Source organism: Acomys russatus, chromosome X (genome assembly GCF_903995435.1).
Source record: "Acomys russatus chromosome X, mAcoRus1.1, whole genome shotgun sequence".
Taxonomy (NCBI): Eukaryota; Metazoa; Chordata; class Mammalia; order Rodentia; family Muridae; genus Acomys; species Acomys russatus.
Genome location: NC_067169.1, coordinates 10,933,482 through 11,005,570, shown reverse-complemented (window position 1 = coordinate 11,005,570; position 72,089 = coordinate 10,933,482). Strand labels below are relative to the sequence as shown.

The window sequence follows — 72,089 nt, the reverse complement described above, 5'->3', positions numbered from 1 at the left end:
TGAGACAATCCTCTTGTGTCTGATGCAGTTTTACCAAAGGATTGCTTTAACTATTTAAACTCTAGTGAATAACTAATTTCAAGGAAAAAAGAAACATAAAACCAGACTGGCCAGATGGTTCAATCAAGGTTGCAGCCAAGCCTGGAGACGTTGAGTTTGACTCCTAGAACCCTAATGGTGGCAAGAACCCACTCCCACAGGTTGTCTTCCGACCTCCACATGTGAACTGTGGCATAGGTCAGTACGTATGTAATATAAAAATGTTCTTAAAAAAAAATCACAAAACTAAGCCGGGTGTGGTGGTACATACCTTTAATCCCAGCACTCGGGAGGCAGAGACAGGTGGCTCTCTGTGAGTTCGAGGCCAGGCTGGTCTACAAAGTGAGTCCAGGACAGCCAAGGCTACACACAGAAACCCTGTCTCAAAAAACAAAACCAATAAAAAAAAAACCCACAAGTTCCCATAAATATCCTCACCCAGCTGCTGTGGGTCCACATCTGCAATACTCTGAGACAATGCATGTTATGGGGGAGACTCTCAGGGACACTATCTGTAGCAACTACAATTTGCACTCTTTATCTCCATGCTAGCCATCATTACATTCAGCTATTGATGGAGACCAAGGGCCAGGCTAGTGGGTACCTGAACATGAAACATCTAATTTATATGGAAGCAAGTATACATTGACAATTAGCGTGAATGAATAGTTGTTTCTGGTTGGCTTCTATATGTTTTTGTCTTTCAACCCTTGGCTTTCCTTGTCTTTAGTCCCTGGCCTGTGCACATCACAGACATACAGATGAAGCATTCAAAGTCCTTAGATAAATGAAACTGAGAATGACTGAAGTGAAGGAAACACAGTGAAAGCTCAGAAAATAAATGAAACCCATGTGCTTCTTTTAGATTCTTGTTCCTATGTAACTTGCCCCTCCAGCCCTCACTCCTGAGAGATGAATTGTTATTTTCTTGTTGGTTGGTTGGTTGGTGGTGCTGGGGAACCAAACCTGGGACCTCACACATGTTAGGTAAGTGTTCTGTAAGTGAGCTGCATGCACAGCAATGAATGCCTTCACTTTTTGGGGTGTGTGTGTGTGTGTGTGTGTGTGTGTGTGTGTGTGTAGAGTAACAGTTGTCACCCTGAAAAAGAAAGGTTGATTTCTATTGTCTAAAGATTTCATATCACTTTGCCAGAAAACGTATAAGTATTTCAGTTCTAAGTAAGAAAAAGAAAGAAGGGGGAAAACTAAATCATAAGCACAAAGTACCTCAGTGAAATAATTTCACAAACAGAATGAGAAAGCTAAAAGAAGCAACGCTCTTCAACCCTTTGTTTCTCCTTAGCCATGCTGAAGTGCCTGAAGTATGTCAGCACAGCTTCACACACTATCTATTTCTGAATTGCTCGAGAGATGAATTTACCATTTCTTTTAAAAGTTTTAATTGAATGTTATTTACTTATTATATTGGGGGTAGGGACATGTACCTGCCACAGTGCACACGTGCCATGGCACACAAGTGGATGTCAGAGGACAATTCACAGGCGATATTCTTCTTCCACCATGTGGGTCCCAGGGATCAAACTCAGGTTGGCAGGCTTTATAGCAAGCACCTGTACCTGCTGAGCCACTTCTCTGGCCCTGATCTATCATTTCTTATAACAGGATTGGGCACTCTCAGCACTAATAGTGTTTGGGAATGGGAGGTAATTCCTTGTTGTGAGGGGTCTCCTATGTAGCATCCCTATCCTCTCTCTACTAGATGTCACTAGCATACTCAAGTCATGATAGCCAAAGCTATCCCAGACACTGCCAAATGGCCTCTGGGTCACATGGGCAGGACAAAATTGCCCCTAGTTGAGTGCCACTGTCCTAGAGAATGTTATATACAAATATTTATTCTAGGAACAACACTAGCCATCTCTTGTTTCTAGAAAAGAACACGTGTGCCACAGTGTATCAACTTACCCAAAGTCCATCTAAAAGTACAAGGAGCAAACAGAAAGATATGTACTGAGGTCAGTCACTTCATTTGAAATATGTTTTTATATATTAACTTAAAGACAAATCATGGATAGTATACAGTTTTAACAAATTAAGTAGAGCAAAAGGTTAATTGCAAAATCTAGGTGACAGGGTTTTTGAGCGTTCACTGCAACATTATTTCAACTTTCCTGTGTGTTTGAAAATGTTCATAGTAAAATAATGGCAAAAAAAGAATTCATGCATATTTAAGTATCACAGCTAGGATATCAAGAGATTCAATTCACTTAATTATCTTAGAGAAAAAAACTGCAGGAAGGGAACTTGTCAGTCCTGACAGGGATATTCTTTTTCCTCCAAAATTGTACTATTACATCTAATTAATTTAATCACATGAAAAAAAGCTACCTAGTAGTCACAGAGCAATTCCAAATAGTGAACATGGGCCAGAGTTAAAAGAGGATTCAGAGTCATTAATTGTCCTGTTTTGTAGCTGGAGAAGCTAAGTCCTGCAGAGATCATGCCCTGTATTTTCAGAGAACTGCTTTGCACAGTAATCTTTTTCTGTTTTCCAATTTCAGGAATTCTATCATTATCTTGACACTGCATTAATTAAAAATAACCATTAAAAACTATTTTCCCCCTAGGACATCTAATGAAGTCAGAAATTTTCAAATATTCAAGTTAAATTACATACATCACCTCCTGTGAAACCCTTCTGACCCTTAATTATGGTGACTGTTTCCTTGAAGCATTTCATTAGGACATAGTTGGGCCAATGTTTATTGAAATTAGTGAATGTTAGAGAAAAAGAAAGGAAGCAAGGAAGGAAGGGAGGAAGCAAGGAAGGAAAGGAGGTCTCTCTCTAAAGTCAAGCATCAGATACCAAAGTAAAACCAGAGAGGATTATGTTCCAGTGTCTCACATCCCAGTAAGGAGACAATAGTTTACTATGGAGTTTATAAAGAACTAGAAGAGAGAGCTTCAAATTTTTTCAACAAAAGGAAATGGTAAATGTTTAAGTGGATTCAAATGCTAATTATTCTTACTTGGTCATTGTATCTTGTATATGAATATCAAATGATCATAATGTGTCCATAAACATGTACAATTATTATGGGTCAACAAAAAATGTCTTTCAGTGCTGGGGATCAAACCCAAGGTCTTGCTCATGCTAGGTCAGTGTGCTACAACTGAACTACACTCTTGGCCCTCAATTAATAATTCAAATAATAAAAATTTAAATTAAAAATTGTGTCTTCCTATAGTGTATGACTTTTTTTTCCTTGTTAAACCCAGAATGCTGAAAGAAATGTAATTTTCATCAATTTGGGTCATGTTCTTCCAAGTCTTCATTCCAAAAGGCCAATATTTATTTTACAGCCTGGCTTGTGTGGAGAACAGACTGATGCTGTTCTTTCTTCTCCCGAAGGCTCCCATCTTCAGTGGCTGCCCTACTCTCCTTCCCTACCACTCACCTGTGTTTCTCCATCAAGGCCTTATAGGACTGACTTTTTCCCTTTCTTCCCAAGTTAATTGCACATCTTTCACAAGGTCTTTGCCATTTCACCCAGTAAGTATATGCCAGGTTTTTGTATGTTGTATTGCTGTTGTTTTGTACCTTAAAGCTTAAGCTATATGAATTCTGTTTCTGCAGTTTTCCCACTCTAATGGTGCTGGAGATTGAAACTAGGAGCACCAAAATTTATTCTCAGCCTATCTTAATCTTTTCCCCCCTTCTTCCTTTCTTCTCTCCTTCCTTGTTCTTTCAAACAGGGTCTTATGTAGCCTAAGCTGCCCTTGAACTCATTATGTATAGCCGATTCACTGACTACTGGGGTCTCCTGCCTGTACCTCCAAGTGTTGAGAGTACAGGCATGCACCACCATACTTGGCTTCTCAGACTCTCTTTTTTTTAATGTTTGCTTCTTCTAATGCTTTCCCAACCCTCTAGGAAAGCTTGATACAACTTTCCTGATGTTGTATTTAATATCTCCATAATATCCTCAATTAAAATGTTCACAAGTAGCAGAGCACAGTGTTACCCACCTGTTATCCCAGCACTCTGGAGGCAGAGGCAGACAGATCTCTGTGAGTTCGTGGCCAGCCTGGTCGACAGAGTGGTCAGCCAAAGCGACACAGAGAAACCTTGTCTCGGAACAAAACAAAACAAAACATTCACGAGTAGAGGAATAGAGATTTGTACATTAGATTATACCTTCTAGGCAGTTAAGTACCTTGGGTAGTAACTTAGCCTTTACCCTGTTCATCCCTATTGAGTCTGTTTCTCTACAATATCATTTATTCCTGGAGTTTATCTTAGTTTCATCTAAATTCCCAATCAATTCTTGCTTTACAGAAAATAAAATTACTTCTTCTTCTATCATTAAACAGGCAGCGTAAATATTACCTGAATTACTATAAACCAGAAATTAAAAAAACAACAACAACAGAAATTCCATGATCTTTTTAAAACTAAAGACATGGAAAGGAAAAAAAACCATTCATTCTAAAGAATGACTGTGTACTTCAATATTTCTGGTGCAGTTATAATAAATGACTGTCGAAAGTATAGCCTTGCCTCAAGACTTAGAGTCAGTGGGAAGATATGTTTCACACTTAAAGTTTACATTCTTCTAACTTTTTAAAAGTAGGTTATACATTCATATGATTCAAAAATCAAATCAGAGTGCAGATGCAGAAATCCTGATCTTGGTGTGGTTCCTGTGAGTCTCATTTCCTCCTTCATCTCACATAGGTAACTTACCTATATGAGTTCCCTAAGTAAATGTATACAATCCAGTATGAATATATTTAATATAACTTCATCTTCCTCCCTCAGGAAAGGTGGCATTCACGGCTCTCTACCTTCTTGATCTCACTTAACAATTAGGCCCACAGGTTTTTATTTGTTTGGTTGGTTGGTTTTTGGTTTTTTGAGACAGCGTTTCTCTGTGTGTAGCCTTGGCCGTCCTAGACTGGCTTTGTAAACCAGGCTGGCTTTGAACTCACAATGATCTATCTGCTTCTGCCTCCAAAAATGCTGAGATTAAAGGCATGCATCCAGCACTATTTTCAGTGTCATCTGCACAGGTATCTGAGGGTAGACATGAAGTCTGGGGGGAAATACTGAGACAATGGTATTTCTAACAGCATGTCCATAAATAATTCAAAAAGTTTATGGAATTCAGATAGATAATGATTTTCCGTTAAGATTGTCTAGAAAAGCAATTCTCTTCCCATTACCACGCAGTTTTAGGTAATAAAGGCTTTCTGTTGGACTTGCACTCTGACTCTAAGTTTCAGATTAATATTTGTCCACCAGAAATAATGGTAAATCCAAGACTGAGAATTTTATCCTCACAACACAATGAAGTGTCCATTTTGATAGGAAAATGATATATTACTGGTAAAGGGTGCTGAGTCATTTAGCAAACTACGTGGAACAACAACAACAACAAAAAAACCCACAAAACTTAATATCTACTCTGTATTACAACCAGAAGTTAATTCCGGATAAATTGTGAACTTCAGTGGAAAAGATAAAACAATAAAGAAGGTAGAATAAGAGATGTGTTTCATTTCCTTGGGAAAGATTTTTAAATTGAATCCAAAAGACATCAAGCAAAAAGGAGAAGGTAAATGAATTTGGCTCATATTTATAACTACACTGAGTTACTATAAGAAGTATTGTTCCTCCAAAGACAGCAATAAAAGTCTGAATGGCAACTCATGGCAACTCAGATGTAGAGTATAGTAAGAAAATAATAAAAACATGTAATTCCCCCAATGGGAAACTGAAAAATAATTGAATAATTATTCACAAACAGAATATGCAAATGACTATAAAGTATATGCGATAGTATTAACTTCATATGCATCAAGGAAATCCTAATCAAAATGATAATAAGATACTGTTACAAACTCATTAGAATGATCAAACTTTATGAGTGCCAATAGCAAATACTACTGAGGGTGTGGAATAACTGGAACTTTCTTAATTTTACTGATAGAGCACATTTGTACAGATCTGATTGTCTCTGCCTCCCTGAGGGCTGGGATTACAGGTGTGTGCCACTGTGCCTGGTGCCTGCAGGTTTTTAATATCAGTATATAAAGCATTTTCTTATTTGCTAACTAAATGGTATATGTGCGATTTCTGTTGAGTAACTATATCAGGATTTAATTAGTCACTGATTAACTAGATTGTTTCCAACTTTTATTAATATTATAATGTTGCAATAATCGTACATATGTATTAAGAACACTTAATAGTAACTATTTAGCCTCATGAAAATACAGATTACTTCTATTCATCATACTTCTTTCCACTACTAAATTTGCCTTTCAAGTTGATGGTTAATCATCACCATCATCTTGACTGGATTTAGAATCACCATGGCAACACACCTCTGGATGTGTTCAGGAAAGTGTTTCCAGAGAGGTTTAACTGAATAGGGATGACCAACCTTGAATATTAGCTGCATTTAGTTATTTCCTAAACAAATCAAAAGCATTTCTAGGGACAAGTCATAAATTCAAGAGACTCATGTTACATCATAATGATCCCCAATGCTTACATCATTTATATCTTTCTATTTTCAAACACTGCTTTATACTTCTATGTGGGACTCTCCTAGAGAGGTCGAAGTCTGGGCCTTCTGGATAGTCTCCCTTTCTCAGTGGGGTCCCCTCTCTGAACCCTAGAAACTCTAACATAGCCAACAGGGAAGATTGCAGACCTCACCCTTTCCTGATAGAACCTGCTCAGCAAGCACCTGGGGATTCCCAGAAATATCCCAGCCTATGCTAAGGAGATCTTAGCCTTAAGCAAATGACCTTTATTCATACCTGGAAGTTCTTCCCTCACCCATAGGATAATTAAGTATTGTGTTTTTCTCCTTGTGATAGGACCTTTTCCTACAGCATGCAAATGAGGTACTACACCACTGCATGTAAATCAAGTATTCTGGCACCTCTAGCCATAGCCAATCAGACACATTCACCCACATTCCCCACTACTCAAGGTTTATAAATTCCTGGTTCACAAGTAAAGGTTGGCTTGCCCCCTAACTCCATGTTTCCATCATGACCGTCTGAGCCTCATCATTCATTCTGGGGGAGAATCTCCAATGGACACCCCAGGCTTGAATACCAGTGTTTAGGTAGCTATGGCGGAGCTGCCTGTGAAGTACCCGCTGGGCCTGCATATCATCCTTTGCCATGCTTAGCACAAGAGCTTCACCAAGGGGCTGTAACACTTTTCGTATCATCATGGTTTATGGAGCTCCAATGTCTCCACTGCCATCTGATACCAGCAATCTCACTCTAAAAGAGCTAGCTAACTGTTGACACTCAGTGGGAAACTCCTTTCACACACCCCCCACTTGACACACCAGCCTTGCCCTAGGCATCTAGGCCCACCCCTGAGCAAGAAAATGGGACCTTTGATCTTGAGGTCCATCTGTTCTCACCGAGAAGCAAGCAGCACCTGGAGCAGCCTGCTGGAAATGGAACCCAGGCAACCGCCAGACACTGAACCACGCTTTTATCTTTTGTTTTGTAATGTGAAGATTTTAATATGTTGTGACCAGTAGTAAAATTCACATCCCTATACTCATCTTTCTTTTTTGGGGGGAGGGGAGGTAGAGACAGGGTTTCTCTGTGTAGCCTTGGCTGTCCTAGACTCACTTTGTAGACCAGGCTGGCCTACAAACTTACAGCGATCTGCCTGCCTCTAACTCTGCCTCCCAGAGTGCTGGAATTATAGGTGTGTACCACCGCACCTGGCATACTCATGTTTCTTACAATGAACAAATTTGCTTATGCTTGTAAAGAACAGAATACTTTGTTCCAATTCTGAATTCCCTGACATACTACAAATACGTGACAATTCCTAATATGAGAAACCTCTCTCTTTTTTGGCACTGTACATTCTTCTTTTTCACTTTGTTCACTTCACATCCTGATTGTAGGCCCCTCCCTTATCCCCTCCCAATCCCTCCCTCCCTCCTTCATCCCCTCTCCCTCCCTCCCCTAGTCCTCAGAAAGGGGGAGTCCTCCTCTCCTATCATCTGACCTCAGCCTATCAAGTCTCATCTGGACTGCCTGTGTCCTATTCCTCTGTGGCCTGGCAAGACCTGCCCCCTACAGGGAAGTGCTCAACATGTGGGGGGCATAGTCAGTGTCTGAAGTCCATGTCCCTACTCCTTATATTATGGGACCTACAAGGAGACTGTGCTGCCTATTTACTACATTTGAGCAGAGGGTCTAGGTTCTCACCATGCATGGTCCTTGGTTGGAGCATCAGTCTCTACAGCACTGCTCCCCTACCCCCTGCCCCCAGCTTGGATTCGTTGGCTCCGTTGGTCTCCTTGTGGAGCTCCTGTCCCCTCCAGGTCCTTCTATTCCACAACTCTTCCATAAGACTCCCTGTGCTCTACCCCGAAGTTTGTCTGTGAGTCTCAGCATCTGCTTAGATCCCCTGCTGGGTGGAGTCTTTCAGATGACCTCTATGGTAGGCTCGTGTCCTCCTTGTTATTTAGTTTCTTTAGGTATGTGTATTGTAGTGTGGTTGGTTATCCTGTATTATGTGGCTAATGTCCACTTGTGAGTATATACCATGTATGTCTTTCTGGGTCTGGTTTACTTCACTCAGGATGAGTGTTTCTAGTTCCATCCATTTGCCTGCAAAGAGAAATCCCTTTTTCATGGATGCCACTTGTCTTTAACTTTTCATTTATTTTGTTTTCTATGTTGTAGTGCTACTTTACATCAAAACACTAAGCTGGACCTGGAACACATCACGAATCAGTAATGTTTAGGCATGTTTTAAAAAGAAAAAATTTCAGGCAAGGATTGAGATAAAATTAGAACATTTATTAAGCCAAATAAAAGAATACCAAATATGGGCCTGTGAGATAGCTCAACTTGCTGTCAAGCCTGATGACCTGAGTTTGATCCCCAAGACGCACATAGTGGTAGGAGAGAACTGATTCCTACAAATTGTCCATTGGCCTGCACATGAATGTGCCAAACACAGACACCGACTCTCTCTCTCTCTCTCTCTCTCTCTCTCTCTCTCTCTCTCTCTCTCTCTCTCTGTCAAAATGAATTACAAGAAAAACTGTATAAAGGATACTATTGTGCAATAAAAGGAAATGAAGATTTGATAGAAACTGCAACTGAATGAACCTTGAAACATTATGCTCAATGAAATAAACTAAATACAAAATGACAAATATTATATGGTTCTATTTCTATGGAATAGACAAGTCCAGTCAGGCAGAAAACAGAATTGAAGTCATCAAAGGCTAGTGAAAGAAATGTGGTATTGCACAATATATATATTCAATTTCCTTCTGTTTCCTAGTGTAGAGGTTCTATAATACTTTCAGTCTATAGAGTGATAAAATGTCATTTGTATGCTCATAGCATGAAAAAAAAGATGGAAAAATGTTAGAAGCTTAGGACTTTTAACCTTTCTCTCTTTATCTCCAGGGAGAGAAGCTGAATGCCCAGTTGATTGCTGTCAGCCAGTGTTTATTATAATCAATCATGATTATGCAGCACAGTCTCCATTTGAAAAAAATGATGGAGTTGTAGAGAGGTTCTGAATAGTAGAGGTTTAGGAGGGTCTTGCATCTGGAGAGGGCATGGAAACTCTGCATCCTTGCCCTGAAGCCTTGCTCTGAACATCTCTCCCACCTAGCTGTACATCTGTCTTTTTGATAGCAGCTCTAGAAAATGAAAGGAAGCTGACTAGGGGCTCTTGGGGACCCTGAGTCATAGCCTTACAGCTTGCCTGCCCTGTTATTTTTCTTAAACTAATAAAATTGTCTTCCTACTTCTGAGTCCATTCTTTTTTCTTTTTTTCTTTCCTTTCCGCCCCCCGAAACAGGGTCTCTCTTCATTAGCCTTGGCTGTCCTGGACTCACTTTGTAGACTAGGCTGGCCTCGAACTCACAGTGATCTGTGATCTGCCTGCCTCTGCCTCCTGAGTTCAGGGATTAAAGGTATGCGCCACCACTGCCCAGATGAGTTCATTCTTAAATTCTTTTGCTAACCAAACTAAGAAACTCTGAGAGAAGACCCTAATTTCTGGTAACATAAGGCACTCCAAAGAATGCAGGTAAACTAGAGAGCTAGAAAAGCTCTCAGGCTCCCAAGTCTAGTCTTTGTAGATTATTTCCTAGCATGTGCTTCCTCTCACATTTCTAGAGCATGGCATTTTCTCCAACAGGCTGTTTTGTGACTCCTTGCTTGGGGGATTTCCAGTCTTCCTCACCTATTGGTTTCTTTCATACGTCAATGCTAATGTCTCTTTCTCCACATTAGGCTCTCCTACCACAACTACATTCTGTTGTTGCTCTAAGAGACAACTCTGTCCTCATCCCACCCTCCGCCTCCACCCCAAAAAATTCTTTTTCCCATGATCAGGCATTTAGACAAAAGCCAGCATTCCTTCAAGGGCTTGAAGAAAGTTCATACTTGCTAAATTAATAAATAAAAATAAAATAAAATAAAGGAGTCTGTCTCCTTTTTTTTCTTGCTGACACAGATTCCAACAATCCATAATTTAATTTCCCTATGCCTCCCTTATTCCTCAGAATCAGCACATAAATTTAATGGTGAAGTTTCTTTTTTTTAATTTTTAAAATTTATTCAGAATACAACTCAATTGCCATCCCATCACTTGTATCCTCCCGTTCCTCCCTCCCTCCCACTTTCACCCTATTCCCCTCCCCTCCTCTAGGTCTATGACCGAGGGGGACCTCCTCTCCCACTATATGGTCATAGGCTATCAAGTCTCATCTAGGTAGCCTGCTTATTCTTTCTTGGAGTGCCACCAGGCCTCCCCACCAAGGGGAGGTGGTCAAATATGGAGCACCAGAGTTCATGTCAGAGTCAGTCCCTGCTCGCTACATAACTATGGAGAATGTCCTGCCCATTGGGTAGATCAGACTAGAAGTTCGATGTTTACTATTGTATTGTCCTTGGTTAGTGCAGTAGTTTGAGCAGACCCCCCTGGGCCCCAATCCACCCATCATGATATTCTTCTTGTAGGTTTCTAGGACCCTCTGTGTCCTTCTATTTTCCCATCTCCTATATTTCTCTTACCTAGAGTCTCAGTTCATCCTAAGGAGTCTGTCTCTTTAGCTCTGGCAAAAACAAAACAAAAACACATGGCTCTCCATTAACATATGACTGTGATGCCTACTAAGTTGTCAAGGTCAATGCCTGCCTCTAGGTTCCCTCAGTCCCACTAGTCCCCACCTCAGGAGCACCATCTCTCATGTTCCCATATAACTCAGTACATTTTTTCTTTGTCCCTTCTCCCTGCTTTCCTGGGAGACAGCCTTGGTAGTTTGAAATAAAATTTCCCCTTTTCACCCACAGAATGGCTGTTTTGATTTCTTTACTGTGCCCATTTTTCATTCAGCACCACACTGAAATAAGAACTCTGTTTTAAAATGTTCATTTAAAAAATATAATTTTTGAAAGTATAAAATTTTAATAATGAGCAGAGTATTCAGAAATGTGCTTGCTTGCTTGTGGAAATTGGGCATGATAAAGGTGGGGTCCAATACAGTGGAGAAAAGAAGGTCTTTTAAATAAACAGGATTGACTCGTTACCCATACAGAAAAGGACAAAGTAGGATCTGAGATGTTCCAAATGGGAAATTTAAGTCCTGTACATCTAGAAAAATCAGGTATGAATTCTATTGTCATTTACAAAAGCCTTCCTAATTAGAACTCAAAAAAAAAAAAAAAACAGAAACAAAGAGGAAAATATGGCTAAATTTGATCATTAAAGTTGAAAAGAAAAACTACATGCTTAAAAAAAAAAATCCTAAAAACACCAAGAACAAAAAAATAACTAAGTGGCAATTGGGAAAAAGCAATTACAATTTGCATCCCAGATAAAGGTTTAATTCCTTTAATTATTATTTGTTTGAACGTAGAAAAGACCATCTACTCTATTGAAAAATGGAAAGGAGAAATTAACACACATTTCAAGAAAAAGAAACACAAACAGCCCCTGAGCATGTGAAAGTTGCTCAGGCTGCTGGTAATGAAAGCATTGCAAATTAAAGTTACACTAAGAAACCATTTCTCACCTATCAGAATGTAAAAAACCGAAGTTTAATAATAAACTAAAAAAAAAAAAAAACCCAAAGTTTAATAATATACTAACTAGAGCCTTTAGTGCAGTGTTGAATAGAACTGTTAAAATAGACTTCCTGGCCTCATTCCAAACACACCCAGAATTTCATCATTAGGAATGATGCTAGCTATAGGCCTTTTGTACAAATGCTTCATCAGAATGTAAATGTTACCTTTATTCTGAGTTTGTTGATTCCAGTTTTCAATTATATATAATTGTTACATTTTATTAAGTGTTTTCTTTCTCTGTATCTCTCAGTATAATATCGACCCCACCCCCTTATTCTGTTAACGTAAGGGTAGATTTAGAACAAGAGCCTTCCCTGCCTCCCACAGCTTCAACAGGATAGGCTCAGCCAAGCATCCCAATATGCCAATTAAAGAGATGGGTAATAGTGAAAAGTAGAAATGTATTCAATGTAAACACATTTTGAAAAGGAACAGATAAAGAGGGCCATTGTGCCCAATTTCCTCTTTGGGATGCTGACATAACATTAGGTCTAAAGTAGAGAAAGAAGAGGAGCAAAGGGCCAGAAGCACTCAGAACTATGGTCTTGGTCTTAGTGTTGGTGTTAGATTTCTGAGGCAGCATAAAGAGACAAAAGGCAGGAAAGAGACTAGAGCCTGATTTCAACAGACTGGACTGTTGATTTCAAATAGCAAAACACCAGACTCTCCCTCAGGAAAGAGAATATCTGTCAGGGGTAAAAGATGGTTGACTCTTTATAGAGTGGGGTGAGGGTATTGTTTGCATCTACATTTCCTTGAATTGTCTGCAAATATTCCTTTCTGGGACCCACTGACCTAGCAAGGTCTTTTGTAGGAATCCAGTTTTGTGACCAAGGAATTCTATGAAGTGTGGTCTAGTTGATCAGTGTCTCCGTTCTGGTTCTTCAATGTCATCTTTTGAAGGAATCAATGTGATTCCTTTAGTTAAGATGATTACTCCTGTTCCAAGGTGTGACCTTCCTCTCAAGGATAACTGCCCTCCCCTAGCAGGTGGTCTGTCTGTTCTGGGATGGCTTCACTGTTCTTGGAATCCAGAGTTAAAACAATTGTAAGCATCCTAGCACTATTGAAAATATTCCAAAGAGACACATGTTCTCCTTTTTGGCTGAGAGATTACTAAAACAATGGGTTTTAGTGCTAAGAACTTCCACAGAAGACTCATATTGGGAGAAGGAAAAGGGTGGGTCCTTGGTGCCAGCCAGATGGGGAGCTTGTGTCCTTGGAACATTTCACAACTTGCTAGACCAACTTTCAAGAAGACTGGAGCCAAGACAATGATGATAGGATGGACAACATTCCTCCTTCCTTTTATTTAAACCTAAACATCTAGCCACTGTTTGGCCATTCCTATAATTTCTGCTCCATCTTGACCTCTCCATAGCTTTTTGGCAGGAGGAATTAACCGTCTAAGGCTTTGTGGCTGGGTTGGTGTCCCAATCCCTCTATTGAAAGTGTTTTCTGGTTACAGATATGGCCAGTTCAGGCTCCATACCCCCACTGCCAGAAATCATAGCTAGGGTTACCCTCATAAGTTCCTGGGAGTTTCCATTGTCCTAGGTTTCTAGCTCTGTCCAGAGCTGGCCCTCAATCAAAAAAAAAAAAAAAAAAAAAAAAAAAAAAAAAAAAAAAACTGACTCCAATTCTCTCTCCCCATATTTTGTCCCTCCATCCTACCCCAAACTGATCCCTCCTCCCCCCTCCCCACTCCATCTTCCATCTGGTTCCCTCCTTGCATCCACTCCTGATGTTTTTGTATTTTGCCTTCTGAGGGATATTTAAGCATCCTCCCTAGGGTCCTCCTTGTTACTTAGCTTCTTTAGGTCTGTGGATTGTAGTGTGGTTATCCTGTATTATAGGGCTAATATCTGCTTATAAGTGAGTACATACTATGTATGTCTTTCTGGGTCTGAGTTACTTCACTAAGAATGATCTTATCTAGTTCTGTCCATTTGCCAGAAAATTGAATGATGTCTTTGTTTGTAATAGGTAGTATTCCATTCTATGAATGACCCACCTTTTCTTTATCCATTCTTGAGCCCATTCCTAACACTATTAAAAATATTCTGCTATACTTCTAGACAGGCACCTAGCATAACTGTCATCCGAGAGGCTTACCCTAGCAACTGATAAAAATAGATGCAGAGACCCACAGGCAAACAATTCGAGGAGATTGGTAAATACCATGGAAGAGAGGGGAGAATGAAGGATACAGAGAGGTCAAGGACACCACAGGGAAACATACAGAACCAACTAACCTGGTCCCATACGATCCCACAGAGACTGAACCACCAAACAGCAAGTACACATGTGATGGACCTAAGCCCTTGGCACATACATAACAGCTGTGTAGCTCTATCCTCATGTGGGACTCCTAACAGCAGGAGCAGGGACTGCCCCTGACTCTGTTGCTTACATTTGGGAACCTTTCCCCTAACTGGGCTGCCTTGCCTAGACACAACAGAAGATGTGCCTAGTCCCACTACAACTTGACATGCCAAGATGGCTTGGTATACATGAGAGGCCTCACATTTTTCTTAGCCTCTTCTAAGGGGAAAAGGAGGATTGGAAGATGGTGGGGAGGTGAGGTAAGAGGGAGAGACTGAGAGGACAGGAGGGATGGAAAGCTGGGATTGGGATGTAAAATAAATAATTTTTAAAAACCCTGAACTTCCTGTCAGGATCCAAAAGATAGACCTTGAAAGGTCACTGGGCCTTCTTATTCTTCCCAATGTGGCCTATTAACTAGATTCCTTTTTCTGCTTTTCAGGATTATTTGTGACTTCAGTTGGCTGTTGAGAAAAGGTGGCCAAATCTAACTTGTTAGGGCTGCCAAAGCCCAGACTCGGATCCTAACAATTTTAGAAGCACAATAATTTATCCCTGTGTTTGCAGGCCCAAAGGTTGGAAAAGACACCGCTTGAGTGATTAACATGTAGAGACAAGCAGGTGACCTAAAGTAAAGATGAGGAAAGATGCCAGCTCCCACCTTGTTCTAGTTGTGATGCAGGCCTGAGGAGTCAATGCTTTTTTAACAAAAGCATTTTCTTGTTTCTTTCTTTTTTTTTTTTTTTTTTTTTTTGCCTTATAACATATTCCTTTATTGCAATATTTTCCTCTACTTGGAAAACTGTGTCCCCAGAGGTAGATTCTTCAAGAATGTTATAGTAAGTAGCACAAAGACTGTCATTAAAGAAACCGACTATGGCCAAGCATGCAGCACGCCTTTAGTCGAAGCACTATGGAGGCAGAGGCAGGTGGATCACTGAATTCAAGGCCAGCCTGGTCTACATAGTGAGTTGCAGGACAACCAAGGCTGTCTTGGAAAACAAACAAAACAAAACAAAACAAAAGAATGGAAGGAAGGAAGGAAAAAGAAAGAAGGAAGGAAGAAAGCAAGAAAGAAGGAGAGGGGTGGCCACTATGCTCTGCAAGGCTCTGTCTGGGTCAGAAAACATTATTGCAAGCTTTTTGCAGATGGTTGCATGTAGCACAAGAAGAGCACCTTCTAGATGCCTGTTATACTATGGTAGAATATATTGAGTTTCAAATGTTAAATGAATCTAGCATTCCTGAAATGAATCTCACTTGGTTGTGGTATAATTTTTTAAAACACATTGCTGGCTCTCATTTTTAATATTTTTCTAGAATTTTGAGATTTATATTTATGAGATGCAGTAGCTCTTAATTTTCTTTTAGTAACAACATTGTTGGGTTTTGTTATTAAAGTTATAATGGCTTCATAAAAAAAAGTCTGACAATGCTGCTATCTTTGCAAAATTTTTAAATAAGAATATTATTATTTCATCTTTAAATGTTTGGAAGAATTCAACCATTACAGGCATTTGGGCCTAGAAATTAGAAAAAGTTTCAAATTATAGATTCTAGGTCAATAATAGGTATACAGATCTTTATATTTTACTCAGAATTCCTATTTTTGAGCAAATTTTGGTAAATTATGGGGTTTGGCAGAAAAATCATCTATTTCATACAAATTTTGAAATCCAGCCTTTTGTGCACCAAAAGACCTAACAAATAGTTGAGGAGGGGTTTTTGTTCTAAAATATTTCAAACCTATATATTACTTGCTCAGTAATGTATAGTTTAGGACCCTGTTATTTCATAACCTCAAATAAAATAAAACCTAGGCAGTGATTATTAATGGTTGTTCAAAAGATTAGGTTATGGGCTGGTAGAAAATTTTATAATGGCTGACTTAGGCTCATGTTGCAGGATGCACTGTTCAATCTTAACATTTCCTTCAACGTACAACAGTCACTCAATACGTGTTCCTTCTTGTGATGAAACATTAACTATATCCCACTACCTATGAGATGTTCTTGGGGGAAAAGTAAAACCTGAATCAGATTGTGTCTACAGATGTTAACACCAGTTTATGGGCAATGCAAGCGATAAAAGAACAAGCTGACTAATACCACAAAGATGCAATCAGCAATGTCCAAAATACAGGAATTCTACATGACATGGTTTCTTCACAAATAAATCCTAAGGAAACCCAAAAAGAGAAAATGAGTCTTATGATTAAAAGAAAATGATGAAATATAGTACATGAACCACATTTAGATACCAATTTGGAAAAAAACTAATGTAATTGGGAAAACTGGAACACTGAGGATACCTGATACTGCAAAGGGATTATTTTATTAATTTAATGGCATGATGGCAGTAATATGATTTTTAAAAAATGCTTTTGGCTTTTAGAGATACTGAGAAAAATATTAGTAAGATATATCTAAGATACACTTCAAGATAATTACAGGAGTTGGTTAGAGATAGTAGGAGAGTGTAGCTAAGTAAGATGGATCATGCATCTATGGTTATTGAAGCTAAGAAGTGAGTACAGAGCTTCACTATATCACACACACACACACACACACAGAGAGAGAGAGAGAGAGAGAGAGAGAGAGAGAGAGAGAGTTCATACATTAAAGTAATCTCAGAGGGGGCATGGCAATGTATCACTGTGGCAATAAAGAATAGAGATAGACACTAATCCTCTTGGATTAGTTTGACCAATAGTGGGCTCAAATTTGAACTCTCACTTTTCTCGTGTATCTTTCATCTGTATGTAGTCTTTGGTTACTGGCCCCTCTGTTGTGTAGTTTGATCTGCGCCTGTTGCCTCTCTGATCTGTTGTATCTATGTGTTGATGAGCCCATATCTATATCTGTCCCTAGAGCCTTTGTTCAGTATTTATTAAACAGCACAGAAAGCATGATATGGTAAAAGAGTGAAAGATACTTATTTTACAGATATCTTTAACAATTTTACAATGGAAGAAATTACTTTACCGACCCCCAACTGATCCAGAACAGTACTAAAAACCACATAGATGGAGTCAGCCTATATCCACAAGTTGCTTCCAACATTTTTGGTGGATATTTGTTTTCTTTAAGGTTGTTTTCAATAAGTTGGCTGCTTTCTGAAAATGATTATTACAACACACACACACACACACAAACACACACACTATTTTGGGTCAGGTGCATAGAATAATTTAAGATTAAAGCTATGAGTTTAGTTTAGGTTGTAAAAGCTAGCTTCATAGGAAATCCAAGACATAGTAATGTTGATTATACCGTTCTTTTAAAGGCAAGTTGAACTTATGGGGGCTGAATACATAGCAGAACAAGTTCTAGAACAACAAGCAAGGTGCAGCAAAAAAGTTCAGTCTCTTTGGAGTCAGAATATATATTCAGAACAATGTATCACCATACACACACTCACACATACACACACACACACATACACACACACACACATTAGTGGCTGCTGTTAAGTTTGATAATTTTCTTTTAATTTGTTGGAGCCATTGCCTTTCTTAGTTTCCCTTAGAATTTATTCGTTGAATCACATACTGATTTGAAGAAATTATATAATATAGAAATTCCTGTATTTCAAAGGTTTCTCATTTCATCTTTGTGGTCTCTTACAAAATAATGGCAGCAAAAAATCCTTAGTGCTAGAAAACAAAGGTGCCATTAATAGACCAAAATGTTTTAGAATTTGGAATTTGAAAGGAGGTATAGGCTGGAAGAGAAATCTTAGGCCAGATTTAAAACTTCTGTCCAGAGGAATAGACTAATGATATATATTGGACACCATGTTGGGTAGAGTTAATAACAATATTCTGTATACTTGAAAATTGCAATAGAATAGTTTTTAAGTGTTCTTACCACTCAAAAAGGTATATAAGGTAATGCATATGGTAATGAGCTCAATGTAGCTGTTCCATGTTCGGAGCCAGCCCGGGGTCATTCAAGGCTAAAAGAGTCTACTGGCTATGGAAAGATACTGATGCCCCGTTCCAAAGCTAACTTCCTCCTTTCAGCCTCTGCAGATGTTGTTTAGCAGGTTAGCTCAGGACTTTCTGGGAGATAGTTAGAGATAGTTAGCTAAGATAAGATAGAAATTGTTCTGAGAAAAACCACAGGATGTTCCCCTGATGGTATTATCTGGAGACATTCTCGTGCCCCCCCCCCCCCACTGCTTAATTCCTGCCTCCATCCCATATAAGCTTGTTTTTGATTCAATAAACGGACCTTGATAGGAACGCTACTTGGTCTCGCCTCTTTCTTTCCCGTCTCATCCCTCAGGTATGGCTCCCCTCAAGACCCCGTAATTACTGGTCCTGCTGGACGGGACAGTTCCACAATGTATAACAGCATATTATAAATCCTAAATACATATAAACTAAAAATGATATGTAAGCTTATGTGTGTGTGTGTGTGTGTGTGTGTAAAATAAAGTCTAAATATGTTTTGTTTTGAGATAAGGGCTTTCTATGTAAAATTATGGGTTTTCTATGCCTGCCCTTGCTCTGAATAATGACATGGAGACCTTTCTATATTAATTGCTTCAGGTACTTATAGCTGGGCAGATACTGAGCTATTCTAACCCGACTAGGCTGGTCTGGCCTAGTTCCCAGCCATGTGGCCTGCTACCTGCCATCTTAGTCTCCCTCTGGCATCTGCTTCTTTATCGTTGTTCCAATGGCAACTTCCTTCTCTTTGGTCCCCACCTGAGACTCCCATCCCCTCGCTGGTATCTGAAGTCCCACCTTAACTCTCCTGTCCAGCTATAGGTGGTCAGCTCTTTATTACCCAGTCAGATGGTGATGGAGAACAATGTTTACACAACATTGAAACAGGAGATGCGTCATAAAAATCATAATGCCAAAGTCCAGCTTGTAATCAGATCTGCACTGGCACAGAAATCAGCATTTCAATAAAACAAACAATCTTTTCTTTTCTTTTCTTTTCTTTCCTTCTTTTTTGGTTTTTTAGATAGGGTTTCTCTGTGTAGCCTTGGCTGCCCTGGACTCCCTTTATAGACTAGGCTGGCCTTGAACTCACAGAAGTCCGCCTGCCCCCACACCCAGCTTACAGAGACAATCTTTACACAGTGCATAACATTATCCTAATAATCTCACTATTTAACCTTGGCTGGGGCAGGCTGGTCTGGATCTCACGGAGGTCCTGGTCACCTCTGTCTCCTGAGTGCTAGAATTAAAGGCACGCCTTCCTATGCCAGGCTCTAATTTTTTTGTTTTGTTTTGTAGACAGAGTCTTGCTATGTGCTAAAGGATGGCCTAGAATTCATAATTCTGATCACAATGGCCTTGAGTTTTCAATTCAATCATCTTACACATCTCCAAATGCTCAGATCATGCAACTAGATTTTTTTTTCTTTTCCAAGACATAGTCTTCTGTAGCACATGCTACCCTGGAACTATAAAGCCTTGGTTAATCCCAAACTCATGGCAATCTTCCAGCCTTAGCCTACCAAATGCTGCTATTATTAACATGGAGTTTTGATCAGTGGAATCGAATCGAAGACCCAGATATGAATCCACACACATATGGTCACTTGATTTTTGACAAAGAAGCCAAATCCATTCAATGGAGAAAGGATAGCATCTTCAACAAATGGTGCTGGTCTAACTGGAGGTCTATGTGTAAAAAAATGCAACTGGACCCATATTTGTCACCTTGCACAAAACTCAAATCCATGTGGATTAAAGACCTCAACATAAAACCAGAGACACTAAGTCACTTAGAAGAAAAAGTGGGAAAGAGCCTGGAACATATTGGCACAGGAGACAACTTCCTGGACAGAACACCAACAGCCCAAGCCTTAATGTCAACAATTAATAAATGGGACCTCATGAGGCTGAGAAGCTTCTGTAAGGCAGGAGACACTGTCAAGAGAACAAAGCGACAGCCTACAGACTGGGAAAAGATCTTCACCAACCCTACATCTGACAAAGGTCTAATATCCAAAATATATAAAGAACTCAAGAAGCTAAACACCACCAAACCAAATAACCCAATTGAGAAATGGGGCTTGGAACAAAACAGAGAATTTTCAACAGAGGAAAATCAAATGGCTGAGAAACACTTAAAGAAATGCTCAACCTCCTTAGTCATCAGGGAAATTCAAATCAAAACAACTCTGAGATTCCATCTTACACCCATCAGAATGGCTAAGATCAAAAACTCAAGTGACACCACATGCTGGCGAGGATGTGGGGAGAGAGGAACACTCCTTCATTGCTGGTGGGAATGCAAACTAGTACAGCCACTTTGGAAATCTATCTGGTGCTATCTCAGAAAAATGGGAATAGGGCTTCCTCAAGACCCAGCTATTCCACTCCTTGGAATATACCCAGAAGATGCTCCAGCACACAACAAGAAACTTTGCTCAACCATGTTCATAGCAGCCTTATTCATAATAGCCAGAACATGGAAACAGCCTAAGTGTCCATCAGTAGAAGAGTGGATAAAGAAACTGTGGTACATATACACTATGGAATACTACTCAGCTATTAAAAACAAGGAATTCCCGAAATTTGTGGATAAATGGATTGAGCTAGAAATGATCATAATGAGTGAGTTAACCCAGAAGCAGAAAGAATCAAATGGTATATACTCACTTATATCTGCATACTAGCCCAAGGGGCATGTCCCACGAAAGCCTTCACTTACCAGAAAACTGGGACAGAGGGGAGGACATCCTATTGGGACTCTAGAAGAGAGAAGCATGGGAGAATGGCAAAGTAGAAGGATCCAGAGGGTCCTAGAAACCTACAAGTAGAACATTATGATAGGCAGATTTGGGCCCAGGGGTCCCGCTCAAACTAAGGCACCAGCCAAAGACAATACAGGCGGTAAACTTTAAACCCCTACCCAGATCTAGCCAATGGTCAGAACAGTCTCCACACTTGAGTGGAGAGTGTGATATGACTTTCTCACGTACTCTGGTGCCTCACATTTGACCATGTCCCCTGGAGGGGGAGACCTGGTGGCACTCAGAGGAAGGACAGCAGGTTACCAAGAAGAAACTTGATACCCTATGAGCATATACAGGGGGAGGTAATCCCCCTCAGGAACAGTCATAGGGGAGGGGAATAAGGGGAAAAGGGGAGGGAGGGAAGAATGGGAGGACACAAGGGATGGGATAACCATTGAGATGTAACAAGAATAAATTAATAATAAAAAAAAAGTTAAAAAAAAATAACATGGAGTTTTGTCTCTGTGTCTGTCTGTCTGACTGTCTGTCTGTCTGTCTGTCTGTCTCTGTCTCTGTCTGTCTCCGTCTCTGTCTGTCTCTGTCTCTCTGTCTCTGTCTCGGTCTCTGTGTGTGTGTGTGTGTGTGTGTGTGTGTGTGTGTGTGTGTGTGTGCGCGCGCACACGCGCGCATTTGATTGTTTGAGGTAAAGGCACGAACCTTCAGACTAAGACCACAAAGTACACTGAATGTCAATGGAAGAAAAACATCCAGTGATATTATTTGTTTTATTTCCACAATTGTGAATCCTTCCCTATCAGGTTTACTGGGAATAGATCTGGAGTAATCCTTACCTCACAAAACTAAGGAGATAAGTTCAAGCCTTGGCATTTATAAACATTACGTATACCTATGTATATTCTCTGTAATCACAAGAATACATGGCAAACAGGCACTAACAAGCACTTTATAAGCTCTCCAATGGGTTTTTTAAAAACTCAGAAATAAGCCTATAAGATTCCGAACTAGAAACAAAAACTCATAAACTAAAGCTTTGAAAGAGAAAGATTGTCTAGAGAAGTTCAAAATCAGACTGATTTGGGGATCCAACAGCTAGTAAGACACTAGCATATAACAAAGCAATATGTTCATAATGGAGAGCCAGTGAGATAGCTCCAGTGGTAAATATGCTGGTCACCAAGCCTCACAACTTGTAATTGATCCATGGAACCCACATGGTGGAAGGAGAAAACTCTTGCAAGTTATCTTCTGACCTCCACCTCTACACATATGCCAAGGCATGCGGGCAAGCACACAGGTAGCAAATACATGAATAAATGAATGAGGCTGGAGATGTAATTCAATGGCAATGTGCTTGCCTGGCACACACTAAAACATTGGGTTCAGTCTGCAGTAATGACATCCCTCCAAAAAAATAGAGAAAAAATATTGTGGATGATTTTCATTTCCTTGTTATCATGAATAGAGATACAATAAACATGGATGAACAAGCATCTCTGTTGGTACGACATAGTCTTTTGGATATACTCCCAGTAGTGGTATAGGTGATCCATATTATAGATAATTCTATGCAATCAACTTAGGTGTCTCAACTGATAATGATGATGTGATACCTATACATAATGGAATTTTATTCAGCAAGCAATTTTGGGGAAAAGGTTTTAATTGACTTACATCACACTGTCCATTGAGGGAAGCCAAGGCAGGAACTCAAACAGCTGGAACTTGGAGGCAGGAGTTGATGCAGTGGCCATGGAAGGGTGATGCTTACTGGCTTGCTGCTCCCCATGGCTTGTTCAGCCTGCTTTCTTATAGAACCCAGGACCACCAGTGCAGGGATGACACCATCCACAATGAGCTGTGCCCTCCCCCATCAATCACTAATTAAGGAAATGCCCTACAGGCTCTCCTCTTACAGAGGCATTTTCTCAAATGAGGCTTCCTCCTCTAGTTTGTGTCAAGTTGACACAAAATTACTCAGCACAAGATCCTAGCTTCTAATTTTTATATATGTATATTAATGTTAAAGTATGTATGAAGGCCAGGAAACTAGAAAGAGATCCATGAGAGGGGGGAAAGAGGCTTTAAGGAGAGCAGATAAAAAAAAAAAAAAAAGAACATCTTTGATATGGAAATAGAAGGGTACAAGCAAGAGGAGGTACAGGGAGCTGAGAGAAAGGGACAGGAAGTATTGGGAAGGGGGTCAGCTAAACATATGTTGGAAAATGCCTTAAGGAAGCCTGGCATCCTTTAAATTAATTTCAAAAATAATAAAATGTATAAAAATGAAAAATACTGTAGATCTTGAAGCATAGAAGAACAAGATATTTTAAGGCATATAATAACATGCAAATCTAACTCCCACACTCTAAATTTCTCAAGAAAATACTTTAACTAAAAATATAAGTAATCCAAGAAAGATGATAGATACAATAATCAGTAAGTGCTAAGTCTGTCCCAAATTGTATTTCCAGATTGGGAGCAGGGGCCGGATGATAAAAAACAGAGACTTAGGGATATCGTATATGAGGTCCTTGGTTTGAGTCTGAAAATGAAAATAATAAATAAAATAAATAGACATGGATAAATCTTTGGAGAACATGTCATTGAGCAATGAATGTTTTTTAATCATAATTGATACAGTTTGAGAAATGTTTTCTATCCACTAACCCTACTACTTGATTCTATACAGAATGTTTATATGAAATCACAGTGTAAAGTTGGTTCCTTTATTCTTTTATACTATGACTGGTTTTCTGGGACTGTCTTTTAAAAATATGACTTTAAGAAATGTATGTATCTGTGCACACCAGCGTGGGCACCTTTGGAGACCAGAAAAGGGTACTGGATCTCCTAGAATTGAAGTTAGACAATTGTGAACTACTAGACATTGGTGCTGGAAACTGACCTGGATCCTCTGGAAGAGCATCCAAGCACTCCTTACTACTGAATCCTCTTTTCCAGACCTTATTTCTGATGTATTTTTAGTGCTTTCTACTTACCTTACTACTTTCTCTGTTTCATTTTCATTTCTACCTATACTTAAGGTAGGCTGTGTGGAGGTTTGAATAAAAATGCTCCCCCATAGGCTCATCTATTTGAATGTTTAGTCATCTGGGAGTGGCATTATTTGCCAAGGATTAGGAGCTGTGACCTTGTTGGAGGAAGTGTGTCACTGGGGGGTGAGCACTGAGGTTTCAGAAGTCAATAGCAGGTTCTCTCTGCTTCTCTGTCTCTGTATCTCTCTCTCTGCCTACAGATCAGGATGGAACTCTCAGCTACAACTCTAGCTGCTGCTTCTTTCCAACCATGATGATAATGGACTAAACTTCTGAAACTGTAAGCCAGCCCCCAATTAAATGCTTCCTTGTTTAAGTGTTGTATTGGTCATGTAGTCTCTTCATAGCAATAGAACAGTGGACTTGAAAAGAGCTTGAACACTTTAAGTAGAGTTTAATGGGTTATCCTAGCAGAAGCATGGAAAACCGTGGTGCTGAGGGCAATTTGCACTTCAGGGGCCCAGCTCAAGAAGTTTCAGAAGGGAAGAATATTAGGCCTAGAGACGATTCTTGTGATATTTTGGTGAAGAATGTGGCTGCTTTTGAACCTTGTCCTACAAATCTCCCTGAAGCTAAATTGAAGCGTTTGGGGTAAATGGCCTTGGCAGATGAGATTTCAAAACAGCTTAATACTGACTGTGTCCTGTGGTTATTAATGGTCGCTCTTATGCAGATCTGCAATTAAAAGGAGCAAGTTAGGCAAGGAAAAATACAAAATGTACAATTTGAGGAGAAAAGGAGTACAAGAATCTAGCTAAATCTAGTGCTCAAAGAGATAAACAGATCAAAGAAAAGCCGGATGCTAAATGCAATAAAAGGAGTGGTAGCCTCAGGCCAAGGCCCCACCCAACTAAACTTCCAACTTGAGACCGAAATTAAAGAAAAGCTTAAGCACTGAAGGGAACCACAGAAAACCAATGAAAATGTATTTAAATGGGAGGGCCAAGTGCCAGCCCCTACATGCCGAAGACCTTGGCAGCTTCAGCCTCTTGCTCTGGCTTTAGAGTCAAAGATACAAGAAAGGAGTTATGGAATCTTCTTCCACCACTAAGGAAAGCCACCAAGGCACATGTTGGGGTGTCCTTGCATAGAGACCTACAGAGACCATTGTATGAAGCAGTGAATGTTAAGTCTGGATGGCCTTGGAGACCCCAAGACGTTGGAGATGCCAGAGTCATGGGATACCTCTCAAGGAGAGCTACTAACAGGATGTGGCACCAGTCCTAGAAAAAGAAGTGTGTTGCAGTGAACAAAGCTGAAAGAGTTGGACCTCTGAAAAGAACTTTGACATTAGATGTGGAGCTGCAGAGTTTAGAGCTTGCCAGCTGGTATTTGGTCTTGCTTTGATCCAGTATTTCCTCACTATGCTCCCTCTCCTCCTTTTTGGAATGGTGATGTATATTCTATGCCATTGCATATTGGAAGTATGTGATCTGCTTTTTGATTTTGATTTTACTGGAAGTTACAGTTAAGAGATTACTATGAGTCTCAGAAGAGATTTTGACTTTTAAACAGCATTGAAATTGTGATAAACTATGGAAACTTTTCAAAGTTGGACTGAATAAATTTTTACATTATGATATGACTACAAGCCTTATCAGGACCAGGGAGTAGAATGTGGTGGTTTGACTAAAAATGACCCCCCCACTGGCTCATAGATTTGAACGTTTTGTTATGAGGGAGTGGCACTATTTCAGAATGATTAGGGACTATCCAAGGACTATCCGTGTCACTGGGGGTGGGTTTGGTGTTTCAAAAGCCCACACAAGGCTCAGTGTCTTTCTCTCTGCCTATAGATCAGGATGTAGTTAGTTCTCAGTTTTTGCTCCAATGGCTACCTGCATTCCAGCATGCTTCCCACCATGATGAAAATGGACTAAACCACTGAAACAGTAATAAGCTCCCAATTAAGTATTACCTTGGTCATGTACCTCTTCGAAGCAATATGACAGAGACTAAGACAGACTGCTTATGTTTCTAATGTATTTGTTTACAACTAATAACAGATATCAGAATTGCCCATAAATGTTTTAACATGCATGCATAGTAAACTTCAGATGTAATGTTAACCATATGTTTTGGAATAATATAAGGACTCAAAATACTTCAGTTCTATGCTTATTTTATTGTCTTTCTCCCGCAATCAAACAATTAGATATAACTACTGTTTGACACATGCAGAGTTGCCTTAGGTTTGCCAACTTCAGTAAAGATAGCTGGTGCCCTATCCATACCCCTTTTGTTGGGCCAGCATACCCAGGAACCTGCTCTAAGGCTTGTTCTCTTGAGGTAAATGCCTCCTAAAATGCAAGGTTACCAACTCCAATCCCTGAAAGCACACTGTAACCTGACTGACACAAGGGGTACACAAATCAGCCCTTAAACCACAAAAGGAGAGGATGCAGACGTGCTTGCAATAGTTGTCTGTTGCAGCCATAATGAATTATTATGAACTTAATGGCTTTTAAAAACCACATTTTAGGCAGGCATATAGGGCATGCCTGTAATCACAACGTTCTGGGAGACAGAGGCAGACGGATCACTGTGAGTTTGCAGCCAGCATGGTCTACAAAATGAGTCTAGGATAGCCAAGGCTACACAGAGAAACCCTGTATCAACAAAATCCCACATTTTTATCTTACAGGTCACGAGTAAGATATCTGATATGGTTCTTACTAAGATAAAATCTAGATGCTCTTAGAACAACAGGAGGAAAATGCATTTTCTTGCTTTTTCCAGCTCCAGAAAGCCATCAGCATTCCTTGGGAAATGTCTCCATTAACTTTCTCGTCCTTATCTTTAAATCCCTCTTTAGCCTCCCTCTTCTGACTTTCATGTTTTCATAGGGCCTGCTGGAAACAACCCAGAAAAATGTCTTTATTTAAGATCTGTGGATCAACATCCTTAACCCATCAGCTACTTTAATTCCTCCTTGCAATCTAACCTAACATTCATAGACTTTGGGTATGGATACCTTCTGAGATCATCTTCTCCTGAGGGCAGATAAGGCAGCCCAGCTGGGGGAAAGTGATCCAAAAGCAGGCAACAGAGTCCATGTCAGAAATAGCATCCAAATAAGCTTCCTAGGGGACTCACATGAAGACTGAGCTGCCATCAGTTACATATGTGTAGAGAACCAAGGTCCAGTCCATTTATGGTGTTTGGTTGGTGATTTAGTCTCTGTGAGCCTCCATGGTCCTTGGTTAGTTGACTATCTTGGTCTTTTTGTGGAGTTCTTGTCCCTTCTGGGTCCTCTATCCTTCCCTTCCCCTTTTCCACAAGACTCCACAAGACTCCCCGAGCTCTGCCTAATGCTTGGCTGTGGATCTGTGCATGTTTCCAATTCACTGCTCGCTAGAGCCTCTCAAAGGACAGTTAGCTAGGCTGCTGTCTGTGAGCATAGCGAAGTATAGTTAACAGTGTCAGAGGGGCGGCTCTCTCCTATGGGGTAGGTCTTCTGTTGGGCCAGTCATTGGTTGGACATTCCCTCAATCTCTGCTCCAACTTTATGCCTGCATATTTTATAGGCCAGGTACATTTTGGGTCCAAGTTTTTGTGTTTTTCTTTGTTTGTTTGTTTGTTTGGTTGGTTTTTGTGTTGTTCTTGTTTTGGTTTTTCAAGACAGGGTCTCTTTGTGTGGCCTTGGCTGTCTTGGACTAGTTTTGTAGACCAGGCTGGCCTTGAACTCACAGTGATCTACCTGCCTCTGCCTCCTAAGTGCTGGGATTATAGGCGTGTGCCACCATGCCCATACTGGCTCAAAGTTTTTGTGGGTGTGTTGGTGTCCCCCTCCTTCCACTGGAAGTCCTGTCTGGCTACAGAAGGTGACCACTTCAGTCTCCATATCCCCCACTGCTAGCAGTCTCAGCTAGAGTCACCCCATATCCCCCCAATAGCTGGCTTGTCCCAGAGACTTCCCTTCCATCTCCCAGACTGCTCACCTCCCACCCCGTCTCTCCCCCAACCTAATTCCCACACTTGTTCCCCTCCCCACCCCCTATCCCATGCAGTTCTCTCCCTTCATCCATTTCTCATATCTATTTTATTTACCCTTTTGAAGGAGATTGAGAACTATTGACCTAAAGGATGTTGTGTATTCATGAAACAGTAAATGGCATTTGTCATAATAATGTATAGAATTTGTAGTTTTGTAAGAAACAATTATTATAAGGATATGAATGAAAGGTATTACAGAACTAAATCTACATGTGCCATAATAGGATATCCAGGTCAAATTCATCGTAATATAAATTATAAGTATGTTAGTGTGTGTATTGAAATCTTAGCACTTGGGCAGTTGAAGCAAGAGGATCATGAATTCTAGGACAGCCTAGGGTCTCTCAAAAAAGAAAAAATAATCCAAGAACTAATGGTTGTAGTAAATTGCAAGAGAAAAATCTATAAAAGTTAAAAACTTCTATGATGAAAAGGCCTTTCAGTTAGATGTGTTTTTTTGTTTTTTAATGTACTCTTTGTTTAGAATCCTTAGAGTTCTGTGGGGGTCTCTGTGGACCAACAGGGCCAGCAGATTGATGATGTGAGGCAAGAAGGAAATCAAGTTCAACATAACTAGGTAGCCAGTATTGGTTCAAACTTCTAGAGTCTGACACTGGGCAGTTTATTTTAGGTATATTTAAGCATAGGACAATTTTGTAGAAACCTTTCCTGATGATAACTAACTCAATCCTGTGTGTACAATAAAGCTTAAGGCATGTTTACATTGAAATTCTCCAAAGCACACACAACTTCTTTCATAAAAATTGTTTCTATTGACTGGGAAACAATTTCCAAGAGAAAGGTCTAGGGAGAATGACTGAGATAAACATAAAAGTCTAGAGTAGTAGTCAGGAGTGGCCTGATCTTGCAGAGAGGACAGAGGTCACCTAGGCTATTGTAAATTTCATGTGACATCTTTCATAAGGATGGGTTCTATTGACTGAGAAACAGTGCTTAAGATAGCAGAAGTCACTAGGCTATTAATTACAATCAATCCCCAGACTTCTGGGTGGAAAACAAGTTATACATCTTTCCTTTGAAGAGATAACACTACCTGTTTAACATTCCTGGATTCCCTAGCACTTATCTATGACCATAAGGACTTCTCTACAAAGACCTATTTGACTCCTTGAGCTATTTCCAGTATCTTGATTTTAAAAAATTAAAAACTAAATTCAGCAAATGAAGCAGAAATGGTGGACAGAAATATTCCCTAAACTATCACTAAGTTATTAGTTTTAACATTTGGCCTCTGGTTCTAGACAATTAACTTAATGTAACTGTAAATTAGCATGCATTCAATGGAGGACCTCAGACAACACAGAAATGGTGACATCACAAAAATAGAAATCCTTTTAGTAACAATCAAAATGAATAGGAGTGTCTATGTGTTCACTCAGAAGGGTATTATAAACAACAACAACAACAACAACAGATCACAATGTAACTTAGTTTTACCACTAACGTGTGAATACCATTCTAAGTCAACATATATAACTCTACATTGTTCTTAATCATTTATAATCCTGTCACTTGAATATATTATTAACTCTGGTAATAATTTTAACAAATATCAGGAGGGAAGAGAGCCTACTGTATTCATTTTTCATTATAATGAATCAAGAGATTTACCTGAAGCTAGTAAAAAATGAAATATTAAAGTATAGTATTTAAATAAATAAAACTTTATCCTGATTTAGTCTTCTATAAAAATTTCTATAAAGAATACATTTCATGTATATTGTATTTGAAATAAAGAAAACATGCTAAAAATGTGCTGTTCTTGAGGATAAGAAGTATATACACATTTCTTAAAAATTAGTCAAAACATCCTTAAATATCTTCCAAAATCTACGCTACAGAACAGCAACATTCTATATAGTCAAGTTTTATTAAACCTTGAACACAACTCCTATGCCTTAAAATATAAAAGTTCCCATTTCAGACAAAACAGGCTATTTAGGCTTTTCAATGCAACCAAGCTCTGCCGAGTTATTATTTCTGATGGTGCCTTTATTTCACTGGATTGCTTTAAAGAACGATTTCCTATAGGTTGACACTAAATCTAACACAAATAATAGCTTTGTGCATACTTACTCATTCTCAATTATTCTTTAAATATCTACCGTGATAGGTAAGGAAACTCTGCTCTGCCCCAGGTTCCCTTAGCAGCCATTGGGCTCTTCCCTAAATTCCTGAAAGATGAGCTTCTAACAACCCATACCCTCCCCAGAATGGTGTAACTGCTGTAAGATAATTAACCTCATGCTCTGGATTCTGTAACACCTGCTTAACACTGTATAGAGGGGAGTGAGGCAGCTCTCTTTTTTTTTTTTTTTTTAATCACTGTGTACATAGGGAGAGAGTCAGCTCCTCAGCTAAGGGGAGTAAAGCAATTTCTCACACAGATGCAAACTCCACAGAAATGAGACAATTGTGGTATCCACCTTTAACAACCCTTCCCTTAGCCCGTTCTGGGTGGCAAACCTTCAATTTGGCTTTAAGGCTGTCTCCCTGATAGCAGTTTTCATATATTTGTCTAACTACAATCTGAAACTGAGTCTGTTGTCTTTTCCAAGATTGTTTTCAACTCTACAATATTCTTGGAGGCCCCAGCAAGATCCTGACAGACCCAGACTCAGGGCCAGGGGTCTGAAATAGGTTCCAAGCAGAAGCAAGCCTGAGGCAGATTTGGAAGCCCAAGGACCATGGCTGCCACAAATTAAAGGTTGCTAGATGGGGATAGGATGTAGATGAGAGGAAGTTCCACAACTCAGAGGCCAGGAGGCATATAGCCCTAAACAGGATGGGGAGCAGGGCACACTTGTGAACTTGAGAGGCCTGGGACTCTCAAGACTGTGACCACTAAAATTTGCAATTTCAAAACAAAACAAAAGCAAGAATTGCTAGCCAACATACATCTGAAACTTAGACTGATCTTTAAGTTTTCTGTTCTATTTTAGAATCCATACATTTAGAAAGACAGAGGGGAGAGAGACAGAGGGGAGATTGGACACAACCATAGACCCAATCTCCAGGACATAGGAGACATCATTTTTGTCCTAGTTCTGGTGTATCAGTGAAGGTGGCCACAGTAGCTCTGTTTTTCTGGTCTCCTGTGACTTCCTGAATGTTCTTTTCACATTGCCTGGGTCTGGTGCATTTGTTTTCTGATGTGCCAATACGTTTTGTTGCAGACATAGGAGATATACTGAGTGTGACTGTAGCTCTGCCTCTCAGTTCCCGCCTGTAGCTTACTCTGTCTCTAGCTCTGGCTAACCTTGTCTCTCCTCATGTCCCCCTAGGAGATGTCTGCTGTGTCTGTCCCTGTTGCTGGCTCACTGGAGCCTGCTGGTTAAGTTCCCTTAAATCTCTTATGTCTGACATTTCTTTGTTCTCTGCTTACTATGATATCTCTCTCTCTCCCTCCCTCCCTCCCTCCCTCCCTCCCTCCCTCCCTCTCTTCTCTCTCTCTCTCTCTCTCTCTCTCTCTCTCTCTCTCTCTCTCTCTCTCTCTCTCTCTCTCTCTCTCTCTCTCTCTCTCTCTCTCGCAAACTTAAAAAACATTTATGTAAGCTTCAGGGAGTTGTGACTTGGATCCACCTGTCACAGGTCAAGTGGATTCTAGATAAAGACTCCTGTCATGTCAATCAACAGTCTAAGTTTCCTCACTTTACTGCCTCTTCCTGAGGGTGGGGTTCTCTCCTCCCGCTGATCTTGGGACTTTTTCCACTGCCCCAACTACCAGGACCACAGGCCTGGAAATTTCAAATTTAAGATTTACCCCTAAGATTCTGAAGTTTACCTTCTGTCCCTCGTCTATATCTGTCCCAGATTTCTAATTAACTAAAGACTGCAAACTACCCCAAACACACCTGCCTGGAGTGGTCCTTCAGAACCAACCAGCCGTGGACTTGCTGACAGCCGATGTAAACTAGATGGTTCTGATAGAATTTCCTACCAGCTTCAGTCCCCGTTTTGGACCAGCATTCCACACTGCTCCAAAGCTGCCTGCACTTCGCTGCCTACACTTCGCTAGCTAGATCCAGGTGTCCCAGCAGTACCTGGGCAGTGAGGCAGATGAACCCTGCCCCTTCCCCGCCTTTGAGTGGCATTCCAGTCTTCCTGGGTCCTGACAGCAATGTCCTGACTTCAGCTGAGATGCAGTTAGAAGAGAATATGTTAGGTCTAAAGGAAACTAGCTCTCTACCAAAATGAGTTGCTTCCCTTCTCTCTGGTGAAAAGGCAAACGGCTACCTAAGGTACCTACTGGCATACCAGGACCCATGCTGGCCTCCAGCCTCCCTCAGTATCACAAGTACCTGTGACAAAAGATTTTTGCAAAAGAGCTACCTGAACACAGTTAAGATATTTGCTCCTTTAAATCATACAGCAATGAAAAGCTTAGTCATTTTAAAACGGAGAAAAGTTCAAAAAAAGAAGAACAAGTATTTGTAAGCACAATCAGTTCATATTAAGAAACTGAGTTTTATTTAGCATTCTATTTGAGGCACTAATGAGAATAAAAGAAATTAAAAATCAATCTCACATTTGATTGTAACCAATATAAAAAACATGAAATGACATATTTACAATACACAGAATATACTATGGGAGCTTCCTATGACAGGGAGATAGTTTAAAAAGCTGCAGTCTTGCCAATCTGAAGACTCTAATCTATACTGTTCTGCTGCTTTCCCCAGAGCCAACCTAGAAAACTCTATGAAAAAGACTAACAATACGAGGGACAGTCTGAACAAGTGTGAGGCTGGCCCTGAGAAACAAGTAAATTGACCTAGAGTTCAAACAGCATATTGCTACCAATGCCAGAGAGCCCTAGTGCTTACACCACACAATCAAGGAAGCAATTATATTTAACCTATAATTTTGTGACTACACAGAAAATCACAGTCCTTCGGACAGTAAGTTCATATTATATTATTAAGTATTTTAAAGCAATCTGTACCTTTTGGTGAAGAGGCCAAATAATTAAAATTTTTAGGGATTAAAAAATGAGATGTATTTGAAGGTAATAAAATGTAATATGACTCAACTAATAATATACTCCCAAATTAGTTCTATCTAGGCTATCAGGTATAAGTAAATCAAACAAATGCCAAAAGACTAAAACACACAAGGAAACATTTTAAAAACTGTAGACATTAGAGGATGACAAAGTGTATTAGGCATGTATTTCATTACAAAAGCCTTCTTTAATGTACAGATACTACATTAGCAAAGTAAGAAACAGGAGGGAAAAAAATAAGGATTGATACATCAGGAGAGTTTAATATGAATTTAATATCATAATAATTCTGTTGTTGCCTTCCACAAAGGGGTAATATAGCTCTTCAGTTTACTGCAAACACATCTTTTTTAAAAAGTCAGCCATAATATTGAAGCTTTAAGACAGTTTTTAATTATTGGCACTATACAGTAAAGCACAAAGAACTTTTAAAATAAGACAGGGTAATATTTCATTGGGCAGTACACATAATAGCTTTTTCTGTCTCCAATATATCCAGTGATGATAATCATAGGCTACTTTCTAAACAAATGTAAATTTAAAAAATGGGAAAAGCCATGATTTGCTCAAGAATACTATTGTTTACACACCACATGGTTGTCTTACAGCAGATACTAGCTTGTCAAGCTTCAGGTGGCAAAATGCTAAGCTGTTGCATTTGCAATTGTCCAGCTGGTTGTTCCTTACTCTGGAGAGTCTGGTGGCCTGTGTCATTGAAAGATCCCCCTGCTACCACCAGTTCTCTTCTCACTGTTGGATCCACTAAGACAGAGCCTTCAAGTTCTTAAGAAGCAAGGCCTAGCAAAAAGCCTCCCACAAAGCCACTGGATATCACAATGTTCTGCTTGATAAATTCTGTTGCCTGAAATCAAAGTGTCAATAAAAATACTCTTAATTATGCTACACAGTAGATAAACCTTGAAATATTACAGTGAATGAAATAAGACAACAAAGGAAAAAATGCACAATTCTACCTATGTATACTTTAACTGAGAGTCCAAAGGGAGAATGGAGGCTTAAGGGGAGGGGAAATAGTATTTAATAAGATTATTTTTTAGCTGGGAGTGGTGGCGCACACCTTTAATCCCAGCACTGGGGAGGCAGAGGCAGGTGGATAGCTGTGAGTTCAAGGCCAGCCTGGTCTACAAAGTGAGTCCAGGACAGCCAAGGCTACCTAGAGGAACCCTGTCTTGGAAAAAAAAAAAGATTATTTTTTAAGTTATTCAAATGGGTAGTGGGAATGGTTGTACAGAAGCATGGATGTATATAATGCCTCTGAATTGTATACCTAAGTATGGTAAACTCTATTTATTTTAACACTAAAAATGCACAAATTTTAACTACCTCTTAATTATGTAATTCAAGATAAATAACATTCCCAACTATTTTCTTTTGTTGCTTTTATTTGTTTGTTGTCTGTTTTGCTTTCTTGAAACAAGGTTTTATTTTGTAGCTCAGGCTAGCAGGCTGGTCTCTAATTCATGGCAATCCTCCTGATTCAGTCTCTCCAAGTGTGGGATTATAGGCAGCGTTACGACACCTGGCTAAACATCATTAAAACAATGCAGCCCCCAGCTGTATTTTCTACTGAAACCTATTACCAAAACAAAGAAGGCAGAATTGATTATTGTCTTACTTCTTCAATTATATTGTTGATTTCAGGTGCTGCTTTATTCGCTCGCTTCTTAATCTGTCTTTTTGCTTTGTTTACATCTTTTTCAACTCTCTTCCAGTCGATCTGCACATAGCCACTGTGACTGGCAACCTGTAAACATGCAATAAAAATTACTATTATCCCAGAAGTAAAAGGCCTTTTAGATTTCCAGGAATTCCTGGAACTTCTAAGTAAGAAACGGTTATTGACTCACCAATTTACTCATTCAAGAGGCCCTGAACAAAGGAGACCTAAGTCTCCACTCCTCCTTGGAGTGCTCTGGCTCAGTTAGAAAAAGCAGACATTTAATATAGGAACTAACTCCTTACATGCAATGAACACTGGGTTAAGAAAAACATAGTACATGCTGGGAAAGATTCAAAAAGCTGTATTATAACTATTATAACTGATTTTATGCTATTTTTCAGAATAGGGAATCGGCTAAAAAGACGGTTGATCCAAAGTATATGACAAATAAGACGTCCCTTTTAACCTCACAGATGTGAACTAGCTAGCAGTCAGAAGGCAATCAATTGACAGGTCACTAAGGCAATCTAAACTAGCCTGATAAAGCACCTCTCACTAGCACTGAATCTACTTAATTTAAGAAGAGAACGTGGGGAAAAGGGAACCTCCATTCAATGGTGGTGGGACTGCAAACTAATGTAGCCCTTTTGTTTATCAGTGTGGAGAATGCTCAAAAAAAAAAAAAAGCTAAAAATAACTCTACCAAATGAAGCAGCTACACCATTCCTTCGCAATGTACTCAAAGGACTGGACATCCTACTCCACAGTTGCTCAGCCACCCATCCACCCATGTTCATTGTTCCTCTGTTGACAATAGCTAGGAAGTGGAAACAACCTCAAAGTCTGACAACTGGCAAATGGGTAATGAAAACGTGGTATGTATATACTTTGGGAAACTATTCAGCTGTAAAGAAAACTGAAATCAGTTGCATGTAAATCGACAGAACTGGAAAATGATATACTGAATGAGGTAAACCAGACCCAGAAAGACGAACACCGCATGTTCTCTTTCATCTGTGACTCCTAGCTCCAAATCTTCAGATGTGAGTATGCAGTCCAGAGTAACCACAGAAATCAGGAAGGGAAAAGGGGGGCCAAAGGTATGGGTATGCCAGAAGATGGGAATAGTGGCTACAAATGATATGAAGGGGAAAAAAGGAAAATGGGGGATGAGGCTTAACTGGGAAGTGGGGAGGGAGGTTACCCACTCAGCTTGGCAACATGATTAAATTTGTCTGCCAGTATCTATCTCTTCCAACTGTAAATCTCTGTATCCCTAGTAATAGATAATGTCATCCAAAAAGATTAATGAGAAATAGTGGATGAGTGATACTAAAGACCAGGAATAAATACTAAGTCTCTGAAGTTGTGTTACCCAACCTGGTTCAAAGAATGCTTGAACAAAGTAACTGAGCTAGATTATCCCAAAGGGTCCTATCATGTTTCCTAGGGAGATGCTTTCCACCTGACATGCAGATGACCACTGATGAGCCTTGCAGCCTGAGCGGAACAATATGCTGCAGTACAATGATCAAGGATGACTATCTGTTCCCAGGGAGATTCAAGTACATCTAACCTAACAGGCAAGTGCTTCCTCAGAACTAGGTCCATCCAAGACCTAATCTAGTCTTGTTCACTTCTAATTTATCTAGATAATTATAAAGAAATGCAAGCCAGCAGCTGGGTGTGGTGGCTCACGCCTTTAATCCCAGCACTCAGGAGGCAGAGGCAGGCAGATCTCTGAGTTCAAGGCCAGCCTGGTCTACAAAGTGAGTCCAGGACAGCCAGGGCTGTTACACCACATAGAAACCCTGTCTCAAAAAAAAAAAAAAAAAAAAAAAACCAAAACCAAAAAAATAAAAACAGAAAGAAAAGAAAAAAGAACTGCAACTCAGCAGACTGGAGAAGAAACGGAACAACGATGGTCACTTTTTGAACTATATTTGACTTTCCTACAGCATTTCAGTATTTAATGAAATTAGATAAAAGCTTCTGCATTAAAAATAAGGAGCTGAGGGTATAACTCAGTAGTACAGTGCTTATCTGGCATATAGGACATCCTGGGTTAAATCCCTAGAACCACAGGAAACAAAACCCAAATAAACAAAAAACTACAAGTTAAAAATAGCACCAAGCTTTCAGACAAAGATTCATTTCTGCTTGAAAACTGTGAGGAGGTAAAGAGCGTGTAGATAGCTTGTGACCTTCAACCATAAATGATCTAACTGCTGTTCCACTGGGAAAGCTCCCCAAGCCAATTTCAGGTCTTCAGAGAATTTTTCTTAGACCAGTTAGAGTTCCTGAAATGGAAAGTCCCATCAAGGATTTAGAGTTACATGGAATTTTAGTGCCTAGTTCTTAAATACGAACATCCAAGGATCATCAGGCATCGAGGAAGGAAGGAGACCAAAATAAACAAGCAAGGAAGGGGAGGGTAACACTTAGACAAGGAGCTGTGGCTGCAGTTCAGTGGCTGACCACTTGTCTAGCAGGTTTAATTCCTAACACTGCAAAACAAAGTCATCAACCAAACACAAAAAAATTAGGGAAGCAAAAACTGTAGGGAGAGGCTTTAAAACAAAACAAGAGCTGAAGATGTTGGTCAGTGGTAAAGCATTTGCCTAACTAAGTATGTAAAAGGCCCTGTGTTTGACCCCCTAATACCCTAAGAAAAAACAAAAGCACTAAGGAAGGAAGGAGCGAGGGAGGAAAGAAGCAAGGGAGGGAAAGAAAAAAGGAAGGAAGGAAGGACATAAATTAAGAAGGGCAGGCAGACAGGCTGGAGAAATGGCTCAGTGGGCAAAGGATCTGCAATATAAGCATGAAAACCTGAATTTCATCCCTAGTACTGACATGAAAGCTAGATATAGTGGCATACAGCGCAAGCATTAGGGGTGGAGACAGGTGGGTTCCTAGGGCTCAATAGCCAGCCAGTCTAGCAGAAACATCAAGCTCCACATTCAGTGAGAAATTCTATCTTAGAAAATAAGGTGGCAAGAGATAGAGGAAGGTGCCTCACATCAACCTCCAGCCGCCATATACACAGACATGCACACACCACACAAACATAGAGCCACACACAATAAATATGTAAATAAAAAATGAATAACATGAGCACTGATGAGCAGAGAGAATACTACACAACTGAAAGAGCTTCCCATGGCTAAATCTGGAACAATTTGAGCAAGAAAGTGGTATTTAGATTTTAACCCAAAATATGAAATAAAAAAACTAAGTCCATATTGATATAATTTAATTTAAATTAATAAATGCAAAAGAAACAAGTCTTCAGATTTGTTTTTTCTCTTTCTGAGACAAGGCCTTACTCATCGTGTTCCTGAGTTCAAGTGCCTCAGCTTCCCTAATAACTAGAATATACATACTATACCACTACCCCTGATTAGAGGTTTAAAAAAATAATAATTTATGTAGACACTTGTCCTTAAGGAGGTCACTTCTATCCCTCAAGTGTGAGCCCCAGTGATTCTCTTCTAAAGCACATAGTATGACAAGAAGGAAAATTGTAGGTACTTTCATAAAGGGATAGTAGAAATCCAATAGATGTATACTTACTGGAAGCACTTGACAATCAAAAGGTTTGAATATGTTGGCCTTGTCTCAGAGGAATGTGAAAGATCAAAATAAGAGGTTTATTAAGATCTGGGATGTAGCTCATTGGTACAGGGTTTGCCTGGCATGCATGAAGCCCTGGGTTCAATCTCTAGTACTACAAATAGCCATCACAACCATGTGGTCTGTAACACTGAAAAATAAACTGGTAGATAGACATAGTATGTAGAAGCCAAGAACTTCATGCATGCCAGACCATTTGAACCAACATTCACCTGTAGCCTATAAAGGCAGTTACTCCAAACTAGCATCTAGCAATTAAAATAATTTCAGCCCCTGCCACTTTTAAGAACCTTTCGTCTTCTATTCAAATTAGAGAAGGCATCAGGCCACACAACTTCTCCCTACCTTCACGGGCTACAAACAAGCAGTTAAGGCGGTTTCCATAGATGCTAATGCTCTACTACTCCATGACAGAAATGGGATTTGGGGAGGTCAATTTCATATAAACACAGTCTCCTGAATCTCTTTAAATAATCATAAATAGCTCATGGGAATTAAAAATACAAGCACAAAGGCTGGCGCTATTTGTAGCTCAGTGGTAGAATGCTTGCCTAGTATGCATAAGGACTGAGTTGAATTCTCAGTACCAACAAGTTAATAAAAGATATAAATAAAGGCTGGGTGATGGTGGCGCACGCCTTTAATCCCAGCACTAGGGAGGCAGACAGGTGGATCAATGTGAGTTCAATGCCAGCCTGGTCTACAAAGCGAGTCTAGGACAGCCAAGGCTAACACAGAGAAACCGTGTCTCAAAAAAAGACAAACAAACAAAAAAGATATAAATAAATAGAAATGAAAAACACAGCTAGGATATGAAGTTGAAGATATCTCTCAGAAAGTAAACCAAAAGGACAGAACTAAAAAATTAGGAAGATAAGCTATGAAAATTAGACAGCCAGTCCAGGAGATCCATATCATAGGAACTATAGTGGCGAGGCAGTGCTGAGAATGCACAAAGAGCAGGAACTTGTTAGCTTGTAACAAAATAAAATGTTTAATTGAATAGGATCACAATGGGTTAAAACAGGCCCACAGCAAGGACTACAATGTGGCAAACCAGCACACTTGCACGGGCGCGCACACGCGCACACACACACTCACACACATACACACACACACTTCTAAGCATTTACTGGGGAGTGGGAGGAAGGAAGTTTGCACACACATGGTCAGGCATTACAACTGCTTTAGATTTTTAACAGCAACACTGAATTAGGAAGACAATGCAGCAATATGTAAATCCAGCTGAATGATTACTCAAATGTGAGAGAAAATGAAAAATTCAGACATGCACAATCTCAAAAATTATACCACCTATGCTTACTTTCTCCACAACTTACTTGCAGATATAAAAATGGGAAGATATGTCCCTTGAAAATAGGAAACCAAGATAACAGAAGATACAGGACAAAGCACACAGAACATCCAGAATGGTACTGAAAGGGAAATCCCCTGACAAGCAGTGTGTGTGAGGCCTAGAAAACAAGCAGGACAGAAGTGCCTAGGACAGCCCTCTCTAGAAGACTGAAGAGGCTAGCTAATGCACAGTCCCACAAAAGAAATAAGGGCCTAAGCCTTCCCAGTGTATCTGGTGCTGCTTCTACTTTAAAGGGGAAACTTCTTTTTTTTGATTCTGGTTTGTTTGCTTTGCTTTTTTTTTTTTTTTTTTTTTTTTTGGCCTGTTGGGTTTCTAAAGAGAGAAAGTATGGAGTTGGATGGGTGTGGAGGTGGAGATAATTTGGGAGGAGATGGGAGAGAGGAAACCACGATCAGAATATATTGTATGGATTTTTATTGAAAAGAAACATAAAGTCACTTAACCACAGGAACAAATCTTACACAACTATGAAGTAATACTCAAGATTGGGCCTGAGGACATGAGGAAGGGATAGCAAGCATTCAGATGTGTACCACTGGGGAAAGCAGGGATAGACTAGGACAACTCAAAAAGTCACAGGGAATATTCCATAATGTGAAGCCCATAGTGAACCCCTAACAGCTGAAAGAGCAAAAACTGCTCAATCAACTCAGGGAAAAGGAGGCTCTGTGAGAAATTAAGAGTGGTTGCTTGAAGGGAGCGTAAATTAATCAGAGAAGGAAGAAGAGAGGATTATTATGTAACAGACCTTATTTATAGGTATATATAACTTTTCTTTAAAAAGGCTGAAATACTTATATTTTATTGTCGACTTTCTTAAAGTTACACAGGGATAGTGGAGAAATCTATAATTGGCTATGATTCTTTAGTTGTAAATACTACTGTACTCAGACCAGCTCCAATGTCTATTTTAAGAAGGCAAATATGCTAAATATCTACTGAAAAACACTTAATGTTGTTACTCGCAAATCTTTAAGTTCCAACCCAAACTAATACTTATCTTTAATTATAAGCAAATGTTATGAAAGATGGAATCAGGCCTAAGAATATGAAGCAATTAGCTTTAAAGCCATTTCTTTCTCTAATTTTTCTTTCAGGTTCCTCCTACTGTGTTTTCAAGGCTAATTATATGTGTGGGTGAACATGATTTGATGCAGACAGGACCTGTGCCCTTCTTCTACCCTCCAGACTTCAAAATACCCGGCTTGGAAAAGGAGGAAGTAACAATGATAAAATGTGGGCTTGAGCAATGACTACTGAAGGGACTGAAATAGGTTAGGAGAGGCTAGCATGCAAAAATATATTAAAACAGACACATGATTCAATTCTGTAAATAGTTCTAGTGTACTCTGCTTTAGTCTAGTACCCTTTGCACTGAACAGAAATGAAAACTCAGTTTCCAAAATACTGACAGGCTTCAATATGCCCTTGATTCTATCCAAATGAAAGTCAAAATCAGCTTAGAGAAAATCCTCTCCTGTATAAATACTAGCATACATCTAAAGGACCAAATTTAGAAATTAATTGCATTAGTTCACCTCTTCCACATGAAACATTTCTAATACTGTTATTAATAGAAAAATATAGCCTTAAAACAGCTGGCTAGGAAATGACTTACATCATATAAATACAATCTCTTTACAATTGCGGACTACACTGTAGTCACAGGATCAGCGACTTAGGTACTAAAGTCTGATTTTAGTTGCTACAAACAGCAATCATTTCTTAAATCTGGTATGACTGACAATTCTCTGCATCTTTAAAACAGTTGTTCACATTCATTCTCAGAGATTTTCAATTTTGAGATTTACTATATTTGATCTTCTTCAGGAAACGCTATTTTGAGGAAAATACATACCAAGCAGACATGAATGGCAGATAATATCCTCATAAACATTCTCTAATAGCAAAGCATTTTTTATCCCTAAAAGAGGATGAACAAAATTAAAATTTTAATCCACCTGTCTCGGAAATAGGATTGTGGATAGGATTATGGATATTTTTAGACTTAATTTTCCACTTTCTGCTTCTTCTTTTCTGTCTTCTCTCTCTTCTCTTCTTTCCCCACAAAAGTCTCAGTATGTAACAAGGTAGATCCTTCTGTGTTAGCCTCTTAGCCTTTTGAGTGCTGGGATTCCAGGTTTCTACCACCACCTCTGGCTCTGGTTCTTCAGTTTTAAAAAAGCTGTCAGAAAATGTTAATAGTTGCTCAGCTTTTGATATAACTAGGCATTAGTTTGTGGAAAAACTACAATGTATACAAAGTGTGATCTGTGAACCAGACATGGCTGCACACATCCATAACCATAATCCATGAGCTACTGCCCCAGGTCTGGTTTGCTTTGAGGACTATGTCTTGCTTTTGACTTGTGGTCCTCCTGCCTCAGTCTCTCAAGTAGCTGGGATGATGGATGGATGCAGCCACACCCGATTCATAGTTAATAGTTGACATCACATCACGCTGTGCATACATTAGAGAATCTAGAAATATTTAAGGTGTTTTCTTTCAAGACAGATGCAAGCTTTCAGAACTCATTGCAGTTTTTCCATAAACTAATGCCTAAAAGACAAACTCTACCTTCTATTGAAGTGAACAGGAATAAAATGGGTAAAGCTAACAGTCTCTGTTTCCGTAGGCTACCTGTATAAGCAGAAGTGAGTACATAAGGGTCTAACATACCTGTAGGAGAAGAAAACCACCACCTACTGCAGTTGCCGCAAGTTTTCCCACCTTCTGGAATAAAAATCCTGCACACCTTTAATGATAGAAATAACAAAAGATGAGAACAATCAGTGATGCACTAAATTTCTTCTACATTTTATTGCTTTCCTAATAAAGCTTAACGTCTTCCCATTTCTTTTGATAGTGTCCTTTGCCTGGTCAGAAACATTGTGTTTCCCTTCAGTCACATAGGATGATTAAAAATGCTCACTCTACAATGTCTGAGATTTGCAGGGAAATGAAGAAAGGAGAGAAAAGGTAGACTTAAAAAAAATAAAAAATAAAAAGAACAGCTACTGAAACCAACCATGTGTACCTGGGTTCATTATACTTCTACATTTGTGTAAGCTCAAATTTCCCACAGTAAGTCATTTGTTTTGCTTAATACAGTCAAAGATGCCAACATTCACTCTACCCAAACCAGCTCTAACCCAATTAATTTCAAATGCATCCTCATCTTTACTTGAGCTATTCATTTCCCCTGTTCTACAGATTCCTGCCCAGCTCTGCCTATGAAAAGCTTTCCTGTCCTTTGCGTCATTCCAACTTTATGATTTTATATTGATTCTCTGTATTAAGCTTGTTTTGTCTCATCTAACTCTGGAGTGTCAGCCTATACCTCCTGAGCGGCTCACGGTCCCTTCACTACTCCTGATACAAATAGTGCAAAAGAACCCCAGATTTCTAACCCTAGCCCTGTGCACTGAATTAGTGTCGTCGCCAAATTAGTGTCCTTCATGAGACTTTACTTGGAAATAAGGTCAATGCTGATGTAATTACATAAGATGAGGTCATACCAGAACATAGTAGGCCCTTAATTCATTATGAATCATGTCACAGGGACACAAACACAGCCAAAGCAACTGCTACTGAGGTCCCAATGTCTATTGAGGGTACCATTCCGCATTTGCCACTTCATATTCATCTCAGACTTCCTTCTTCATCTTCAGCTAAAAGTTCTCTATACCCCATCTCTAAATCATTATCTGGTTTTTTTCTATTATTTTAAGTGTGTGTGTGGGGGGGGGGGGCGAGCACTCAGACATGTTCAAGCAAAATGTTCGTGAGTTGGTTCTCTCCACCATGTGGGTCCTGTGGCTTGGCATCAAGCCTACATGCTGAGCCATCTTGTGCATCCTGCTTTCTCCTCTTAAGGGCATCATTAACTTCATAATGTAATGTTGGAATTTCATAACCTTGCTTCTAGATCATGTTCTCAAACCAGAACTGGTCTTCAGGGCCTCCAGTTCTACTAGCAATCACCTATTCTTAAACTAGTTTTCCTTTTTTTGTGATCAAAAGCCTACAGCTAAATACAATCTCCTTAGGTTACCCTTCATGTCTCGAACTGATCTGCAGTGTTAGGTTGGGTTCAAGCTCCTAATCGTTGCCTAGTAATGGTCATTAACTACTGATTATCGTACTCCTCATTATTGCAGAATATAAGTTCATTAATTCTAACACAGAAGCAATGTCTTCAGATCTTTAAAGCACACAGAAAATTGAATCCACTGCATCACTATGAATAATTTTTACTGAGCATTAATGCCTCTATGTATAAAGCTGAGAATCCTAGAGGCCAGTTCTGCAGTGGGGGTTCTCATGGGGTTTTTTTTCTAATTGCTGGCACTAAATGGCAAGTAACAATTTACTTATAATTAACTTGCTAAATTTGGAAAACTAATAATGAGTCAAAGGAAGGATAAAGGGGGGAAACGGTGGGCCTGTGACAGAGGGAAATCACCAAAATCCAACAAGGAGCATCTGAAGGTTCATCTAACCAATTCTATCATGTAAAAGGTCCAAAGTTGTAATAATATAAACATATGTGTAAAAAATAAAAAAAATATTTTTTTAAAAAGCCCCCAAGTTGTGCTCTTCTAGAATTAACAGTGTGGAGCTATTGAAGATGAATGGACGGACACCGGCCCGTTTACAAAAGGACAATAGCCAGGTTCTCACTGAAATGTAATGAAAAAGATATTCTCACCAGCCAGTCACACCACCCATCACAATCTGGGTAGCTACTGAGTATTTTTCTACCATAGGTCCCGAACTGTGGCCAAATACTCGATTCCACCAGTGGTGTCTTCTTGCATACTCAGTTAAATCCAACACTTCGTAAGACTCGTCATCACTTTCATAGTCTTTAAAATACAAAATGGAAAAAAATAAAATAGAATAAATCAATCTACAGTCAGAAACGTCTCCCAAATTGTTTTAGTAAAACCTGGGACAACTCGCTGTTATGTCTGGCCTACAACTAAAAATGCCCAGATGGAAACGTAGGAGCGTGATTAACTCAATCCCTGAGCCTAGGGCCTCAAGAGTCAGGCATAGGGACACGCAGCCAGGGGCCAGCAGTGGGCAGTCACCCGCCCAATCAGAATAAGGTCAGAGCACGGTACATTTCCATCCGTGGGAAAGGGAAAGGGGGAGGGGGCTGTTCCTCCCATGAAAGGACAGGCCAGGAACCCAGAGAGAGAAAATCAGAGCAGGACTAAAATGCAACCAAGCGATCAACCCACCAACCCCCGCTACGGTTGCAAGTTAGAGAAGGGCTCGAGGTTGGGGGCAGGGCAGGGTATGGCCTTGGTAGGTGTGAGGGGAGCACATTCAGTTCTGCAAAGAGGGAAGGGAAGCGTCGGCTTCGGAGGGGGGATGGTTCTCAAAGGGGCTGTGTAGCGACCATCCCCCCAGAAACACTGGAGGAGGGGAAGGGAGAAGCACCGTAGGAACAAGGTCGAGAGCTGTGGGCCGCGTCCCAGAGACTACTTCGGGCCCTGGCTGCTCACCTTGGGGAGGGGGGTTCCGGGACGCCATGATACCGCCGGCGGCCAGTTCGGGGTGGTCCCCGCCCGCCCTCCTCTTCCCCCAACACTTTAAAGGACGCTCTAGGCCGAGATGGAAGTCTATGGTCTCTCCTTTTCCTCAGTCTCCTCCTCCAGACACACAGGCTTGTCACCGCCCACTCTTCCCAGCACGGACCCTTCAGTACTTTATGCGCAGCCGCAAAGCTCGGGATTAGGGGAGGAATAGTTGGGTTCCCGCCCTACTAGGGCTTGTGGGAAATGTAGTCTGGCCCTCTTCTCCATTGTGGCCTGGGCATCCCCTGCAACCTCCTCTAGAGTTTCAAAGAGATTTCTAAAAATTATTTATTTATTTATTTATTTATTTATTTTTTAGCTGAAGGAATGGATGGAGGAACAGCACAGGTTAACAGAACAGGATAACCAGTTTGTTGTCAAACTGTCTGAAGCTGTTTTTATGATTTGGTGTACTCTTTTGGCTTCCAGTTGTTGCAAGAATCCTGTTGACTTTAACGAAAATTCCACCACCCCCCATCTCTTGATTATCTAACAACTCAGACCTTTTTTTTTAGTAAGAACACTATTATATTCGCTTAGCAATAAAATCCCCTGCCCTGACGTCTCCTCTTTGTAGGAACCCTAAGAGAGTCCTTAACCTTCTCGATCAGATTATTCACTATAAATCTCCAGGTTTTTTTTTTTTTTTCTGTATTCCAATTTGAAATAGATCCATTACCCAATTTAACAAGTGTCAGGACAAATTTTAAAAGTTTGTTGTTGTTGTTGTTTTTAAAAATGTGTTTTAAGCACTATACCAGCAAAAGATATGAGAATTCCCTGTTTCGAGCCACATTTTTTTTTGTTCTCAAACTTCCAAAGGCTCATTAAGAGAAGGAAATTTTTGTAGTGCCCTGTTACTGGAAAGTATAGGAGTGCTTTAGCTTGTATATTTGTCTGTTTGTTTGGTTATTTTCAGACAACACTTCACATAACCCTGGATTCATTGGGAGGCCATATTAGATTAAACCGGCCTTGAAGTCACATAGATCCACCTCCTTCTGCCTCTCCAGTACTGGGATTAAGGCTTGTTTGTTTTTACACATGGCCTCACTGTGTAGCCTGTCGGGTCCCAGCCCGCGGGAAAAATTGAATCAGGGTTCACCCGAAAGAGGGAGTGGGGATTGAAAGTAGGATACAGAGACGCGAGAAATAACGAATCAAGTCAGGACATTTCTGATCAAGATTCATTTTATTGCCAACTAGCAGGAACATATATAGGGCAAGGTCAATAGGATCTATTCTTTTTTTTTTTTTTTTTTTTTTTTTTTTTTTGGTTTTTCAAGACAGGGTTTCTCTGTGTAGCCTTGGCCATCCTGGACTCACTTTGTAGACCGGGCTGGCCTCGAACTCACAGCGATCCACCTGCCTCTGCCTCCCGAGTGCTGGGATTAAAGGCGTGCGCCACCACACCCGGCTAGGATCTATTCTTATCTCACTCACCCTAGCCCCCGGGCAAGAATGCAATAGCCTAAATCGCTCCCTATAGAACTTCCTAGTTCTCTTAGTAGTTCCTTGTAAGAACTTCCTAGATCCTCTGGGTGGTTCCAAGTTGAGACTTCTCTACTTCTTTCAAAGGTAAATAGTCCAAGGATAGCCTAGAACACAAGACCTCGTGGTGAGGTAAAGGTCAGCAACTCGAAGGTCACAGCATACAGCCTAAGCACAGGATTTCTGACATGGCAGAATTTGGCACGGGTCCCCACAGTAGCCGAGGCTGGGTTCCAATGCTCGATTCCTCTGTCTCACTCTCTCCAGTGTTGTGATTACAGGCATTTACCACCAAACTGTGATTTTAAGAATTGTTGTTATTATTTAAATGTAACATTGGGATAAAGTTCATTTTTTGTTTCTTTGTTTTTCAAGACAGTGTGTGTCTGTGTGTGTGTGTCTGCGTGTGTGTGTTTGTGTGTGTGTGTGTGTTTTCATGGACTCCAGAAGAAGACATTGAATCCTCTGGAGTTGGAGTTACAGGCAGTTATGTGGATGCTGAGAACCAAACTTGGGTCCTCTGCCAAAGCAGCACGCAATGTTAACCACTGAGCCATGTCTCCAGTCCCTAAAAGTATTAGTGTGCCTAAACCTACACTCATCCTGTATCTTCTCGTATGTCTTCCTAAATTAAGAATGGAACCAAAAAAGATTCCTTGTTCAAGATATCAAAATTATGCCCTTGAAGTTGGTTAGTTTAGGTCATGAGTTAAGAATTTGTGAGTCAAGTCAAATACCCAATGAGATACATCTGATCTGGGGAACTTCATACTCTTTAATTTGCAATGATGGTTTTTGCAGGGTTTCTTGGCCTTAGGCCTACAAAAGTACAAGCTAGGATTGGATGGAGATTGCTAATCAATTCAAACTCAGAAAATGCAAAAGTGAATGAGGATTTAATTTGGAGGTCAGAGATGCTGAGACTCACAGCCAAACTTTGGGGCAGAGCACGGGGTGACTTATGGAAGAGTTGTGGGATAGAAGGACCTAGAGGGGACAGGAGCTACACAAGGAAGGCAATGGACCCAACAAATCTGGGCCCAGGTGGGGGCGGGTGGTGGTGGTGGTGGTGATGGTGGTGGTGGCGCAGAGACTGATGCACCAACCAAGGACCATACATGGAGAGGATCTAGACCCTCTGTTCAGATGTAATTGATAGGCAGCACAGTCTCCATGTGGGTCCCATAATATAGGGAAGAGGGACTGTCTCTAACATGGACTCTGATGCCCACCCGTTGATCACTTCCCCATGGTGGGACAGCCTTGCCAGACCACAGAGGAAGAGGATACAGGCAGTCCAGATGAGATTTGATAGGCTGGGGTCAGATGCTAGGGGAGGAAGGCTCCCCCTTTCTGAGGACTAGAGGAGGGGGGAGAGGGTATGAGGGAGAGATAGTGGGACTGAGAGGAGACAAGGGAGGGGGCTACAATTGGGATGTAAAGCCAATACATAAAAAAAAAAAAAGAAAAAAATGAAGGTCATAAGAATTGCAATTCAAAAGCCAGATTTAGATATCTCTGAATCCATGTTCTATGGGATGGCAGGAAAAGTGAGAGCGTATCCGAGCCATTGGCCATTGGAAGGAACTAAGGGCTATGTGACCAGTAGAAGATTTCTTTTTAAAAGAATGTAGGAATAGAATGGAAAGTCCAACATCTATAAAACATGAGTGTGAAAATCTCATGATGTGCATCTTGAGCTCTAGACATGTAATAACTGTCCAATTGTTCTGGGTTTTCCATAAGGCTAAGATCAGTACAAGTTCACATATCCAGGCAGCAGCTGTTGCTGTGCCTAGAGGCTCCAGATGCTGGATATTTCCATTCAATTTACACATTATCTTTTTTTTTTATCTTTTTAAGAGATACATAGAGGGGGCAGTTTTTGTTTTATTTTGTTAACCTTTTATTAGTCCTATAGCCCTTGTTTCTTCAATGGCCTATGTAAGTTCCCATTTTTCCTGCATTTATCATAATTTTCCTCAAAAGGAAGTTATTCTCTGTAAGACTATTTTTTAAAAACAAAATGACTTTAGGAGGATATTTAAGTTTAGATCACCTCATTGACATATTTTCCACAAAAGACTTCAGTTTATACAATACATCTTGTCTACTGTCATCTGTTGTGGTTTGGATGACTGTCCCGAAAAGTCCATGTGTTAGAGACTTGATTTTTAGGATGCTGTTATTGGGAGGGGGTGTAACCTTTGGGAGGGGACCTGAGAAATTCTCCCCACTCCTTTTATTTAAAATAGATTCTATCTCACACAGTATATATCTTGATTACAGTTCCCCCTCCCTCTACTCCTCCCAGTTCCTCCTCGTATCCCCTCCCATCTGGATCCACTCCCCTTCTGTCTCTCATTACAAAAGAACAGGCTTCTTAAGAGGTAACAACAAAACATAACAAAGTAAAATATAAAAAGCTGAAACAAAGACCATCACATTGAAGTCTGGCAAGGCAAGTCAACAAAAGAAAAAAAGCCCCAAGAGAAGGTGTAAGAATCAGAGACCCATTCATTCACACACTCTAGAGTCCCATAAAACTATTAAACTGAAAACTATAATATATACACAGAGGACCTGTTGAAGACTCATGTTGGCCCTGGCCCTGTGCATACTGCTTCAGTCTGGAAGTTCGTATGAGTTTTGCTCATGTTGATTAGAGGGCCTTGTTTTTTTGGTCTCCTCCATCCCCTCTCTTTCATGCTCTTTCTGCCTCCTCTTCTGCAGGGTTCATTGAGCTGTAAAGGAGAGGATTTAATATAGACATTTCATTAAGAGCTGTGTGGTCCAAAGTCTGTGTGTCTGTGTGTGTCTGTCTGTCTGTCTGTCTGTCTGTCTGTCTGTCTGTCTGTCTGTCTCTCTCTCTCTCTCTCTCTCTCTCTCTCTCTCTCTCTCTCTGTGTGTGTGTGTGTGTGTGTGTGTGTGTGTGTGTGTGTGTGTGTGTGTGTAATGTTTGGCTGTGAGTCAATGAATTTGTTCCCATCTGCTGCAGGAGGAAGCTTCTCTGATTATGGCTAAATAGGGCACTGATCTGAGTACAGCAGAGTATCATCAGGAGTCATTTTATTTTTTTAGTTCAGTATTTGGTTTTCCCCTAGTGCTCTGGGCTACTTAGTCTCTGGTTCTCAGTCACCCAAGCAGTGACCAGATATGGGTTCCATCTTGTGGAGTTAGCCTTAAGTCAAACCAGTCATTGGCTGGTTACTCCCACACGCTTTGTGCCACTATTACCCTAGCATATTCTGCAGGCAAGACAAATGGTAGATCAAAGACTTTGTGGCTGGGTTGGTGTTTCCATTTCTCTTTTGGTAGCCTGCAGGAGTACTTTCCCATACCAAAGACACTACAATGTGGAGGTGAAGGCTCTATGTAGACACCAGTACAACCTCTCCATGTTCAATGAGTTGTATGGATGTTGTCTTCAACAATAGAGCCTTGCTGTCAGCTTGTGGAAAGCAACCTATTCTCTTGGGAAAAGCCTGGATTGTTTGGGGTTTTCATGGGACTCCTTTAACCAACAATTCAATTGGATATAACCCAGCCCTGGTACTGAAAGCTTCATTTTGTGACAAGAGATGGCCAACTGGGGGTCTATATCCCTCATTATTTGAAGGTTTCATTACAATCACTTTTATATATTTTAGGAAGTTTCCACTTTGGTAGGTATCCATACCACCCCTGAACCTGAGACATTCTTAACTCAGCTGGAAGAGACATTACATATCAAGGATGGACTTATTATTATTATCATCATCACTGTTATTTTTGTTGTTATTATCATTATTATTGCGTTTGTATGGAGGTCAGAGGATAACAATTGGGAGTTGGTTCTCTCTGTCCACCATGGGTTTCAGGGATTAAACTCAGGTTATCAGACTCGATCTTCCCAAATGGATTCACTCAAAGATGTACAAAATTGTGAATTGATAGAACTGTGGAAAATGAGGCCTGTAAAAAGTGGGATATGTTCCTGGGGTTCTCTTTTGCCAAGGACATCCTTGTTACACCTCTATTTTGTTTTCAAGATGCCATGAGGTGAGCAACTGCCTTGGGTAGTTCATTTGTTGATGTAAACTTTAATCACACACTGACCTATTCAAAATGGAGTATTAACAAACCAAAAAATATTGCCTGGTGGGCCACTGCAAGAGTAGAAAGGAAAAATCATAAACTGGAAAAGCAAAATAGAAGGTAGCTGGGCCAAACAACACTTGGCATATTTCTAGCAAATACAGTGCTTAAAGAAACGACTTCCCTGTCATGAAAACAGTAGTGAATTATCAAGTGGCTATGGAGAAATGAGGGAGACCGAGAACAAAAGACTGCTCTTAAGATACTATCTTGACATGTTCCCTGTTGCTATGTTAAACACCATGACCAAAGCAACATGGGATGTATAGAGAGTTTATTTGGCTTAAACATCCCAACCACAGTCATTCAGTGATAGAAGTCAAAGCAAGAATTCAAGCAGGGCAGGAAGCTGGGGGTAGAAAGTGCCAAAACCATGAAGGAACACAGCTTAATGACTTGCTCCTTCTTGTGGCTTGTTCATCTTGCTTTCTTATATTACTCAGGACCAACTTGCCATTGATGGCACCACTCACAGTGGACTGGGTACTCCCACATCAATCATTAATTAAAACAATTTTCCCCACAGACATGCACATGGGCCAGTCTGGTGGAAGCAACCCCTCCACTGAGAATCCCACTTCCCAAGTAACTCTAGCTTATAGCAAGTTAACAAAACTATAAGTAATCTAAACATTTTTTTTGTTTTGTTTTTGGAGACAGGGTTTCTCTGTGTAGCCTTGACTGTCCTGGACTAGCTTTGTAGACCAGGCTGGCCTCGAACTCACAGAGATCCGCCTGCCTCTGCCTCCCGAGTGCTGGGATTAAAGGTGTGTGCCACCAGATTAAAGGTGTGTGCCACCACGTCCGGCTGTAATCTAAACATTCTTTAATTTGATAGAGTGAGCATAGGTTTTTATTCAAATGCTGTAGTGCTCTGTATAAGGGACTTGAACATCTGGACAGTTTGTTATCCTGGGTAGATTCTGGAACTAATTCTCCAAGGACATGTGGGCCATGCATATTTTAGATGTAGTTAGTCACTTACAGTCTTCGTTATTCTTGCTCCTTATTATTGCAACATTTCATTCACATAATATCTGTTGAGCACTTCCAAAGGACTAGGCAATGTGCTAGGTCCTGCTACTGATAGCTTATTAAACCAGATTGGGAAATATGGGTCTTCTTGGAAATTATACCAACAAAGTAAGACAGATAAATACGCATTTATAATTAGTGTTAGATAATTAAAGCAAAGGGCACAAAGACTGGCATACATAATCAATGTTCTACTAAAAGCAAAATGAATTAAGCCTTGAGTTTAAAGTGAGGAAGGATTTGGAGCTTTTTAGACACCTGACTACAAAATACAGATTACATTTCCAAACACTCTTACAAGTCCCGTAGTTCATCCTTGCTCAAATTCACTAAATGACCACAAGATCTTTAGTGACCCCGGAAACCCTCCAAAATTGAACTGAATTTTCTTGGAGGTGTGCCACCAGGGATTATAATGGAAGTTTTGGATTCTTTGTAAACTCAGTTATATTATGCAAACATGTTTTTGTTTTAATTCCAAGTGTGGGGTCTTAGTTTGGGCTTTAATTTCTCCACAGCTTACAGTGATCTCCTATGGGGTAACAACCTGCCTCTATGGGGCATGGCACAGGACTCTGAGGGAGACGAATAGGAGACTGCAGAGAGAGAACTTGTGGCTTGTGGTGGTGGTGGCATGAGGCATGTAGCAGTTGGAGAGACCAGAGACCAGTGTGGTGTGGCAGTGTGGCAGATGGAGCAAAACTTTTCAACACAGAGCCTTGGAGGCGACTGCTTTCTGGGTTTGCTCCCCAAACCCAAATGGCACTAAACAGCCAGGAGAAGTAAAGGGGTTTGTACCCCCCTCTCCCCATTAACCTCCTTTCTCTCTTACCAAGGGTTAAGAGGTTGGTGAAAAGGAGGTAGAGGCTTCAATACCCCAAATAAAATAGAGTTTTTCAAAAACAAACATCAGCAAGGGGTGAGCTTTGAGGGTTCAAAAGACATCTGCCACGCCCATTGCAGGCTCTGCTCTCTGCTTGAGGTTCGAGAATTGAGCTCTCAATTGTTTCTGCCACCAAGCCTTCACTCAGCCATCATAAACTCTAACCCTCTGGAACCCTAAACCCAATTAAATGCTTTATTTTATAAGCTGCTTTGGTTATGGTGTTTTATCAAAGTGATAGAAAAGTGACTAATGCAAACCCCTTATCTCAAATAGCTTTCCTCTGTAAGCATGTGGAGACCGGAAATGCTCCGTGGTATCTCTTATTATTGGGCTAGCAGTCTGATCATATTGGGACCCTACTCTTATTTAACATTAGCTGCCTCTAAGCCAAGTGTGAGGGCATGGTGAGGAAGTGGCTATCAATAGACCAGGAAAAGGTACCTCACTAGAATCCCACCTTGATGATCCCACTTTGGCTTTGAGTTTTCAACATTCACAACTGTAGAAACAGATCTTTGTTACCTAAGCCACTAGTCTAGGATATTTTATCACAATGGCTCAAATTGATTACTATAGTCCCTCAGCTCCATCCTACTTTCTACGCGTCTATGCAATCTCAAGAACTTATCAGAAATTCAAGTGAGAGAATTTCCATTCAGACAGTCTCTAGCTTAGAATCTAAACACAAATGGAGAAGGCTTGGTTATTAAGGAGGTGTGAGATTGGGGAGGGAGAGTCACAGACACAGAAACAAAATGTCCACCATGAAGATCAACATGAAAATCAAGCTAATGTTATTTGGCAGCAGAGGAGTCAACCTGTGTTATACAAATGAAACAGCCTCACACCTTCCTCCTTGGATAATTTCTCAAACTCTCAAGTTGAGGGCCATTCCCTTCTCTTCCAAGCTGGTGCCAAACTTTACCCATTGGTTTCATTTCTTTTAGCTTTCCTGATAATTTCACATCAAGCCTCTCACTCGGGGACTGGGGACATGCTTTAGTGGGCAGTGCTCTTGTTGTGCTCATGCAAAGGCCATAATTTGGATCTCTCCAGCACCCACCTAAAATCCAGCTAGGTGTGCATGGTGGCATCAAAAGGAGACAGAAGACTCATGGAGGAGAAAGCTGGCCTAGCTAGACCACCTGAATCTTCCAGCTCTTGGTTCAAAAAAAGTGAGCCTGCCTCGAAATAGATGGACACTTGAGAAAGACATTAACCTCTAAGTTCCATGTATACATGCAGATATATGCTCAGACACCTGTACACATGTGCAGGTACACACACACACACACACACACACACACACACACACACACACACACACTCCACATACCATATACAATCGCAAAAATGTGCAAAAAAAAGACTCATATTGATTGGTTAAGTTACTGGGCCTGACCGGTGCTGTTCTCCTTAAATAGGACCAATATTCCTAACTCAAATCCACAGTTCTTTTGAAGGAGCAGTAGAGATTTGATTAACTTCCAGAAGTCATTTTGGTCCCCCTCTGTAAATAAATCTGCTTTACCTAAGATTCTAGGAACCTAGCAAAGAGGAAGAAAACCTTTGTCAAACCTTTTTTCTTTATTTTTTAATTGATTATAATTTATTCAGATTACATCTTGATTGTTATCCTCTCACTTGTATCTTCCTGTTCCCATCCTCCCTCCCTTATTCCCCTCCCCTAGGCCTGTGATAGAAGGGGACCATATGATCACAGCTTATCAGGTCTCATCTGGATAGCCTGCTTCCCCTTCCACTGTGTGCCCTTGGGGCCTCTACACCATGGGGAAAGTGATCAAATCAGGGGCACCAGAGTTCAAGTCAGAGGCAGTCCCTGTTCTCCACAGAACTGCAGAGAATGAGCTGTCCATTGGCTAGATCTGAACAGGGGGTCTAGGTTTACTGCATGCATTGTCTTTTGTTGGTATAGCAGTTTCTGCAGACCCCCCTGGGTCCAGATCTGCTGGCCTTGATGGTCTCCTTGTGGGGCTCCTGAACCCTCTGGGTTCTTCCATCCCCCCATCCTTCCATATCACTCTCACTCATTTGGAGACAATCAGCCAGTCCCAGCATCTGTACCGATCCCCCGCTGGGTGGCGTCTCTCAGAGGACATCTATGTTGGGCCAATATCCACTTATAAGTGAGTATATACCATGTATGTCTTTCTGGGCCTGGGTTACCTCACTCAGGATGATTGTCTCTGGTTCCATCCGTTTGCCTGCAAATTTCAAGATTGCCTTGTTTTTAATAGCTGAGTAGTATTCCATTGTGTCAATATGCCACAGTTTCTTTTTTTAATTTTTATTTTTTATATTAATTTATTCATATTACATCTCAATTGTTAGCCCATCCCTTGTATCCTCCCATTCCTCCCTCCCTCCCGCTTCCCCCCCTACTCCCCTTCCCTATGTCTGTGACTGAGGGGGACCTCCTCCCCCTGTATATGCTCATAGGGTATCGAGTCTCTTCTTGGTGACCTATTATCCTTCTTCTGAGTGCCACCAGGCCTCCCCATCCAAGGGACATGGTCAAATATGGGGCACCAGAGTTTGTGTGAAAGTCAGATCTCCTCCACTTAACGGTGGAGAATGTCCTGTCCATCAGCTAGTCTGGGTAGGGGTTCTAAGTTTACTGCCTATATTTTCCTTGGCTGGTGCCATAGTTTGAGGAGGACTCCAGGGCCCAGATCCGTTTGTCATACAGTTCCTCTTGTAGTTTTCCAGGAACCTCTGGATCCTTCTATTTCCTTATTCTCCCAGGCTTCTCTCACCTAAAGTCTCAATAGGATGTCCTCCCCTCTGACCCACTTTCCTGGTAGGTAAAGTTTTCCATGGGGACATACCCCTTGGACTAGTGTCTCAATATAAGTGAGTATATACCATTTAACTCTTTTTGCTTCTGGGTGAACTCACTCATTATGATAATTTCTAGTTCAATCCATTTGTCCACAAATTTCGGGAATTCCTTGTTTTTAATAGCTGAATAGTATCCCATAGTGTATATGTACCACAGTTTCTTTATCCATCCTTCTACTGAGGGACACGTAGGCTGTTTCCATGTTCTGGCTATTATGAATAAGGCTGCTGTGAACATGGTTGAGCATATGTCCCTGTTGTGTGGTAGAGCATCTTCTGGGTATATTCCAAGGAGTGGAATAACTGGGTCTTGAGGAAGCCCTATTCCCAGTTTTCTGAGATAGCGCCAGATAGATTTCCAAAGTGGCTGTACTAGTTTGCATTCCCACCAGCAATGAAAGAGTGTTCCTCTTTCTCCACATCCTCGCCAGCATGTGGTGTCGCTTGAGTTATTGATCTTAGCCATTCTGATGGGTGTAAGATGGAATCTCAGTGTCGTTTTGATTTGTACTTCTCTGATGACTAAGGAGGTCAAGCATTTCTTTAAGTGTTTCTCAGCCATTTGATATTCCTCTGTTGAGAATTCTCTGTTTAGTTCCAAGCCCCATTTCTCAATTGGGTTATTTGGTTTGGTGGTGTTTAATTTCTTGAGTTCTTTATATATTTTGGATATTAGACCTTTGTCAGATGTAGGGTTGGTGAAGATCTTTTCCCAGTCATGCCACAATTTCTTTACCTATTCTTTGACTGAGAGACATCTAGGTTGTTTCCAGATTCTGGCTATTATGAATAAAGCTGCTATGAACATAGTTGAGCAAATGTCCTTGTTGTGTGGTAGAGTATCTTTCAGGTATATTTCAAAGAATGGAATATCTGGGTCTTGAGGAAGCCCTATTCCCAGTTTTCTGAGAAAGCGCCAGATAGATTTCCAAAGTAGTTGTACAAGTTTTCACTCCCACCAGCATTGGAGGAGTGTTCCCCTTTCTCCACATCCTCGACAGCATGTGTTGTCACTTGAGTTTTTGATCTTCGTCATTCTGATGGGTGTAAGATGGAATCTCAGAGTTGTTTTGATTTGCATTTCCCTGATGACTAAGGACATCGAGCATTTCTTTAAGTGTTTCTCAGCCATTCAATATTTCTTTCCTGAGAATTCTCTGTTTAGTTCTAATTGGGTTATTTGGTTTGGTGGTGTTTAACTTCTTGAGTTCTTTATAAAGCATCTTCAACAAATGGTGCTGGTCTAACTGGATGTTTACATGTAGAAAAATGCAAATAGATCCATATTCATCACCCTGCACAAAACTAAAGTCTGCATGGATCAAAGACCTCAACATAAAATCAGACACACTAAATCTGTTAGAAGAAAAAGTGGGGAAGAGCCTTAAGCTCTTTGGCACAGGAGACAACTTCCTGAACAGAACACCAACAGCTCAGGCTCTAAAGTCAACAATTAATAAATGGGACCTCATGAAACTGAAACACTTCTGTAAGGCAAAGGACACTGTCAACAGAACAAAGTGACAGCCTACAGACCGGGAGAAGATCTTCACCAACCCTACATCCAACAAAGGGCTAATATCCAAACTAATTTTTTCAATGCACTTATTCTCTTAATTCTAACACAATGGTGCCCATTCATGTTGAATTAACACCATTTAATAACATCCTTAGTGACTTTCAAAATGACTGAAACAAACAAGTGCTGCTAGCAAAGCATGGCAAAACTGATGCCACATCTCCTCCTATGTTGGAATGTAAGCAAGTTCTACATTACAGCTGCCACCTCATAAAGATGCCTGGGTCTCTTGCTTCAGTGATCTCACTAAAATGATTGTATAAATAGTAAAAATGGTGCCAATGATTGTATAGAAACTTCTTCCACTTAAGGAGTTTCATTTCAGAATTGTCTTTTGTTTTGTTTCATTTTCTATTCTGAAAAAGACTAGAAACAAAAGGAGAAAATAGAAAATGTCCAACAATAGATGAAACACTAAAGAAACCATGGAACATTATATCTTTAAAAGACTATAATAATTTAGGGAAATGGTTATGTGAAAAACTGTATATGGGAATATAAGTACAGTTTATATACAGCCTTATTACAACTTATATACTCAATTTCTGCCCGCAGTGTATTACAGCATGATACTATGACAGACAGCATAGCAGAGTTCACTCTCCACCTTTCTCATTTTCCTCATGTTAGGGTAAATTAACTGGTTCATAAGTTGTTATACAATAAAAATAAATAGAAAGATAAAACAATAAATAAATTTAGTAGCAAATCTGCAAAAAGGAAAAACAATAGAACAATGGGATAGGACAAAGTAGACTAAGGATGAAAGTAAGATTTGCTGGGAGTGGGGGTGCTGGGGCAGATGGTACAGGCCTGTAATCTCAACTACTCAGGAGGTTGAAGCAGAAAGACCACAGCCTCAGGGCCAGACTGGGCTATACACTGAGTTCAAGACCATGCGGAAAAACATTAAGACATCATGATGGTCAGTGTTAACTGTCAAATTCACACCTTGGAGCTAGGCCTCTGGGAACACCTGTTTGGTTTGTATGGACTGATGGGGGAGAACCCATCTTGATTGTGGGAAGGATGGTTCCCTGAGCAGGGGAGCCTGGATGATATACAACGGAGAGGGCATGATGAGCACCAGCCTGGATGTATGTATGGCTCTCTGCTGTTGGCTGCGCTGTTGTTGATGTAATATGAACAGTTCTCCCAAGCTCCTGCTACTGGGACATCCCTGATGTGGTAGGCTGTAACCATGAACTGGAAGCCAAATAAGCCCTTTATATGCTTCCTCTTTAAGTTGCTTTTGTCATCGTATTTTTATAACAGCAACAGGAAAAGAAACAAAGACAGACATGGGCTGGGAATGCACCTCAGTGTTAGGGTGCCTGACTCATGCACTTGGCCCAATTCCCTATTCTGTCCTTAATTTGGCACTTCCCAAACAAATGCCATGAGGCTAAAATGTGGCAGACAGACTCAGGCCAGGGAAGCAGGTAGGATAACTGCACATCTTCACCTTTTCCTCTGCTTCTTTGAATCCAATTGCCCAGTCTTATCCCTAGCTCTGCAGATGACCACCTGCTGAGGCCTCCCTTTCCCCACTGCTCCCACCTTCACTTGGTCACACAGATTTTACCCTCTTAACCTCTCTCCCCCTACTCATTGCTTTATCCCAGGCCCCAGTTCCAGCAGGCACTCCATAGGAACCCACACTACTCTGGCCAGGGAAGCAGATAGACTGACTAAAACACTTTGCCTCTCCCTTTGTTAATCTAAGTTCCATCATCCACCATTATCCCCAGCTTTGTAGTAGACCATCTGCTGGGCTCTCTCCTCACACTCTGCCCCCACTGCCAGGAGACTAATTAGATCCTGGTGGAATACCATTCTGTCTTCCCTCATGTGGACCCCCTCAGCCCCCACCACACATCCCCATTCCTAAATGTCAGCTCCAAATAACCAGAAACATAATTTATCTGGAGCCCACAGTGGACACACATGTCAGAATCCCAGAAGAATTATCTACTAGGCAACAAACAGCCACCCCACTCTCCTAGAACCAGAGAAGGTAATAGAAAATAAGGGAAAAAACAACCATAAAACAATAACAAGACAGGATACCGGTACACAAAATTACAATCTTCCCAATCCGAGACGCTTAGATGCCAGAATGAAAACACAATCAAAACAGCCAGGACAATATATCTGCACTAGAGCCCAGCAACTCTACCACAAAAGACCTTGAATAATCAAACACAGCTGAAGCACAGGAAAAAGACCGTAGAAATAGCCTTTGTGAATATGATGGAAGTCTTTCAAGAGGAAATGAAAAATTCCCTTAGAGAAATCTACAAAAACAGAGAGGAAGAAAATAAAACTGTTGAAGACATGAAGATGGAAATAGAATCAACAAAGAAAACCCAAACTGAGGAATATTTGAAAATAAAACATTTAGGAACTTGATCAAGAACCTCAGAGGCAAGCCTCACCAGAAGAATATGAGAGATGGAAGAGAGAATTTCAGACACTGAATGTACGATAGAAGAAATAGATACCTTGGTCAAAGAAAGCGTTAAATATAAAAAAAAATCTTGGCACAAAACATCCAGGAAATCTGTGACATTACAAAAAAAACTAAATCTAAATGTAACAGAAATAGAGTAAAGAGAAGAATCCCAGGTCAAAGGCACAGAAAATATTTTCAACAAAATTGTAAAAGAAAAATTCTTAATTTAAAAAAGAAGATGACTACTTATCAAGGTACAAGAAACATACTGAATACCAAATAGACTGGACAAGAAAAGAAAGTTCCCTCACCACATAATAATCCAAACACTAAACATACAGAACAACAACAACAACAAAGAATATTAAAAGCTGCAAGGGAAAAAGACCAAATGAGATGAAAAGACAGACTTACTAGAATTATATCTGACTTGTCAGTAGAGATTCTAAAAGCCAGAAGGGCCTGGACAGATGTGTTATAGACTCTAAGAGCCCACAGATGCCAGCCCAGACTGCTTGTGCTGGCTAATTTTATGTCAACTTGATACAAATTAGGCTTATCTAAAAGGAGGGAAACTCAATTGAGAAAATGCCTTCATAATACTTGGCCATAGGGCATTTTTAAAATTAGTGATTGATGGGAAAGGGACCAACCCATTGTGGATGGTACCATCCTTGAGTTGATGGTCCTAGATTCTGTGAGAAAGCCATGATGAACAGGCTAATAAGCATCACCCCTCTGGTGTCTCCATCAGCTCCTGCCTCCAGGTTCCTGCCTAGTTTGAGTTTCTGCTCTGACTTTCTTCAGTGATGAACAGTGGTATGGAAATGTAAGCAAAATAAACATTTTTCTTTTCAACTTGCTTTGCTCATGTTGTTTCATCACAGCAACAGTAACCCTAACTTAGGCACTACTATACCCAGCAAAATTTTCAGTCACAGTAGATGGAGAAAATAAGGCATTCCATGATAAAACCAAATTTAAACAATATCTATGTATAAATACAGGCTTATAGAAGGTGTTAGAAGGAAAACTCCAACATAAAAAAGTTAACAACACCCAAGAAAATACAAGGAATAAGTAACTCTAGACCAGCAAATCCAAAGAAAGGAAGTACACACAACAACAACAACAACAGAATAACAGGAATCAGCAAACACTTTCATTGATGTCTCTCAACATCAGTGGTCTCAAAGCCCAAATAAAAAGACACAGACTAATAGAATGGGTATGAAATCAGGATCTGTCTTTCAGCTGTATCCAAGAAACACACATTAAGGATGACATTGTCTTGGGATAAAAGGTTAGAAAAAGGTATTCCAAGGAAAAGGACCTAAGAAACAAGCTGGTGTAATTATTTTCCTGACAAAATAGACTTTAAACCAACACTAATCAAATGGCATACGGGAAGGACACTACATATTCATTAAAGGAAAAATCTACCAAGAGGACATTTCAATTCTTAACATCTATGCTCCAAACACAAGAGCATCCAAGTGTGTAAAAGAAACACTACTACAGCATAAATCACATATTGACCTTCATACACTGATAGTGGGAGACTTCAATACCCAACTCTCACCACTGGACAGGTCATCTAGACAAAAGCCAAACAGAGAAATACTGACGCTAACAGATGTTATAAATTAAATGGACCTAACAGATATTTACAGAACATGTCACCCAAACCTAAGAGAATATACCTTCTCTGCACCTCCTGGAACTTTCTCCAAAGTTGGACACAAAGCAAGTCTCAACAGATACAAGAAGTTTGAAATAATTCCTTTTGTCCTATCAGACTATCTTGGATACATTTTTTTCTTCACCTTCTGGAACTTTCTCCAAGATTGATCATATACTCAGTCCCAAAGCAAGTTTCAACAGATAAAAGAAAATTGAAATAACTCTGTTCATCCTATCTGACAACAACGAGTTAAAGCTGGGTATCAACAAGAGAAAGCTTGCAAACTCATGGAAACTGAACAATTCAATACTGAATGAAAAACATTAAGATAGAAACTAAGAAAGAAATTAAAGATTTTCTATAATTCGATGAAAATGAATACACAGCACATGCAAATTTATGGTGTAAGGCTCTCTCTCTCAGCCAGCCTGGGAAAGTGATCCAGGCAAGCTTGGGAAAATGACCCAAAAAGAATTGAAGGCCAGCTCAGCTTCAGTTTCTGAGATCGAAGTGGCCAACCGAGATAAACAATTTTCAAAAAAGTACCATCTGGAAGCTCTCTGGAAACTCCCCAACACCCCTCCCTGCCAAGAATAGCCCCCAAGACCAACGACCCCAGCAATAGCCAATAACATTTAGACAAGCACCCTTAGCGACCACCAGAGCCAATCCTAACATAGGGCACGTAGCCCCTCCTAACCTTTGCGGTTTTAGCCTTTAAAAAGTCTGTAACAGTGACTCGGGGTGCGCCTCCCTTGCTCCCGAGTGAGTGCTGAGGCCCCCTGATGCGCATCAGCAATAAACCTTGTGCTTTTGCATCAACACTGTGGTCCTCAAGTGGTCTCTCGCGACGACTTCCTACTACCCGAATGGACTCTAGGGTCCAACATTGGGACATATGAAAGTGGTACTAAGAGAAAAGTTCATAGCACTAAGCCCTATATAAAAAATTTGAGAGATCTCATACTAGGAACTTAACACCTGAAAGATCTAGAACAAATAGAAGTAAGCACAACCAAGAGGAGTAGTAGGAAGAAATAATCAAAATCAAGGCTATAATCAATAAAATAGAAACAAAAATAATAATATAAAGAATCCATGAAACAAAGAGTTGGTTCTTTGAGAATATCAATAGGACTGATAAACCCTTATTAAATTAGCTAAAATGCAGAGAGAGAATATACAAATTAACAAAATTAGAAATGAAAGGGGCACACTGAGGAAATCTATAGAATCATAAGGAGATAGTTTAAAAACCTGTACTCTACCAAATTGGAAAATCTAAAAGAAATGGAAAATTTTCTTGATAGGTACCACTCATCAAAGTTAAATCTAAATCAGATAATTTAGATAAAACTATAAGCCCCAGCAAAATAGAAGCAGTCATTAAAGTCTCCCAACCAAAACTAGCCTAGGTCCATATGGTTTTAGTGAAGAATTCTACCATACTTTCAAAAAGTTATTGACAATGCCCCTCAACATTTCCACAAAATAGAAGCAGATGGGACACTACCCAATTCATTTTTGCAAAGCCACAGTTATCCTACCCAAACCACATAAAGACCGAACAACAACAAAATAAGATAATTTCAGGCCAATTTTCCTCATGAACATAGATGCAAAATTTTTTCAATAAAATATGTCCAAGCCAAATAAAAAAACACACAAAAATATCATCCAGCATCAACTTCAATGGAGAGAAAGTAAAAGCAATTCCACTAAGATCAGGAACAAGACAAGGCTGTCCACTCTCTCCATGCCTGTTCAATATAGTACTTGAAGTTTTAGCTAGAGCAGTAACACAACTGAAGGAGATTAACTGAATACAAATTGGAAAGGAAAAAAAAAACCAAAATGCCTCTCTTCACAGATGATATTATACATAAGTGACTCCAAAAATTCTATCAGAGAATTCCTACAGATGATAGACACCTTCAGCAAAGTGACTGCCTAAAAAAATTAACCCTCCCCCCAAAATCAGTAGCCCTGCTGTATATAAATGACAAATAGTCTGAGAAAAACACAGGGACACGACACCTTTCACAATAGCCTCAAATAATATAAAGTATCCTGGGGGTATCTATAACTAAGGAAGTAAAAGACTTGTAGGATACAAATAATTCTTTGGACTATTTTACATCACTCTGCAATGAACGCTAATATACAAGTATCCTGAACTGTTCAAGTCCTTGTCCAGCATATCACTTTGGTAACTTAGTCAAAACAAATATATATGTATATATATTTGCTTATAGTGTGTATTTGTCTACAGAAATATTGGAAGAACACACAAATGAACAAAAGTGGCTATGAGTAGGACAGGAAAAGAGATGACAGTGATGGGGAGTTAAGGTAGCTCTTTGGAGCATATACAGGGGGAGGAGGTCCCCCTCAGTCACAGACATAGGGAAGGGGAGTAAGGGAGGAAGCAGGAGGGAGGGAGGAATGGGAGGATACAAGGGATGGGCTAACAATTGAGATGTAATATGAATTAAAAAAAAGTAAATGTAAAAAAAATAAAAGATAGCTCTTTGGTCCAGGAAGATTACTCAGTGGGTAAGTATGGGCTACACAAACTGGATAACCTGAGTTTGGTGGAAGAAAAGGCATGATGCCTAAAAGTCCTCCTCTGTGACATATATGCATTCCACCCTCTACAATAATAACTATAAATACAACAAAAATTTTAAAACTTCCCCTTAGGTATAGCTTTTTGTATGATTTGAGTATTCGATATTTTTAAATGTATTGCATAAGCTAAAATTTAAGTAATCTTACATTCTCAAGTTACCATCAAAGAGTCTACTAATAAAATGGAGAGCTGTGTATGGGGAAGGGGCAAGGAAGCGAAGAAGACAAGAGTCACGGGTTATCTAATGTGAAGTTAATAAACTCTATCTCCAGGTTTAAAATGTTCAGAGAATGCTTTCAGAGCCAGATGTGGTGGCACATACCTATAATCCTAGCACACAGGAGGCTGGAGCAGAAAAACTCAAGTTTCAGACTAACCTGGTCTATATAGCAAGAACCTCTCCCAAAATACTGGGAGAAAAAAAGTGGGGTTGCTTGATTAATTCATTCAGCAATGTCTACTTTGTCCTGTATGTGAGAATGCCAAGTTGCATTGGTGATTTTTGTCCCTGGTGTTTCTGTGGCAGTCCTTGTTCATCTAAACATTGCATAGCTTTGCCAATAATGCTAGCTTGATTTTCAGGTTATAACCTCCATAGGAGAGTAATGGTGCTTGAAAAAGTCAATGTCCCAATGACATTAAAAGAAAAAAACTTAAGCAGAATTTTCATAGTTGTGTCAAAAATAGATAGTATTGTTGCAGAAATTAAACTCATACTGTGTCATACCTTCAAAAAAGTAGGGTTTTAATTGCCCATGGTCTCAGAGAGAGACAGGGAGGGAGGGAAAGAAGGAGAGAGAGAGCGGTCACAGTCTCTTATTATGACCTCTGAATCCCCGAGTGTGAGAAGAACAATTCCTTTTTCAAAGAAAGGCACAGGAGGAAGATGAGGTTAGTAATAATGTCATCTAATTATTTAACAAAAGGAAAAAGAAAGCAGTCCTCATCTCAGATGAGTAAACACACTCTTATTAAAGAGTACACAGAGAGCAAATTGTTCACATGAGTCAGATGGCAGAATACAGGAAATAACCCCCATCAGCTGCAAGCCCTTAAAGACACAGGCAAAATTTGCTGCAGCACCTGGCTTTTCAGCGGCTATCCAAAGCTTGTTGGCTGGCCCATGGGGGAAAAAATCCCTCTGTGGCTTTCTCTTTTCTGGCTAGTTTTTAAAATAACTCAGCACACTTCCTTAGGGGGACTGAAAAGCAAGCACATGGCCAGTGCAGCCAGCCCTTAGTATGTCAGGAGACTGGAAGGCCGCCAACCGCCCCATTCCCTGATGTAAGCCTTCCTGCTCATAAGCAGATTTCAAAATAACATTTCTCACTCCAAACCATCTAGTGCAGTCTGACAGTTCGTGGATGGGTGGAAATGGGCTGGTTCTTTTGAGAGTACTTTAGCAGCTCGTCTTTTGAAAATGTTTTGAATCCTACATCCAACAGAGAAACAGACAGAACATCAAGCCCATTAAAAACAAGACAACACATCAGTAAGAACCATGTCAATGACTTTGTACTGTCCCCTCAAGTTACCTTGTGATATCCCACTGGGTCTCCAGGTTAGACGTTCCTCTGCTCCTCTGACTATGCCTCTCCTGTGCTCTCCTACTGTGGGTAAATATTAGACTATGACTTTGGGTCTCTACGAGGGAAAAACTGTAAAATGTCCAATGCTGGTGATTTTCAGTTCAATTCCTAGCCACAGAGTTTCAGATAAATTTTTTGAGTTGACATTTAGAATTGCTAAAGAGGACCTCAACGAGAAGGCAAGGGAATGCTGCGAGGTAGCTCCCGCCAAAGGCTCCAATATGACTACCCGGTGGGAGCTACAGGAGAGGATGCCCTAGCCATAGCTACCATAGCTACTCACTTCCTTTGGGTTCTAACCCTCACGGAACTGTTCTGTCTTTGAAGCCCTTGTCAGTTAGTTCCACTTGGAAAGGTAAAATGATACAGGAAATTTACCTACTGATTCATATAACCTTGGGGGTCTCTATTTCATTTTAAAACGTGGGATATGGAGTGCTGAATTGCAGGGAGTAAGGGGAGCTATGCAAGTTTGTTTGTTTGTTTGTTTAGTTAGTTGGTTGGCTTTTTGAGACAGGGTTTCTACCTACAATAATAGATCCCTGGCTGTCCTGGACTCACTTTGTAGACCAGGCTGGCTTCAAATTCACAGCGATCTGCCTGCCTCTGCCTCCCTAAATGCTAGGATTATAGGTGTGTAGGACAATGCCTGGCTAGAGCTATGCAAGTTTTATTCCCTCATTAGAAAAGGTATCTTCAAGAAAATTGCCCACTTCTCAATTCTACAAGGTGCATTTAATGGAGTCCATTTATAACTTCTTATACTCAATGAATTAAAAAAATCATCACAAGCATCAAAAGAATCATAGCATCTAATTACCTTTCCTGAAATATAAGGATATAGTCAACTTATTTTTTTAAATCAGATATTGTATTTTAGTAGAAAGAGAAGGAACAGACATAAAACAAATATGAGTTCTTTTTGCAAAGAAAATACTTCAAATGTTGATGGAGCAGGTGTCTGTGATCTTAATCTCACTTGTCAATTTATGAGCTCCACCATCACCTTGGAGATGAGTTTCTGGCTGTGCCTGTGGGGAATTATCTTGCTTAGGTTAGTTGAAGTGTGAAGAACCAATGACTGTGGGTGGCACCATTCCCTGGCTGGATCCTGCACTGAATACAAAGAAGAAAAGGGACTAAGTACAAGAATTCATTGAACTCTATTTCTTTGCTGCAAATGCAATGTGATTAGCTATCCCAAATGCCTCTTCACAGTAATAGACTCAGGACTGTGAGCAAGAATAAATCTGCAAGTTGCTTTGTCAGGGTATTTTATCATAGCAACAAGAAAAGGAACTAAAACAGTATTATTTTTAGATCTCTCTCTCTCTCTCTCTCTCTCTCTCTCTCTCTCTCTCTCTCTCTCTCTCTCTCCCTCCCTCCCTCCCTCCCTCTCCCTCTCCCTCTCCCTTTTCTTCTTTCCAGGGTCTCAGATTGGTCAGATTACCTGCAAACTTACTACACAGTGGAGACTGCCCCTGATCTTCTGATTCTCCGGTCCCCACTTCCCAATGTTGGAAGTACAGGCATGGACCACCACAGTTTGTTTCGCTTTACTGGCTTTATATAGCCCTTTACTATTGGTTGGGCACTTCTGTGGAGGTTTTATTTTATGATTTTCATTACTTCCCAAATTTTCTACAATGATTATTTTTTAAACTTAAAAAAATTACATGAAGTCATACATACATAGTCCATAAGAGGATTTTCCAAACCCCCAAGCTTATTTCACTATAAGGGACAACTTGAAACTGTTTTAATGGGTTGTGTGGGTATTCACCACCACTAGACGTTCAAATAGTCTTGATTTTGTGGTTCCGGGTCCTCTGGCATGACTTTCCTCTATAGCAGAAGAGGTCAGAAACTGCTGCTCACTTAAGCAATGGCTCTGATGCATTACTAATTCACAGAAAATGATAGTGGTGGCTCATCTTGTTGGGTCGATTGGAATGAGAGATAGGCAGAAGATTAGAAAAGCACACCTTTGAGTGCATCTGTGGGGATGCTTCCAGAGACAACTGAGGGCTAAAGACTTGATGTGAGAGTAGGTGGTGCCATCCAAGATGATAGGAGCCTAAATGGAATAAAAAGTGAAAAAAAGAGGATGTTCCAGCAAGTGTCATAACTCTATAAAGCTTTATTGTTTCTGTCTGCTAGGGAACACTGATCCATTCAGTGTTATATTTTGTTTCACAGTTGGAGTGGGGAACTGAATTTACAGTTGCTGCTTTGGAAATGTTGGCCCTTCTTCTGTATACAGTGTTACTCAATGACTAAGAATTTAAAAGAGATTTTGCACTGGACATCTATCCAGATCATGCCTAGAACTCAGTAAGCAGTTGCAGGGTGATTAAACATAGTGACATATTATTTTTAAAGCTTGTGTTCTTCATCTGTCAACTGAAGTGATGGAGCTGGGTATACTAAGGTCTTGTCATTGAGAAATAGAGAGAATGAACTCTGAAAGGCTTCTTTCTGCCATTTAAGATCTTCCTGTCTCTGCAGTTTATGACTGTTACTTTACACTTGCCTGCCAGTGTCTTCCTTTCTTTCAAAAAAATCTTCTTGAGCCTCAACCAGGGGAAAGGACAGCAAGTCTATCAGTGGTGGTGTGGCTTCAGAAGGAAAATGAATGGAACAATTTTGTTCATGTTGTGTGTGTGTGTGAAATATGAAATTATTGTTTTCACAGAGATCTTGTGATTTTTGTCTCTCTCTATTGGGGATGAAAAAAAAAAAAACAGGGCCGCATACATTCTAGTCAAGTTTGGTAAGTGATCTACCACTAATCTACACTCCAAGTCTCTCTCCTTGAGCCATGATCACGTTAATGAGAATTATTTGCTTCGTGTACGGTGTGCACGAGGTGGGCGTTGGGTGGAAATAGTGAGCAAGAAGTTAACTTTCTTTCAGGAGCTAATTTCTTGCCAATATTTAAGGTACCTTCTTGGCTTGATAATTGGTAATTTTGTAGTAAAAGCTATTAGGTAAACCAAAAAGAGAAGCTATACCCCAGCATAAATACAAGGTATCCAAAGCCATTTTATTATGCTCATTTTCCCATGAATCATGTGTCTTAATCTATTTCTGTTACTATAACAAAATAATTAAGGCTGGGTTACATATAAAGAAAAGTTGTTTGGAGTTTAGAATATAAATGCACTGTAGAGTACTTGTTAGCATGTACAAGATTGTATCCTTGCATTCCATCCCTAGTACCACAGCAATAGTATGAACAGAAGAGAAATTATTTAGCTCAAAATTCTGAGCATGATGTTATAACCTGTTTGACGTTTGGTCTTCTAGTTACATCACAACATGGCTATTGCCATCATAGCAGGAACCATCACATGCTGAGACTAGAAGCCACAGGAGACAGACTACATTAATAACTTCTAAGCGTGGTACCTCCAATAATCTGATTACTTTCCACTATGTCCCATTTCTTTACAATTCTAGGACTTCTCAATGTTTCTACATTGCTGACCTAGTTTCTAGTACACAAAGCTTTGGGAAGTGGAGTGTCAAATCATATCCAAACAATAGCCCAGTGGGATTTGTCCAATCTCCTCTCAGTTCAGGCATACTTCCTCTTAAGTTCAGAAATATTTATCTTTGAATATCCTTATCCTTAACAGTTCAACACTGTTAACAGTAAGTTAATAATGTCATTGGACTTCACTAATATTATCTCACATTGTGTCCAAGCTATTGAGTACATTGGTTTAACCATTTACAAAGCTACTGTTGCATTGTTTTGTTGATTATATACTTCATGGAAGTGGGCAAATTGCTCACCAGTGGTTTATTGAAAGATGGTGGCTGGAGAGATGGCTCAGAGGTTAAGAGCACTGCCTGTTTTTCCAGAGGTCCTGAGTTCAATTCCCAGCAACCACATTGTGGCTCATAACCATCTATAATGAGATCTGTGCCCTCTTCTGGCATGTAAGCAGAGCACTGTACACTTAATAAATAAATAAATAAATCTTTAAGACAAAGAAAAGAAAAATAGTGATGAGAATAGTGACATACAAGTTCCAATTTAAAACAATGTCATAATTACAACCAACAAGATCCCAGTCTAATTTCTACTATGAGTCTATAAATATAAGTAGAAGAACATCTGTGAAGATAACTGACAAGTCTCTAAAACAGAAAAGCTTAAATTGTTAATACAATGACTTCTATCTGTGGCAGAATTATTTCAGGTGGGTGCTATGCTCCCTTTGGCTTCTAATTATCTATTAGGGTTATTTTTTACCCCACTTTAACCTATTTAGTTCCTGAATAAAAGACACAGAGAGTTATTTGATTTATAATGAGCTTTAAAGCAATAGAGCTGGTCAGCTATCAACTCTTTAAATTATTCTGCTATTTGCCAGCCATGTTCTCCAATATTACTTGCCATATTGTTACTGTAAGGGCTGCTTCTGCTTCATCAGGCCAGTCTTCATGGCCATGTGCACATGGTCTGCATTGCCCCATGGCAACTTCCTTCTTCTCCTTTTCTCTCCTGCCTCATGGTCCCTACCTGATATCCCAGGCCTGGGAACCAAAGCCCCACCTACCTCTCTTCTGCTCAGCTATAGGCTTTCTAGCTTTTTAAATTAATCTATCAGAGATAATGGGAGCAAAGTTTACACAACATAGTTCAGTGTACATGAGAATGTACCCCTATGGACTGTGACCAGATCTTGGGATCCAAAATTTAGCATCTGAATTCAGAGCGCATCTGACCAATCCCAAAAAGATATCTGAAAATTTGATTTTTTATAGACCTGTGATCTATTTCAAACACTCCAGGGTATAGTCTATTATATAACTTTATTAAATAAGAGAATGAAAGCACTGAGATATCTGCTATTTAAAGTGAGATTGGCCTCTCAGAGAGCTTTATTGTGTTATTGAAAAATAAGCATAAAATCAATGCCTCTTATTATGCAAATTATGAATTTCAGGTCTAAAATTAGAGACCAACCTAAGGAGTGAAACTTTAAGCTATTCTTTCTTTGGTCATCTCCACATCAATCCTGTTCCTTCCAGAAGCTTGCAAAAGCAAATTCAAAGCTAGTGATTAATAGCATGCTCAAAGAAAAGCACAGTTAACTACTGGTAAAAATAATATCATGTACTTGGTTGCTGTTTTTCTTTACAGTAAGGGGAAACTACCAAAGTAGCAAGCATGAATCAGCACTTAGAAAATATGCCCCACATATATGAAGAGGAATGCTGAGTGACAGCCTTTTCTGATTATAACTGAGAAACCATGCTATCAGAGATGATATGTTTTATTCACTAAGGGTTATTTTCGAAGTCATGTGATAGCCTAGCCAAGAACAAAGTGTACCTGGGGCAACATGTGGATTAATCTTCAGCTGCAGCAGCTTTGTCTTATAGAGCAGATTTAGCCAGATGCCAATCCACACCTTATTCAATTCCCGGAAAAGAAGCCATAGGAAATGAACCTCTTGACTTTGATTGATGGTTACAAGAAAACTACAAAGCTTTGCATATAATTAAATTGCATGCTTTTCAGAGGCACATGTAATCTATGGGGAGGCCCCAGTACAGGTCTGAAACCATGCATAGCACTAAACTGTATAAAGTCTATGTGTTATTACTACAAAACATACTTATTATAAAGTTTAATTTATAAATTAGAGATAATAAGAGGTTACCAGCAATAACAGAGAAATTATAACTGTAAGGTGTAAGAAAAATATGTGCATGTGGGTTCTCTCGAAATATAATGTAGTCACCATTCTTGTGAGGCTGCTAGATGATGAAATGGTGAGACCAGGTGAAGCAGGTGACATAGGCATCTTGAAGTAGCATCGGGATGCTCTTGAATTTCTGATTGCACATCACAAGGATAATCATATGCTCTTGGTGATACTGACTTTTAAACACCAGGGAACTAATCTGAAATTGAGGGGAGTGAAACCTAGGGTAAGAGAGTGTGCTGTACATAAAAAGATAGAAGTCTTCTTTCCTGCATGTAAATAGAAATGAGAAAAGTTGCCCAGGGTTTGAGAAATGAGGAAGAAAAAAAGAAATTCTTTGCTAATGTCCAGGCGATTTGTATGATTTACGATGGCTTGTTTTTGCTTTTTTAAAAATAATTTAATTTTTTGAAGACATGAGTACTGCATCTTCATTATTCCCACCCT

The 72,089-nt window shown here is 40.1% G+C and overlaps 1 protein-coding gene across 1 annotated transcript; it reads right to left on the bottom strand.

The window, feature by feature from the left end:
• Positions 1 to 33,655: 33,655 nt before the first annotated feature.
• Fundc1 (FUN14 domain containing 1) lies at positions 33,656 to 45,692 on the bottom strand. Its single transcript, XM_051140983.1, has 5 exons — positions 45,495 to 45,692; positions 44,690 to 44,846; positions 42,658 to 42,733; positions 34,922 to 35,050; positions 33,656 to 34,147 (listed from the first exon to the last, which is right to left on the bottom strand). The coding sequence occupies exons 1-5, from the start codon at positions 45,520 to 45,522 to the stop codon at positions 34,070 to 34,072; spliced, it is 468 nt and encodes a 155-aa protein (XP_050996940.1). The 5' UTR covers positions 45,523 to 45,692; the 3' UTR covers positions 33,656 to 34,069.
• Positions 45,693 to 72,089: the final 26,397 nt, after the last annotated feature.

What these genes read in the sequence shown, in the direction of transcription:
- Fundc1 (XM_051140983.1), bottom strand. Translation starts at nt 45,522, where the DNA reads ATGGCGTCCCGGAACCCCCCTCCCCAAG. An exon ending in CCGGAACCCCCCTCCCCAAG is followed by an intron (nt 44,847 to 45,494) that starts GTGAGCAGCCAG and finishes TGTATTTTAAAG; the next exon opens with ACTATGAAAGTGATGACGAG. An exon ending in ATGGGTGGTGTGACTGGCTG is followed by an intron (nt 42,734 to 44,689) that starts GTGAGAATATCT and finishes CTATCATTAAAG; the next exon opens with GTGTGCAGGATTTTTATTCC.